We start from the raw sequence: 72,089 nt of genomic DNA, 5'->3' as shown, positions 1-72,089 counted from the left end.
TGGCCCATTTGATCCTCTTAAAAGTCCTGTGAAGCAGCTCAGTCATCTTAATTTAATAGTGAAGAAACTGAGGATTAGGAAAGTGAAGTAATTTGCCCAAGGCCACCTAATTAATTAGGGACAGCTCAGAACTAGCATCCAGTTCTGATACAGTTTTGGCTCTTACTCCAGTGCTCTATCCAACACACCAATAGCTGTGGGGACATTAAACTACCATCAAGAATGATCTTTCATAAGTGACAAATACTATAAATGCTAGCAAGTAAAATCTTGTCTCTTGTTTCCCAAAGGTTTGTGGACATTGACAAGAAATTGTATTTAAAAAAAAAGAAAAAAACTCTCTTAACCAGAATCCAGCCATCCCAAATAGATATGTTATCTCTTTCCAAAGAAATCGAGAATGCAGATGTCGATAACTCACAGACTAAAAAACAAGAAGCGCTGTCTTAGCTGTTGGAGTTCATTCCAAAGCCGTAAAGGCGTCATCAACCTCACCCATTAGAAAAAATATTTGCCTGTTTCGTTTTAAAGACTGCTAAAACAGTCCCTAACTCTCAGCCAAAGACACCTAAACTTGAACTAGTAATAATTCTAGTAATTCTTGAGCCCAAGTTTAAGGTCTATGTGGTTACTACCTCAAGTAGGCTCCATAAATAATGCAGGAAGTAATTGTTAACTCTGAAAGGATGACGGATCTGAGATGTTAACCCACCTCCTGCAAGCTAGCAAGTTGGTCTGCCACAGTTTATGTGTGGACAAGAGAAACACAAGATATCTGAATCAGGCACCAGACCTTTCGCTCACAGGGGAGCTTATGCCAATTCCCCACGGGGTAGTGTGGTGAGGGCCAGCTGTCCCACACGTGCAGAAGTTTGCACCACAGGGGAAGAACCATGAAATTATGAAACTCAGACCTCATATAGGAACTGCTGGAACATTTGCCATCCTCCCTTCTGCACAGAGAGAGAAAGACCTTCCTTATATTTTACTCTGAAATGTAAACAAACACTCTCATGGGAGAAGAGGGGAACATCTCTGCCCTAGAATATAAACAATTTTCTCTGGGGGAGGTGAAAAGATGTCTCTAGACTTTATTACCCTTAGAATGAGAGTAAATTGCTCTGGGAGAGAGGAGACGTTCCCTATAGTAGGTCAATTTCCATTGCTTAGAAGGCCTGAACCATGCAGAAACATCCAGAAATCCTGGGAAGATTGTGTTCCAACATGAAACAGCTGATATAATCAGCCCAGCAAGGAGTTATAAGCCCAGGACCCACATTTTTGGACAAAGTGATATGAGGTGACTGTCTACCTCTCTTTACCCAAATAAATAAATAAATAGATAAGTGGGTGGGTGGATGGATGGATGAAGGGATGCATGATGGATAGATAGATGAATGAATAAGAAGTCCTTGGTTCTAGGATCTTCTGACCCAGAGGAGTCCTTCCTCCATGATACCTACTGGAACCACCACATTTATATTGCACCTCCATGAGAAAAAAAATGAGGCAGCAGGGAACCTCTTCCACATACAGATAGTCTTTAGCTTACCTGATAGCTAAAATGATAAAAACCAATATGAAAGTAAATTCAACTAATTCAAGTAATCAGTCATACAGGTCCTCAAACCGGAACCCACCTTTGTGTGCTGGCCTAACTCAGACTGATTTCCCAATAATAAAGCTAACCTCATAATTTTACAAGAAACTTCTGTATTTACCACCTTATTTGATACTCAAAATAATAATTTGAAACTAGTGGAGCAAGTGCTATAATTACCCCTATTTTTATAGATGAAAATAAAATGAGGCTCCAAAAAAGCAAATAATTAACCAGATTGTACATAACATAGTGGATGCATAACAGAAATAGAATTCAAGCCCATTTCTTGCTTGTAGATTCTGTTTTCCCACTTATAACACACTGCCTCCTCATACACTAGACTGATAAACCATGAGATGTTAAAAATCTAATAAATATTGGAATCCTCACCATTGCCAGCGAGAATGGAAAATGGTACAGCTGCTGTGGAAAACAGTTTGGTGGTTCCTCAAAAAGTTAAACATAGAATTATCATTGTTGTTAGTACCATTGAGTTAGCTCTGACTCACAGCAATCCCATGCACAACAGAATGAAACTCTGCCCGGTCCTGTGCTATCCTCACAATCGTTGCTGCGTTTGAGCCCATTGTTTCAGCCACTGTGTCAATTCATCTCATTAAGGAATTATCATATGGCCCAGCAATTCCACTACCAGATATATACCTCAAAGTATTCAAAGCCAAGACTCAGAGACTTGTACACTAATGTTCGTTGCAGCATTATTCACAACAGTCAAAAGACGGAAATACGTAAATGTCTATCAACAGATGAATAGATAAACAAAACATGGTACATACATACAATGGAATGTTACTCAGCCATAAGGAGAAATGAAATTCTGATACATGGACAAAGCTTGAAAACATTATGCTGAGTGAAATAATTTAGTCCCAAAAGGACAAATATTGCAGGATCCTACTTAAAGAAATATCTAGAATAGGCAAATGTATAGAGACAAAAGTTTGTTAGTGGTTACCAGGGGCAGGAGGGAAGGAGAAAGGAGTCCTTGCTTAGGGAGCATTGAGTTTCCTGTTAAGGGCGATGGAAAAATTTGTAAACAGATAATGGTGATGGTTGCACAACATGGTGAACGTAAATAACGTCACTGAATTGTACATGTAAAAAAATGTTGAAATGGTAAATGTTTTGTTATATATATATTTTTTTTACCACAATAAAATATCTAATAAATAATTTTGTCTTTTTCTTGCATTCTTCAAAGCATTAAATGACAAGTATGAGTATTTTCCAAAACATTGACTTGTTTATTATTATCGTTGCTATTGTTTTATGAAGTAAGAAATATTATACAATAGTTTGGTGTTGTGGAGCCTAAGAAATTCATCTTGACATATAAATGAGAGGGTTAGATTACATATTATCTTCCTTTCTTCATCAAGGAATTAACCAATTAATAATGTCAGTTGCTAGGCAAGAGTATTCCTAAACTTTGCTCTTCTGGGTGCCTGGTTGGAAATTATTTCTACAGATAACATTCAAATAAGCCAACCTTAGTTTCTGATAATCAGACTCTCTTCTTTTTCTGAAACAAAAAATTGTTTTGCAATTGTCCTTATAAATGTTTTTCTCTTCTTTATTTCTGACATGATTTTTTATAAATGCCTTTGTCTTTTAGTCATTTGACACAGGATTTCATGCAAGTACAGGAAGGTATTTCATGCAAAAAGCAGCATCCTCCGAGCTGTAAGCTTGTCCATCAACTGTAATTATGCACATAAGAGAATGCACTTTCTGCATTTCAACAAGTTACAGAATAGTCCAGCTCAAAACATACAATTTAATGAAATAGTAATGATTTCATTAATGTATCAAGCCATGTCTAATTATTTTCAAGGAATATAAGACAATTTACATTCGTTCTGAATACACAGTGAGTAAATAGCCCAATTGGCAATAGATTAAATGGGTTCTGTGTAATAAAAATCCCGATACAGACATTGGTATAGAATCATTAGAGATTATTGTAAAGAAGCATGAATTGGTGTATAATTTTGAAATGGCAGAAAATTTTTCGTTTTGTTTTTCTGGTTATAATTACAAACGAGGTATAATTAAGCCAACATCCCAGGCTTTATTCATCAAGTTTCATAGTCACAGCTGCCTATCTGATCCTTGTTAAAAGATTTTACATTCCTTCATTCATCATCCCTTGGAGATCTCTATGTAAGAGGGTGGGTAGAGAAAAAGTCACATAGAAAGAAAACCAGGATTGTGCAGACATATGGAAATCAAGAAGTGATAAGGCAGGGATGTGATCTGAAGGCCTGTGTACCAGGCAAACCATAAATACATTATATTATTTTAACCTCATGATCGCCCTATGCAGTTGTTATAGTTCTCTCTCTTTTTTATGTTGTCGTTGCTGTTAAGTCACCGAGTCGGTTCCAACTCTTAATGACCCTATGTACAACAGAACGAAACACTGCCTGGTCCTGTGCCATCCTTACAATCGTTGTTATGCTTGAGCCCATTGTTGCAGCCACTGTGTCAATCCATCTTGTTGAAGGTCGTCCTCTTTTTCACTGGCCCTCTACTTTACCAAGCACAATGTCCTTCTCTGGCGACTGGTTCCTCCTGATAACATGTCCAAAGTATGTAGACATAGTCTCGCTATCCTTGCCTCTAAGGAGCACTCTGGTTGTACTTCTTCCAAGACAGACTTGTTCATTCTTTTGGCGGGCCATGGTAAATTCAGTATTCTTCACCAACACCACAATTCAAAGGCGTCAATTCTTGTAAAGAAATCAAGGGTTAGAGAAGTTAAGGAAGTTGTCCAAGGCCATAGAGCTGCTATTGTTTTACATACTCCCAAGCCCATACTCTTTTTCACTCTGCCCCAAGGGAAGAGAGTTTCCAAAGAGAAAAAGGGTCAACAGTTTTAAATGTTCCAAAGAGGCTGAAGATAACGAGGACAAAACTTGATTTGGAAATGATGCAATGATCAATAACATTTTCCAGTGCAGGCGCATAGAATGTGTGAGTGAAAAAACCATCTTGCAAAAGGTGATGTGAAGAATAAATAGAAGCAAACACTAAGACTTTAAGAAGCACGGCAGTGAAAGGTGAGAAAAGATGCAACAAGAGCTTGAGAGGGTAGCAGAGTTGAAAGGAAATTGCTGTAGAACGGAAATCACCTAACTGTGAAGGCGAAGGAGGGAATGAGGACAAAAACAAGGGAGGGTAAAATGGATGGAGCAAGATTCCAGAGGAAGGGGAAAAGCCCTGATGGAGAGGCTGATCCTGAAGATGAGAGGACAAGGCAGAAGAAAGAGGCGAATCAAGACACTGCAGGAGTTTGAGGTGCAGGGAAGAGGAGAGACAGGACTCCATGACTACCAGGTGATGTCTCCTTTATTCTGAGACATCTAAAACAAAACTTGCTGACGTGGGCCAGGGAGAAAGCATTATAATCCTTGTTTTGTTGTTGTGTGCCATGGAGTCGATTCCAATTTATAGCAATCCCATGTGTTACAGAGTAGAACTACCCCATAGAGTTTTCTAGGCTGTAATCTTTACAGGAACACATCGCCAGGTCTTTCTCCTACAGAGCTGCTGAATGGGTTGGAACGGCCCAAACTTTTGGTTAGCAGCCAAGCACTTAATCATTCTCACCACAGGGTCTCCTTATTACAATGTCGCTAGCATTATATTCTGAAACTATGGGACTCTGACGCAGAGAGATGAGTTTAGATTCTTTGATAGATGAAAATCGACCACTACTTACTCAGTATTTACTCTGCACTAGGAAACCCTGGTGGTGTAGTGGTTAAGAGTTTGGCTGTTAACCAAAAAATGAGCAGTTCAAATCCATCTGGCACTCCGTGGAAACCCTATGGGGCAGTTGTACTCTATCCTATAGGGTTGCTATGAGTTGGAATCAACTTGACAGCAATGGGTTTGGTTTTGGTTTTCTTTAGGCCCTGCACTAAAAGCTGACATGAATAAAAGCATGACACCAAAATCACATGAATAAAATAAACAAGACGCTACCCTGGCAGAATGCAGAGTCCAGTGGGGAGGAACAAGGTGAAAATAAATATCACCCATGTGGTGAGTACTCTGGAAGAGACACACGAAAAGAGGAATGACTGCAGAGGAGGATGTGATATTGCACCACCTCCAGTGTCTGGCAAACAGTAGGATCTGAATTACTATGTTTTGTTGATGGAATTATTTAATTCTGCCCAAGGGAGGGCTTTGGAGAGGAAATGACATGTGACCTAGGCCTTGAAGGATGGGTGGCATTCCTCCAGGCAGAGGTGGCCGTGGGGGTACTGGTTTTAGCCTGACTGGTCAGGGAAGGCCTTTGGGAACCCAGCCTAGAGCTAATTTAAGCATGTACCCTCCTTGGCCCTGACTGAAAGGACCCAAAGACTTCTCAGAGCAAGCATATCTGGGCTCACAGGCCTAGAGAGAGAGACATAGTGGCTCAGCTCCTGCCTTTTGATACCTGCCACAAGACTCAAAACAGCACATAGAAGTTTGGAAACACCAAATTCTAAAGAGCCATAGACTTGTCTTCTAAAAGAGGTTGTCCCAAAGCTCTCTCAGGTTGTGTGGAAACAGGAGAAGCTTTTTATTCAGGAGAACTGAGTGTAAGTCTCATTTTAGTCACTGATCACCTGAGTGAACTTGAGGAGTGTCAGGTCAGGTTCCCCAGAAAACAGACTCTGAAGTGGGGTTGTTATGGATTGAATTGTGTCCCCCCAAACAATGTGTGTCAACTTGGCTAGTCCATGATTCCCAGTATTGTGTGCTTGTCCACCATTTTGTCATCTGATGTGATTTTTGTATGTATTGTAAATCCTACCTCTATGATGTTAGTGAGGTGGGTTAGAGGCAGTTATGTTAATGAGACAAGACTCAATCTACAAGATTAGGTTGTGTTTTAAGTCAATCTCTTTTGAGATATAAAAGAGAGAAATGAGCAGAGAGATAAGGGGACCTCATACCACTAAGAAAGCAACATCAGGAGCAGAGCCTGTCCTTTGAACCCGGGGTCCCTAAGCTTAGAAGCCCTCGACTGGGGAAGATTGATGACAAGGACCTTCCCTCAGAGCCAACAGAGAGAGAAAGCCTTCTCCTGGAGCTGGTATCCTGAATTTGAACTTTTAGCCTCCTATTCTGTAAGAGAATAAATTTCTCTTTGTTAAAGGCATCCACTTGTGGTATTTCTGATATAGCAGCACTAGATAACTAAGACAGAGGTTTTATGAGTAGATGGTTGATTTGGGGCACACTCTTGGAAACATTGCCTGAATGGAGTACGGGAAGTAGGATTAGGAAAAGGGAGAACTACTATGCAGCTGAGACAGAGGCCTCAGGCTAATCCTACAGGGAGTTCTGGGGCTGGGCTGGCCATTTAGAGCTGTCCAGAGACAAGGTAAGGGGCTGGGCTTTTGTACCACTGTATCACTGGATAGCAGAGGTGTAACTAGGGTATGGCAGGTATGGCAGGTATTGCACTGGCCCTGGGCATGTGGCTCCAGTGAACAGTCTCTATTAACCCAGTACAGCCAGCAGCATACCTACATAAAATGGCGCCTATGGCAAGCACTGAAATTGCATCCCAGACCAAATATCTGCCACCCCTCTTTTAGAAAACCTTACCATAATATCAGCTCAAAAATACAAATCAAGCTAGTTAATCTTATAATTAACACATTACAGTGCTTGAGGAAGGATATTGGGCCATACAGGGTTAATTGAAACTGCTCAGTGCAATACCCTAGATATGCCACTGATTGTGGCTGTCCCCCTGGGGCATAACCTTGGGTGAGGCAGCTTCCTTCCCTGAGGCAATTTCTGGGGAAGAACTCACCAACATGTCTAGCTGCTGGAGGACTGGGTTCCTTAGTCCTGAAGAGGCAGATAAGGGTGGTGCATGCCAACATCCACTTCAAGGAAGATAATATTTCCCTCATGCAGATGCTCTGAGGCTTAGAGCAGCTGATATTTGTGAAGAGTCTGGCTTACAGTTAGTTCTCAAGAAATGTTAAGTTCCTTTTCTTTTCCTCTTAATGACTAACTAGATTCTATGTCCTACCGTTTACTGGACTTTTCCTATTAGATTTACAATAGGTATCTCAAACTTTTAACATGCCCCCAAACAGAAATCTTTACCTTTCTCCCAACCAACATGTTCCTCACCCAGCATTCCATAATGGTAAAACCACTGCATTATCTATCTAGTTGCTGAAGCAAACACTTTAGATTCATCTTGAGTCTATCTTCACCTCTCAGCAACCTCCACATCCAATCTGTCATCAAATCTTATTGTCTATAACTTCCAAGATGGTCTCCAAATCTGTCCAATTCTCCTATTTTTACCATTACCCCCTGAATCCCTGCCCCCATCATGTCTTGCCCGGGTTACTGGGTGGACTCATAACTGGTCTCCTAGCTCCCCTTCTTGCCATGCTATCAACCATTCTCATCCCTTCCTCTACATTATCTTTTTAAAGATTTTTAAGGATGCATTTATTTTTTAAAATATTTTAATTATTTATATACATATGCACTTACATAATTTTATATAAATAAGGTTTATATATATATGTATATATATTTGCTTTTTCAATTAGTCATTTTTTTCTGTTCCTTTTTGGGTTGTTTTTCTCCTCTTTCCCCTCAACCTACATCAGCCTCCCCACTCCCCAAACACAGTAGCCCATGTTGATAAACTATTTTTCTCCATGTTTGTACCCATGTTATTATTTTTCTGTGTTAGTTCAATAAAAATGTATATGTGCAAATACATATGCACATGGAAGGAAGTTTTGTTCATTTGATTCACAAAAATGGAAACCTATTACATTCAGCTCTCTCCATTTTGCTTTTCTCACTTAACAGAACTTAGTGGGAAGTCCTTCAAGTCAACTGAATAGCTAATTCTTTTTAAGGGCTGCATAATATTTCATGGTATGCGTGTACCTAGTTGACTCAGCTGTTGCCTTATTGATGGGTATTCTCTTTGTTCACAGTTTTTATTTGTTTTATTTTGTTTTACCACTATGAACAATGCCACATTAATCATCCTTATTCATGAGTCCTTAGATCTTGGGAATTTAATCTTTGTGAAAAAGATCATCAGGAGTGAAGCTGCTAGATCAAAGGATATATGTATTTTTAATTTTGTTAGATGTTGCCAATTGCTTCATAAAAGGGCTGTAACTTTTCACATTTCACCAACTTAAAACTGAAAGTACTATTTTTCTCTCATCCCTATTAACCAAAGATTTTATATTTCCCTATAATTTTTGCTAGTTAATGAGTGTAAAATGACATCTCGTTGTAATTGTAATTTCTATTTCCTTAACTGAGAGTTAATTCAAATGTCACTTAATATGTTTATTGGCCACTGACATTTGCTTGTCTCTGAACTGGCAGTTTATACCTTTTACTTTCTTTCTTAACAGTTGTTTGCCTTCTGGTCAACTCGTATGGGCTCTTGGGCATCAAAAATCATTGTGTTTTGTTAGTTATCTGCAATTTAAAAAATTATCAAAGCATTGTTTTGGGGAATTAACTTTATTTGTGGGGTTTTTTTATGTAGAAAATTTCAATTTATATGTTCAATATGTCTTCACATTCTCATATAGCTTTTGGGTTTGCAGTTTTAACATACGTGCAGTTTTCTAGATTTTTCTGCACTTGACCAATCTGGAATATATTTTTATATATGGTGTAAGAGAAAATATGGTTTAAGATGGGTGTCTACTTTGATTCTATTTCAGATAAAAATATCTGGTTGTGCCAGCACCATTTATTCAATATTAAATTCTCACATGTTTTGGTATATATTTATGAGTTCTTAATTTTGTGCTTCATTAAAATATTTGTCTATTCATAAACTAGCACCATATTGACTTGATTACAGTGGCTTTATGGTATGATTTTTAGTAAGGTAAATCCCAATTCACTGTTTTTTTTCATACTTGTCTTGCAAATATTTTTTCTCAGGCTTTATTCTTTCATATAAACCTAGTGATCATTTTCTCAATCCCTCCCCTCCTCCAGAAGAATGGGAATTCTAATTGGCACGGCATTAAAATTCAATATTAATTTAGGGTAACCAACAAGTTTGTGATAAGAAATCTTCCTATTTAAGAACAATATGTACTTTTTGTTTCAGAGCTGATTGTATATCTTTAAATAAGATTTCTATAGTTTTCTTCATGTAGATTCACTGCCTTTCTTGTTTCATTTACTCCTAAGTACTTCAACTCTTTCAGTATTATAAATGAATTTTTTCATAACAAATGAGGAAAGAGAAAAAATATTAATTTCTGTACATAGGTCTTATATCCAGCTACCTTACCAAATTCTCTTAATATTTGTAATAGGTTTTACTAGTCTCTTGGGTTTGCTAGTATAAAATATATCACAAGCTAAAAGATAGTTTTATCTTTTCTTTAAATGTTTATAACAGTTATTCTATTTTCTTGTCTTTTTGCATTTGCTAAAACTTCCCTACCAGTGTTTAATAATGAAGGTAGTAGGCATTCCTACAGAGTTCCTGATTTCAAATGAAATGGCTTTTGCCATTTATTGTTTTGTTTTGTCTTTTTACTACTGAATGTTAGTTGTTAATATTGCTGCTGTTGTAATTAGTCTTTATCATATTTAAGTAGTTTCGTTCTGTTCCCATACCTTCCTAGTCTTTATTTAGGAATTACTACTGAATTTTTCAGTAGCAATTATATGAATAATATATATAGAAACCTTTCAAATATTTTCTCAGCTTATATTACGATGACCATGCAGGGGTTCTCCTTCAGTTTGTTGATATAATGGGTAAGATTAACGTATTTTATGAACATTGAACCATAGTTCACAGTAAAACTACTCTGTCTCATCATCACATATTATTCTTTGGATACATTGTTGGAAACTAGCGGTTAATATTTAGAATTTTTGCATTTATATTCATGAGTGCAGTTGTTTTATAGTTTTGTTGAATAGATCACTTACCACAGAAGAAACCAGAAAAATGATTAAAGGGCTACCGTTTAAGTAAGAAGTCATCAGGACCAGATGGGCTCACAGCTGCATTTTTATCTAACCTTTAAATCACAAACAGTCCCCGTGTTTTCTAAACCAGTTGTTCTCAAACTTTGATATGAATCAGAACCACCTAGGGAACTTGGTGGAAAAAAAAAAAAAAAACCACAGTCACAGGCGCTACCCTACTTCAAAGAGTCTGGATCTCTGTAGGCTTTATTAGCTTTCCAGATGATTCTGACACTTGTCAAAATTCGAGAACTACCGTTCTAAACTGGTTAGTAATCCCCAATTCATTTTATGGAGCCAGCAGGACTTTAGCACCAAAATCTGATAAAGCTAGGACATGTTTCTCTCTTTAAAACGTAAATCAGATCATGTCACGCCCCCGTTTATGACTTTTGAATAACTTTACATTACACTTGGAATAAAAGCCAAATTTCTTACCCTGACCTATGAGGTCTACATAATTTGACACCTCTTGCTCTGACATCTAGGCCCCCACTTTTCTGTCAAACCCAAAAGGCTCGATTCTAATTTAGAGCCTTTAACCTAGCAGTTTCCTCTTCGGGAAGCACGCTGCCCCCAGGTGTTGACATGCTCATTCTTTGTCATTCCAGTCTCAGCCTAATGACAAGTAAGTCTTTCCCTTATTAGGTACCAGTCTCTATCACACCACCCAGCTTTATTCTTATTATAACACATATCACTACCTGATGTTTTCCTTTTCCTATATCCGCTTATTGGTTAATCGCCTCGTCAAGCCATTTCAGACTCATGGCCATACCACGTGTTCAGAGTAGAACCGCGCGGTAGGGTTTTCAAGGCTGTGACTTTTCAGAAGCAGATCACCAGGCCTTACTTCTGAGGCATCTCTGGGTGGGTTTGAACCACCAACCTTTCGGATAGTAGTCTAGCACTTAACCATTTGCACCACCCAGGGACTCTTCTCTCTCCCTGTACTAGACTGTAACCTCCATGACAACAAGGAGCTCATCTCTATTATTTGCCATGAAATTCCCAACACCTAGAATAATTCCTGGCACAGTGAGTGAATGAACCTATTTCCGATTAGTCTGTAGGCTTCTGGAAGATACAGCTATGTCTGGTTCATAGCCGTAGCCCCAGAGCTTGGTGCAAAGCATGGGCTCAGGAAACCTTTGCTGATGAACAAATGAATGCTTGTTGATTTCTACTCAGCTCCAAAAGGACTCATAATACTGGGTTGTTGATTTTAAAATATTGGTTTTATAGCTCAAAGAGAACTTTAAGACTCTAAGAAATGAGAGGTGAAACTGGCCTGAGGAAGAAGGTCCCACTAGGAGGGACAAGCTACAAATTCTCATCAAACAGCCTTCTCTTCGAGGTGTGACTACCCTTAGAACTGTAATTGCATTATAAAACTTAGACCAAAATGAGCTGTAAATGGTCATCTGGTACAGACTCTCTGCCTTCGGGCGGGTTCACCATCATTATCCTTACTTTATAGATGAAGCTTGTTAGTAACAAAAGAAAAGAGGGACCTTGGGATTGGAAAGGGGAAAAAATGAGGTAAAATACAGAAGTGGAACTAGAGTAATTTCAGCAAATTCTTGGGAGAAATAAAAATTATACTCCTGTACGTGTTGGGGTAAGAATTGTACAAGAAGGGATGGCATTGTCTGCTCAAAATATTCTGGTTTGTATTAGCATGCTTGCATGCTCTAGTAGGGTATCATTAGCTTATGCAGCCCAAAGGGGTGAGAGGAGGGAAAGCAGAGTTAATGAGAGACGGGTGGAATATTTGAGCAGGCCTTTGTCCTCACGGAGGACATGAAGAATGAACGCTACACTGAGTAAAAGAGGTGAGTTGCCATCTATTTCCACCTTGAGTTCCACAGATATCGCAAGGAGAAGACCAGAGAGGCTAAATGACTCCACCAGGACCACAGAGCTAAAGACAGAGATGAAGCTGGCAGAGTGCAGGCCCACCTTCCAGCCCAGCTCTGTCCCTGCTGCCTGTGAGTCTTGGCCAATGCCCTTCCCAGTCTTATCTGCAAAATTAGGGGGAGGCGGAGAAGAGACAGGGATTGGGGAGGTGCTATATGCTTTCAATTCAGACTGTCAAGTCTGAACTGTGCAGTGTTCTCTCAAATGAGAGCTGAGAATTCAAGGATATTGCTCAAAAGGATCCATTCTTCAAAAATCGTTAATAATTTAATCTTCCATAAGGCAATCTTTTTAGCACAGAAAAAAAAATTCAGGCTCACAAGCCTCCACAGCTCACCAGGAAGGAAATTCTTCTTCATGCTGTTTTTGCTCTTAATTAATTTAAGCATCTGTCTATTGTCTTCAGAAAATCATACCCTGCAAAAGTGAGGAAGTTAATATTTTTAAGCAGTTTGGTTTCCCACCCCTGCCCCCTCACAAGTCACACAGAAATTCTTGGTACTGGAAAAGCATAAGATATATTCTGGAACAGCTAGATGTTCGGGGTGGTGGAGCATAGGATGGTCAGAGAATAGAGGAAGAAGGGAAGGGAGGAGCAAAAGTGTAAGTTGGAGGCAGAATTTCTGCACCACAATAATACACTAAGTTAAAGAATATTGACATAATTTTTTAAGCAGAGGAATGACTGGTAGAGGTTTGGCCAGGCTCAATCCAAATAAGGAAGTCCCTGAGGCACACTCTCTAACACACTTTTAATATTGATGAATTGCCCGGGCAGAGGAGTCTCTTTACTTCACCCCTGGCCTTGGTGCTGGACTCCCATCCAGATGTCACTGCCCTGAGGAGAGGACAAAAGAGGTGTGGGAATCCCTCTCTCTGCCAGGATGACAGGGAAGGAGAGACAGGCAATGTTTTAAGTACGTAGGGTTTGTAGATAGCACCCCAGCTCACACCCACCCTTTCCTACTTCTGAATTTCTGGTCTGCAGTCATTAATACAGCATTTAGCATTTCATGTTCCAGAACAGGGTTTCCCTTGACACTATTGACACGTTGGGTCAGATAATTCTTTGTTGTGGGGACTCTCCTGTGCAGTATAGGATGTTTAGCAGTATTACCAGTCTCTACCCACGAGGTGACACAAACTGTTTGTGGTCCACTGCTAACCTAAAAGTTAGTTAAGTTCAAACCTACCATGTTAGAAAAGGCCTGGCAATCTGCTTCTTCTGTTAAGATTACAGCCAAGAAAACCCTAAGGAGCAGTTGTACTCTGCACACATGGGGTCACCATGAGTCAGAATCAGCTCAACAGTGGCTAACAAAAACAACACCCACCAGATGCCAATAGCACTTCTCCCTCAGTTGTGACATCCAGAAATGTTTCCAGACACTGCCATCTTCCCTGGGGGTCAAAATAGCCCTGGTTGAGAGCCACTGTTAGAGATTTTGTGTGCCAAACTGGCCTCTCGAGATATGATGTAAGCTCCCTGGGGACAGGGATCATGGCGTGCTCTCTTTTGTCAGTCCCACAGCTTCAAAAATCTAGTTTTAACTCTGAGAATCACCACTAAGCCTACACTCCATTATATGATTAAAAATATAAAAGGAGAATGTATATTCTCTAAATGTTTTCATACAATTTGTAGATTCTATCCCAATAATCACTGATGGTCAAAAAGCATAAAGAATCTCATATTTAGAACTTATTATAATTGACATATTAGAAACCACAAGGCTTATCAGCAACTAGGGATCACATACAATTATTTGCCAGCTCTGTCACCAACTAGCTATGTGAGCTTGGGCAAGTTGTTTAGAATCTCTGGGCCTCAGTATTCTTATTTTTAAAAGGAAGGTTTAGGGACCATAATCTCAAAGGTTCCACAATCTGTGATTCAAGTCACAGTAGCTGCACTGCACTTCTTAGTGGCTCTTACATGGAGCTCTTTCAATTGTAGTTTTGGCCGAGGCCCCAAGACAATGAATGCCAACTACTCTTACAATCCACCCACCTACCTTGGCTAATTACCTACCTCTGACCTATGAACGAAGTTGGACACGGGACAAGAGGGAAAGCTGGAGACCAGAGGAGGATTTGGAGAGGCTGTGAGTTCCAGCTCCTCTCCTCACCCCAAGGCTTTTGTAAGGGGCTTCAAGACTGCTAGGAAACTTGTTCCATGTCACGTGGAGCACGTGGGATGCATCTCACTCATGTCAGAGGAAGCTAAAAGAGAAGGGCCTGTAGCTGGCTAGGTCCTTGGACCACACAGAAACGAGAAGACAGGCTGCTGCCCTTGGACAATACCTCTGCACAGATCCTCATGGCAAAAGATCTGGGACAAGATGGGCAAGTATGAGGGAGAACTGGCTGGAGTTGTTCTAGATCCTGCCAAGAGGTTCTACTGAAAGCCTTAGGAGACCCCAGCTGGAAGAATCTCAAAGTGTGCCCCTGGATGGCCAGGGGCTGAGGCAGAAGTCTCAGGTGACCAGCTAGAGAAGGAGAGAGACCAGAACTGACTTCACTGAGCAGAGCTGAATGGGCTGTGAAGGAAAAGAGGAGCTTCCTGATTACATGCTACATGTCCCAGTGGTTAAACTTGTCCTGTGTACTCAGTCATTACATTTCTCCCCTTCTCCAGCCTTGAAAATCAGCAAAGAAAAATCTCATTACAATAAAAATCTTGTATCTTCAAAATGGTTTCCGTATTCTAGACTATAGCCTGCTCATCTCAAATAGTTAGACTGTGAACTCATTAGTGGCCAGCGACTAACATCTGATCTTTTTTCTTTTTCTCTCTCTCTCTCTCTCTTTTACTTACACAAGTGATACATGAATACATTTTACTTGTTAAAAATCCAAACAATGCTGATTAAGCAGACTCTTGTACTGTCTACCCTCTGTAATCTCAGCTCTTCCTCAGCAAAAACCATCATATCAATAGTGGTATTTGCACTATTTGCTTCTGTCCAACTTTTTGCCTCTGTGTTCACACAGACACATACAGAAATAAAAAGTTTTGTTTTCTGGTTTTTTTTTCTTAATATAAATAATATACACCCGGACTCTCTGTTAGCCCAAAACTAAAACCATTCCCGAGGCCAACTCTTCAGACAAAGATTAGACTGGACTATGGGACATGAAAGGATACTCGTGAAGAGTGTGCTTCTTAGCTCACATACATGAGACTAAATGGGCAGCTCCTGTCCAGAGGCGAGATGAGAAGGCAGAGAGGGTCAGGAGCTGGATGAATGGACACGGGAAATCAGGGGTGGAAAGGAGGAGTGTGCTGTCACAGTATAGGGAGAGCAACTAGGGCCACATAATAATGTATGCATAAATTTTTGTATGAGAGACTAACTTGAATTGTAAACTTTCACTTAAAGCATAAGAATTAAAAAAGAAGAAAAATATAAATGATATATTGTTGTATACTTCACTTTTTCACTTAATAACATTATTCCAAGGTCTTTCCCTGACAGCATGCATAGAACTAATTCATTCTTTGATTTTTAACTGATGTATAGCATTCCACAGTGTGCTTGCACCATAGATTGCATTTCTCTGCTGATGCATACGTAGGGGTTTTTCTCCAGTTTTTCACTCTTATAAACAATGCCACAGCGCAAATTCTTGTAAATGCTTTGTAATTTACATACGTAAATGTTTCCTTAGGGTAAATACTGAAAAGTGGAATTGCTCGATTAAAAGGGTATGCATATTTTAAATTTAAGTAGAAATTGTGAACTTGCCCTCCAGAAATTAAATTTACACTGTCATCTACAGTTAATGAGAGGAGTTGCTTTTTCATACCCTTTCTAATACCTGATAGTATCAGTGTTTCAGAGTTTTGCTAATACGTTGTAATTTTAATGGTATCTTGTTGTAACATTTCCTTGATTACCAGTGACCTTGTATTCATGTTTGCATCCCTAGCGCCTAGTAGAGTCACTGGTTTGGAATAAAAATACTAGTATTTTTTTTAAGGTTTTCCAAATGCAATTAAAAAAAACACACTGTTGCCATCACGTCAGCTTCAACTAATGGCAACCCCATGTGTGTCAGAATAGAACTGTACTCCATAAGGTTTTAAATGGCTGGTTTTTCAGAAGTAGTTCACCAGGCCTTTCTTCCGCGGCACATCTAGATGGGCCCAAACTTTAACCTTTCAGTTAGCAGCCAAGTGCGTTAACCATTTGCACCACCCAGGACTCCTCCAAATAAACAATAGCAAGAGTAAAAACCATATACTAGGTGATATGCTAAGAGGCATCACATAGATAATAAGACAACTAAAATTTTAGCTCAGTTCTGATTCCAGAAACTAAGTCACATTCCACTATGTCACACACAAATCTTGATTAAGCACCTGCTCTGTGCAAAGAGCTGCAAGGGATCTCAAGATGATTAACGCAGTGTCTGCTCCATGCGTAACTGGAGATTTGTCCTAAGTACAGAGAAAACATCATGGAGCGATCATTACCACTATAGCTCATAACTTACAGCTCACCAAATGCTCTCTCACCATTGTACATTTGGTACTCACAGCAACAGTTTAGGTAGAGAAGGCAGGGCTTATTTTAACACTATCCATCCCCAATTTGCAGGTGTAGAACCTGAATCTCAGAGAGATTGTGAATTGCTCCAGAGCACACAATTGGCAGGTGGTAGGAGAGATGCCCAGTGTCCAAGGAGGGGACTGGGTGGGAAAGACTTTAGAGCCCCTGAGGGAGGTCCCTGCAGGCTGGGCAAACAAAGAAGGTCCTAGAAGAGGTAGATTTTGACAGAGGCTTAGAATTTGGGCAGACTCATGGGTGGAAGGGAGCACAATGAATAAATTTGATGACTCCAAATGTCAACACCAAAGAGACAGAAAAATCAGTATTTTTAGGAGTTCAAATTCATAAAGGTAAAGAATAATCTGATAATGCAGAACAGAGCTTCATTCTCTCTTCTTTGTTGTAAATGCCGTAATTGCTCTCTTTTTGAGGTGCAATGAATCGCTTTTATATGGCCTTTCTAGCCATGGTCTTGTGTTGCTGTTAGGTGCTAGCAAGTCCATTCCAACTCATAGTGACCCTATGTACAACAGATCGAGACATTGCCCAGTGCTTCGCCATCCTCACAATTGTTGCTATATTTGAGCCCATTGTTGAAGCCATTGTGTCATTCCATCTTGTTGAGGGTCTTCCTCTTTTCACTGACCCTCTACTTAACCAAGCATGATGTCCTTCTCCAGGGACTGCTCCCTTCTGATAACATGTCCAAAGTACCTGAGACAAAAATCTCACCATCCTCTCTTCTAATGAGCATGCTGGTTGTTCTTCTTCCAAGACAGATTTATTCATTCTTTGCACAGTCCATGGTATATTCAGCATTCTTCACCAACACCATAATTCAAATGCATCAATTCTTCTTCCATTTTCCTTATTCATAGTCAAGCTTTCACATGCATATGACGTGATTGAAAATATAATGGCTTGAGTCAGGTGCATTTTAGTCCTCAAGGTGACATCTTTGCTTTTTAACATTTTAAAGAGGTCTTTTGCAGCAGATTTGCCCAACGCAATACTTCATTTGATTTCTTGACTGCTGATTCCATGGGCATTGATTGTGGATCCAAGTAAAATTAAATCCTTGACAACGTCAATATTTTCTCCATTTATCATGATGTTGATTGTTGGTCCAGTTGTGAGGATTTTTGTTTTCTTTATGTTAAGGTGTAATCCATACTGACAGATGTAGTCTTTGATCTTCGTCAACAAGTGCTTCAAGTCCTCTTCACTTTCAGCAAGCAAGGTTGTGTCATCTGCATATCGCAGGTTGTTGATGAGTCTTCCTTCAATCCTGATGCCTCGCTCTTTTTCATTTCGTCCAATTTTTTGGGTTATTTACTCAGCATACAGACTGAATAAGTATGGCAAAAGGATACAACCCTGACGCACACCTTCTCTGATTCTAAACCATGCAGTACCCCCTTGTTCTACTTGAATGACTACCTCTTGGTCTAGGTACAGGTTCCCCATGAGCACAATTAAGTGTTCTGGGATTCCCATTTTTTGAAATGTTATCCATAGTTTGTTATGATCCACACAGTCGAGTCCCTTTGAACAGTCAATAAAACACAGGTAAACATCTTTCTTGTATTCTCTACTTTCAGCCAAGATCCATCTGACATCAGCAATGATATTTCATTTCTTGTCTTCTTCTGAATCTGGCTTGAATTTCTGGCAGTTCATGGTCTTGTAACTCCCACAAAATGATTGCCTGGGTCACAGTCTTGAAAGGAATTGGTCACTCTACTATGCAAACAGGAAAATCCACCCAATAGGATTGAGTCCCTTGCAGTCCATCTAGGAAATTGGTCGGTTTTGCCATCCTGTTAGACTTCTATAAGGGCCAGTCGTACAGAGGTTCAAGGGGACCTCACTACCATCAAGAAGAGTCTGCAGATAAGCATGTCCTTTGGACCCAGAGTCCATTGTCTGAGAACCTCTTAGACCCAGAAGAGAGAGCTGTAACACTGAAGACAGAGAGACGGTGGGCTGGTCAGCTCATGTTGAGAGAGGTGGCTGCGGTGGGCTTGCTGGCCCATGGAGAGAGAGCTAAGAGACTCCATGCAGGAGGTCACTGGTGGAAGACCTCCATGAAGGAGGTTTGCCTGCTGCTGAAGTGCTGTAACACTTGCCCGTACAGGGCAGAGGACTGAGTGTGCACCCGTGCAATGCACCTCTGCCCCCTAAGCCCCAATCTCCTCTATCCCACAACCCCTCCTCCCTCCACTCCCCACCCCACTCCTCCACCCCCACCCCCTCACCTTCACCCAGCAGCATGGTGGGAGCCATGCAGGCCCTCGGGCAGCACAGGCCAAGGTAGTATGGTGGCAAGAAAGAGAACTGTGCAGGCCTGAGTAGCATGGCAGAAGCCTGCAGCAGAGGCCTAGAAGGACCCGATGGCAGAGGCCTGGGAGATCCTGTGCAGGAGTCTTCCCTTGGGTGAGGTAAGGCCCAGTGAAGACCAGTGGCAGAGCAGAATCCTCAGCAGCTGTGCAGGCCCCCTGAACAGCATGGTGGTAGCTGGAGGCAGTGGTGGCATGAACACAGCATCTGACCTAAACCACAGTGTGTCTGCCCAGCAACCTAAGAATGGACATGGGTAATTTGGGAAAGGGTTAGAATTTCCCCTTTGGGAATCTATTGTTGTTGTTTACTGTTTGCTTTCTATAATAATAATAATGGTTTTCACTTTTCCAGCACTGTTTCAGTGTCTCATGTGCCCAGCTCCATCACGGATAAAGGTAGCACTCATGGAATGGTTGACACCAGTGAGTGCACCTGCCCCATTTCTAGCAGTCTTATGGGTGTCTGAAAATTTGAGGCACAACCTGTCTGATGTGCAATGCAGATAGACAGACAGGACCTCTCATCTTCTTCCACTATCTCTAAAGTTTCTGGAATTCTAAGGATCCCTGGTGGTGAAGTAATTAAGTGCTCAACTGCTAGCCAAAAGTTCTGCAGTTTGAACTCACCAGGTGCTCTGCGGTAGAAAGATGTGGCAGTCTGCTTCTAAAAGATTAACCTCTTGCAGTCAAGTCAATTTCGACTCATAGTGACTGTATAGGACATAGTAGAACTCCTCCCATAGGATTTCCAAGGAGCAGCTCGTGGATTCAAACTGCAGACCTTCAGGTTAGCAGCCTGAGCTCTTAACCACTGCGCCACCAGGGCTCCGCACAGCTTTTGAAACCCTATAGGGTGGTTTTACTCTGTCCTACAGGGTCTTATGAGTCAGAATTGACTTGATGGCAACAGGTTTGTGTAACAGACTGTGATCTTGTGCTAAAACCAAAAAACCAAACCCATTGCTGTCGAGTCCATTCTGACTTATAGCGACCCTATAGGACAGCGTAGAACTGCCCCATAGGGTTTCCAGGGAGCAGCTGGTAGATTCGAACTGCTGACTTGTGGGTTAGCAGCCATAGCTCTTAACCACTGCACCACCAGGGTTTCTGATCTTGCACTAAAAGGTGGCTTTGGGGCTATAGGCGTCAATAGTGGGACCTGAAGCATGCCAGCTGCTCCAGCTCAGAACTCTGTGTCCCCTACTGGGACAGGACGAACCGCTATCTCTGAATTGTCTGCTCCACTTCGGCCTTTCCCCTCCACTTCTAGCTTCCTTGGGAGTAGGACCAAACTATTTTTTTCTGTATCTTGCCACTGTCCCCATCCTGTCTCCAACTGTAAGGCCTAGCACCACTGCTACCTGTATATTGAGGGCACTTACAGTTTACAGATTTGCTCTCTGGCTGAGGGTGAATACAGTTTATCCAAGACCTAAAATTTTTACAATTCAAGCAGTCCTCTATTTAAAAAAGAATACAAAATGACAAATAAAAATTAGATTAAAAATGAAGTTATTTAAAATTAGAAATGAAATTCTTGTGAATTACAAAATTTAAAAGTGGACAAATAAAATAAACATCATAAAATTCAGGCAACAGCATAGCCTTTTTGTTTTTAATTATCTACCAGATATGCTTCTATAATCATTTTTTCTACATTTTGTGGCTATATACCCTCCTATCTTCTTTTCATATAAGAATGTTTTTTTATATTTACATAGAGATTATAAAAAACAATAATTCAGTTTTTGTCCTAGGAAGGTTAATTAAAGTTGGTTTTATATTAGTAGTAGTTGGGATGCATAAACCACTTGATTTTATACACAGGCATCCTTGCTAACTGTAGCACTACTTCAGGTTTGCACTCTACAAATACAGGTATTCTGATGAATTCCATTTTGCATGATTCCCATCAAACAAAAAAGGTATGGTGAGTTTATAATCATATATGCACATTATCTAGTATATTCTCAACAGAAGAGATCTTCCACTTGACTATCAGATGAGAACTAAACATCTCACAGTTTTACACATCTGATGATTGAAAGAATTTCCTATGGACTAGCTTCTGTCTCCCAAGATTTCAAACTTTGTTTCTTTCCCACTACCCACGTAAGTCTGATGCCTGCTGCCACAGGACATATTCGTATTGCAATATGACCTCTGACCTTTGTGTCATGATGCTGATTGAGCCAGCACGTTGAACAGCAGGATTCCTGGAAACCATTTCTCCACCAAGACAAGTAGCAGTAACTTCACTATACAGGAAAGTGATAGAGACCACGTAAATATATACCACTGAACCCAGACAAAAGGTATCCTCAAATTGACTCTCCTTTGGTCAATCCCAGAAAGGCCTACAGCCATGCCATCTGTCTTAGGCTGGGTTCCCTACAGAAGCAAAACCAGTGAAATGTATATATACATAAAGAGAGAGATTTATCTCAAGGAAATGGCTCACACAGTTGCAGAGGCTGGCAAGTCCCAAGTCTATAGGTTAGGCGTCAGGCTGAAGGCTTCTCCTGACTCACGTAGCTACAGGGGCTGATGAACCCAAGATCGGCAGGGGAAGATGGCAGACTGCTGGTTCATGGGCTGCAGAGGCTGATGAATCCAAGATCAGCAGGTAAGATGGCAGGCTGCTGGCTCACAGGCTGCAGAGGCCTACAAATCCCAAGATCGGCAGGCAATATGGCATGCCACTGGCTCAAATCCCAAGAATTGGAGATCAGATGATAACGAGCTAGATCCAGGATCCAGAGCAAGAAAAGCCAGAAAGCTTTGCCAGTACGTCCATACACATTGGGTGCAGGTCATACCCACAGTGAAACTCACCTTACAACTGACTGGCTGATCACATCAGATCACATCATGGAGATGATTACATTATATAACAAAATGGAGGATAACTACATCATTACACAACTGCCAAATCACATCATTACATAACTGCCAGACCACTAAGAATTATGGCCCAGCCAAGTTGACACACAACCTTAGCCATCACACCATCTAACCCAAGGGGAAGCGTGATGGAGTGGAATCCACGTGAACATATCACCTGGGGCCCTGGAGCTGAATCTTCATTAGCCTCATGGTAAATCTACCTCTGCTCTGGCTCCTAACAGCACTACTCCCATAGAAGATATACTATAAATATTTGTAACGGCAACTGAGAAGCTGTGGAAATAGAAATAGTGGAAGCAGAAGACCTGAATTTGAATACAGCCCCTGTCTCTGACTAACCAGGTGTCTTTAGACAGGAAATTTATCTCCCCTGAAACTTAGCTTCCTAACCTGTAAAAATGGAAACAATAATACCAATCTCACACTGCCAAGCTGAGCATTAAACAAGATAATGTATGTGAAATCACCTAGTGCAAACTCAACAGGCCATCAGTGTTGCTGCAGTTACAGAAGGAATGAGCAAATTGAAAACAGGGACAAGCAGAAGTCAGGCCCCAGCTTCCTGTGCTAGCAAATGAGGTTTCTGGCTTCACAACATCTAAAGTGCCTTCAGCTCAGAAACATTCTATGATTCAAAATCCTCCTAGAAACAGTGAGTGGAGGTTTAAAGAAATAGTTACATACGATTTTTCACAGGCTAATCTGTGGCTCCACGTGGTGCAAAGAAGATTAAGGGCTCCTGGAAATCCTAACGCTGATTACTTCAAATCCATCCCAGGAGGCAAGGAGGGTGCAGCACCCACTGCTCAACATCCTGTGCACCTGCCAGGATTTTTTAGATAAGCATTTCAAGGGAAGTAACAGAAGGTGAAAGGTTTCCAGAAATCTGTGACTTTAAAGCAAATCCACTAAAGCACAGAGAGCTTACTCTGCTCACAGTTTCAATACCCAGTCTGCCCGTCCCTAAAGCTGTGGCATGGTCCTGTCTCCATCTCTTATGCCCCAGCTCCTGCTGGAAACTAATTCCTTCTGCAAACTCTGCAGGCCCGTGGAACTCAGAAAGGGCAGCCCTAGAGGCTGATCATCCCCTCACATCCTGACTTCTTTCCCAGCTTCTCCTCCAAGCTCTGCTAAAGGTAAAGAGGTGAGGATGTGTCTGCACTTAATGGAGAACATATTAAGTGACAGCTTAGATCTTGTAACTGGGTCAGGCAAGTGGTGATGTGAGTGATGCGTCTTCAAGACGGTAATCCATCCTCTCTGTCTCCAGAGAGAGGCAGATACACAGGGAGAAGAGAGTGGCAAGGTTGGAATCAGGAATTGATTAACTGGCCAGATGCAATTCACTCTCTGCTGACCCCGCAGGCTGACTCAGCTCGAGGCCTCTAGAAGTTTCCGTGGAACTTACAGCATCTGGAAGAAGCAGGATTCTAATGGCCAAAGGGGGGAGCAACAGTCCTGGAGCACTTTGCCCCATTGTAAAATCATCCTCATTGCCAGCATTTATTGTGTTGCTACTAGGTGTCAGACACATACTTTATCTCATTTAATACTCACTACCATCAAACATTGAAAAAGGTACCTGGGTGGCACGAACAGTTTGTGCTTGACTACTAACCAAGAGGTTGGCAGTTCAAGTCCACCCAGAGGCATCTCGGCAGAAAGACCTGGAAGCCTACTTTTGAAAACTCAGTCATTGAAAACCCTATGGAGCACAGTTCTACTCTGACACACACACAGGGTCGCCATGAGTCAGGATCGACTTGACAGCAACAGGTTTGGGTTTTTTTAACCATCCAACAAGATCAGTATTACTACGGAGCGGGAAAATTGAGGCTCAAAAAGATTAAAATGACTTGTTCATTGTGGCACAGTGGTTAAGAACCCGGTTGCTAACCAAAAGGTTGACAGTTCAAAATCTACCAGCTGCTCCTCTGAAGCCCTATGGGGTATACTCTGTCCTATAGGGTCACTATGAGTCGGAATCGACTTGATGGCAACCGGTTTGTTATTTTTTTTTTTTTTTAGGGTGGCACAAAGTCAGAATTTACAGCCAGGTAGGATTTTCTGATTAGTCCAAGGTTTTTGGTTTGTTTGCTTTGATAAAGGATATTTCTGCTGAGCCTTGAGCACGTGCATATGGGCTTGCCCACTGCATGACCTTGAACCCTGAGAGTGTAAGACAGCAAACATTCAGGGATCTGGAAGAAGGAACCAGAGCACAGGCTTCCCAGCAAAGTGGTCAGAAGCAACAGTGAAACAACCTGACGGTGAACTCGCGCTGTCTAGACTCAGCAAACAGACATGGGCTCAGCAATTGGCCGGCACTGAGCTCCGTTACAACCAGCACACGCTGGACTGACAAGCCAAGGGCTGTTTAAACACATCATGCATGCTTCCTTGTGACACTCTGATGTTTTTGCCTTTAGAAGCCTTTATAAGTCTCCACAGGGGCTGCTTCTGCTCGCATTTACCTCTCTGTCAATAAATCCCAACCTATGAAGCTGTCTTTGAGTCTTTCTTTGATAGTTAATCTGAAGGCCTCATCCCACAGTGCTAATCCCTCATAGGTTCAGGTTGTCCCTGCCTGGCCTGGCAGAACACTCACCTTAACCTTCCTATGTCACACAGTCTGTGTCTTTCCTTTATCAGTTTGACTCCTTTTAACTATTACCTAATTTATCTTTCCTCTCCAGGCTTAATCCCTTTCAATCTAACCTATACCTCACTGGCAGGTTAAATTTATCAAAGTTTAGTTTTGATGATGTCAGCCTCCTACATGAAAACGTTGAATAGCAGTTTTTCTTTGAATAAGGTCACACTCATTCATACCACTCTCAGCTCAAACCAAACTAAACAATCTCCTGTCCCCTGAACAGGGAGCATATCTCACTGTTGCTGGGATTGCTAGTCCACGTCTATCATCTCCTGTTGCTGGTGCTCCAGGCCTGGATGGGGATAGAGAGGACTTTGTAGAGGAAGGGAGAGCAAGTCTGCATGGTGGAAGGTTCAAGAACCTTCTGGGGAATCAAAGAACTGAGCAGGTGTCCATGAAGACATCTGGGGTCTGTCTCCAGAGAGAATCAGGAACCACAGACCAAGCCAAGCGACTGTGCAAATTCAGAGATTCAGGAGCGTTTTTGCTCGCACACGTCTGCTCCCTACATCTGTCTCTTTTTCCATAAAAACCCTCAGAACATAAGCAGCTGTGGGGCGGAGGCCAGAGGATGGTGTGGCAGCATCCAGCTCTGTAGCAGGTGGAGGAGTCCCAGAGGGAGAGAGTCGGGGGAGAACCAGGTAGAATGTCTGAGGCGAGCAGGAAGAAAAGGTCAGCTGGGGACAGAAAAATGACCTAGTGGCTGATACACTACGGGGAGAGGGAGCATCCATTTCTGGTAATTAGCTCAGCCCAGCAGTAAGTGTTCTTTGCACACCAAATAAATGAACCAGTGAACAAATGAATCCTAAGAAATGAAGAAAGCCCCTGCCGCCAAGCAGCCGTTCCATTGTTGTTTCCCTATAAATAAATAAATAAGTGCTACACATCTGGGCCTCTATACCATCTGTAAAGTGAGAAACGCAGACTACAGAGCTTCCAAGGGCTCTGCCAGCACTGATGTAATGTTTTTCCCTCCGTTTTTTTTTCCTCTTCAATACTAAATGGAAATAAGACCTGGGAAGGTGGGACCATTTTTAGGCTTGGGAGCTCACGTTCCAAAGTCAGCTTTGGAACAGACTTTATTTTAGCAAATGAAAGTAAAGTGAGAAATGAAGGTGATCTGTGTTTGTGTGTCACGTTTCTCTATTTGCTTTAAACATAGACAATAGCACATGCTGCTTCTAAATCCTCCTGATGTTTCTGAAGCTAAGAATTGCTGGAGGCCTAACATAAAAACTTAGTCCAAACTGGTTTCCTTTGTAAGAAGAGGGAATAACAAGGAAGGACGCCAGCCTGGGATGCTGGTGGCTTTTTCCCTCAGTTCTTGTCTGTCTGTGCCATCCTCAGAGCTAGAAAGCCCAAAGGTGTGTCAAGAATAATTTTGAAACAAAGAAGTGACAATGGCATGTGCTGGCTGGAGCTGAGTATTGGAGCAATAATGATCATAATTTAGTTTGGTTTCTACTTATTATTTCACAGGTTGTTAATCAACTGGAACAGAAGAAAGAAAATTGCTGGGGGAGGGAAGTAGGGAGACAAAATTACTCCAAGAAATTGGGAAATAAATGAAATGAACAACGTTCGGGCTAAAATAACTTCCAAGAAAGAACAGAGAAGAAAGGGAGCACAAATGTTTGAAGCAAGGATTTAAAGGAAATGTGCTGGCAATGGTCTCGCTTCCATTTCTTCTGAGCAGATGAGCCAGTCAGAAGCTAATTGACTGACACAGCTAATGCCCCTGTCTGTTCTCCACGAGTGAGGAGCTTATTCCTCCTTACAGGAGATCATTCCAACGCCACATCCAAGAGAAGCCAGCCACCCAGAGGAATCCTGCCTCCTGTCCAGTAGCAGTCCTATCAATAAATGGAAGAGATTCTGGAATCTTCACGTGTTGATCAATAATTAAATTTGACAAACTACAATCTGTAACTTAAACCAAAGGTCAGCAAACTTTTTCAGTCAATGTCCAGATAATGAACATATTAGACTTTGCAGGCCTTACGTTCACAGTTGCAACTACTCAACTCTGCCATTGTAGTGTGAAGGCAGCCATAGACATAAATGAATGGGCATGACTGTGTTCCAATAAAGTTTTATTTATAAAAACAGGCAGCAGGTCATAGTTTGCCAACCCTTAACTTAAACGATAACAACAGATTTTATTTGACAGCTATTATATAGTGTCTTTCTTAGCTTTCTCATTGGATGATCTCTGTAATCTGTGAGTAGAGTGGGGATTACTAGACTCATCTGGCAGACGACGAGTTGGAAGTTCACAGAAAACAACTGAGTTGTGAAAGGTCACAAAGTCTGTAGATGGCAAAAATGGGGAAGTTAACTCCTTCCCTGCCTTGGGCCCTGCACATCCGGTCAGGCTCCAAGTCCTGCATGTTCTACCCTCCCAGCATCTGTAGCTGCACAACTGCCCCCACATTACCACCATCTCCTTCCTGACCCTCTTCATCTTTCTTGTGAAGCGTCTTCTCCACCCCTTCTGTGTCTCCACACAGCGGCCCCAGTGAGCTTTATAAACTTCAGCTTTGAGCATGTCACACTCCTGCTAAAAGCCCCTGAATATCGCCCCAGGGCCTGCAGGCTAAGGTCCAACTTTCTTGGCACAGGACTCAAAGGTCTCCTGGCCCTGGCCTCTGCCTCACTTTCCAACTTCACCCCTTGCTGCAATCCCTTAAGCCCTAGTAATTTCAAACAGCATGAAGTATCCTCAAATCCTCATGCTGTGGGGCCTCTGGGGCCAGAAAACCCAGCCTCACCCTCCACCCGCTACTCATACCAGGACTTTTTTTGCTAGGGAGGCCATGATAGTATAAAACCAAACCCATTGCTGTAGAGTCAATTCCAACTTGTAGCAACACTATAGGACAGAGTAGAATTGCCCCATAGGGTTTTCAAGGAATGGCTGGTGGATTTGAACTGCTGACCTTTTGGTTAGCAGCTGAATGCTCAACCACTACAAGCTATAGAGAATATAAAAATTCTCCAGGAGTTAGAAACCCCAGGTTCTAAGTTGAGCTCAGCCAGGGACTGGTGGCCCTCTACTGGCGAGCCAGCCCTTTAGCACTCAGCTCTCATATATCTCACCTCCTGAGGATGCTTTAAGGAGCCCTGGTTGTGCAGTGGTTAAAGTGCTGGACTGCTAACCAAAAGGTTGACAGTTCAAACCCACCAGCTGCTCCAGGAAAGATATAGCAGTCTGCTTCTATAAAGATTATAGAATTGACTCCATGGCAGTGGTTTTGGTTTGGAGGATGCTTTGGAGTCCCTGGTGGCGAAAATGGTTAACATGCTCAGATTTGAGTCCACCCAGAGGCACCTCTGGACAGCAACCAACAACAACAACAGAGGCTCCTCAGAAGAAAGTCCTGGTGATCCACTTCTGAGAAATCAGCCATTGAAAACTCTATGGAGCAAGTTCTACTCTGACACTCATGGACACACATGGGGTTGCCATGAGTTGCAATCAACTCAACAGCAACTGGTAGGGTTTTTTTAATTATCATTAGTAGTGTCCCCATGATTTTAGCCATTAGAGAGATCCAGTGGGGGCGCTTCTATCTTCTCTGGATTCAGATCCCAAAGACACTTATTGAAGATCTGCTGTGTGCCAGACACTGCAACAAGCACTTTGCATGCTATCTTTTTTAACCTTAAAAAAGGACAGCAGAGAATGTCACTGTCAGATGAGTCTGAACTGTCTTTGGGTAGGTCCTGGTGTGGGGCTGGCTGGAGAGGATGCTTCTGACCCCACCCACGCAGGGGCACCAGAGCTCATATAGATCTCTATGGTTATAAAGACTCCCAAGTTGTAATATCTTCATCTGTTCGTTATCTGAAAGCTTGAGGCATGAGGGCAGAGATCTTCTTTCAACCTGTCTATTCCTAGCACAAGGTATGGTAGTTCCTGGTCTAGAGTAAACAATGAATATTTATGTACCCAATGGATAAATGAATGAATAAATGAACTTTGCAGGTAAGGAAACTGAGAAATTTTCACCCAGCCCTTTTCCAACAAAGGGTTAGGCTGATCAGAGAGGGAAAAGAAAGAAAACTTTCTTTTATCACTAAATAAGATGTAGACAATTCCCCAGATGTGTTTCCCATTATTTAGATTCCAAATGACAAAATTAGCATTCTGTAAGACTACCTGTTAATATGCTGATGCTGCATGATTTGCAGGTAAGGGGGGATAAAGTTCTTTGCGGTTGAGTTCCCCGACATTGACGAAGAATCAGTGACAGCTGACTTGACAATAAACTCCCAGCTCAGAACCCCCACAGCACAATTTTTTCAGCTATATTCAAGCCTATTGACATTATGCATACAGAAGAATGAATAGCAAAACTGTATTAATGAGGTTTTTCATAAAATGGCAAAATAAATGCAACCTGCAGCAAAACATACTAACAAGGGGCTCAGCAGAGAACTGAATTAAGATTTCACAAAATAACTAGAATGACAGGGTTCTTTTCTAGTGTGGTCATGTAGCACATGGAGAAAAAAACACCAATCCATGATTCAAACACTACGGTCTTGTGTCCTCACTCGGATCTCTGTTGTTGCTGTTGTTAGGTGCCATCAAATCAGTTCCGACTCGCAGCGACCCACGCACCACAGAAGGAAACACTGCCCAGTCCTGTGCCATGCTCACAATCGTTGTTATGCTTGAGCCCATTGTTGCAGCCCCCGTGTCAATCCGTCTCGTTGAGGGTCTTCCTCTTTTTTCACTGACCCTGTATTTTACGAAGCATGATGTCCTTCTCCAGGGACTGATCCCTCCTGACATGTCCAAAGTATGTAAGACTATGATCTCTGGCAAGTCGTTTTATTTACATAGACTCAGTTTCCTCACCTGTACTATTGGAGAGATACTCTACGCCCTGCCTGCCTCACAACGTTGTTGCGAGGGTTTAACAAGGTGATGGTTATGACCTCTTCTTCTAAACTGTAAAGAACTATAAAGGGTACAGAGTTACACGATCATTCACGCATCTGTTAAATCCAACAATTATTTTTCACTGAAGGGCAGCACGATGCTTCCCATGTAAGACAAATGTGGCAAAAGTTTTGCTTTGAACATTTGGCCCTTCTGTTTAAAATGAAACATAAATGCATTTGCTAGCATCAAAACATAATCGGGGAAAGGCTAACACGACAATGAAATGTCATATGCTAACAGGAGCTCCCTCAGGGATGATGTATCGAAATTAGATCTCAAGCAGTCCGTTCTGCCCAAAGACTGATCAATTTGTAAACATGATCCTCACTCACAATAAACATCAAAACCTCAATCACGTATTTTCCAGCTTTCCTGGAGCATTCAAATTAAGCCAATCAATCCAGCAAGCGCTAATTGACCACTGACTCTACATCAGGCCCTGTGCTGGGAGCTGAAAATTCAAAGAGCATTACAATGAGGTTCTGAACTCAGTCTAACAGGGAAGCAGTGGAGAAAATAAAGTATTACAGAACATGCAAGAGGAGCTAGCATGGAGGTGTGAACAAAATTCTGAGGAAGCAGAGAAAGGGAAACCATTTTCTGTGTATTTGTGGGCAGTAATCTTCCAAAACACCAGTAACATGGCGGTCCATTGGGTAGTTGGACTGGTTTCCTCATGTGTTCCATGTTGCTATCTGAGGCATTGAGAAGTCCCGCCCACACTCCCACGCAAAAATATCTTTTGCCAAAGTCTGACATAAAAGCCTGAAACCCTCTATTGGTGGGTTTCAGATAAAGGATTGTCATTTCTAGTCTTTTCAAATCCCTGTCTAGTCAGGGCTGGGGAAGGAGAAAAGGAATGTTTCTTGAGGGTCTACTCTGCTGGGCTCTGCCCTATACCACCTCTCATATGTTATCTCACTTAATCTTCATTACAGTACCATGAGATGGGTTATATTAATCCAGTTACAGATGAGGAAACTGAAGCTCAGAAACGTTAAGTGACTTGTCCAATGTGGCACAGCTAGCAAATCCTGCATTCTCCACTTCAAAGTCTGAGCTTTTCCAAACACTGTACCAGCTCGAGTATCAAGCCCTTCTCAGCGTGGAATGAATGGTTTGAAATGGTTTTTAGAATATCATCCTCAGTAACGCTGAGCACTCAGACTGAGGAATCGGAGGTTCTGATGAAGAGAAAAAGCAAGCTCTTGGGATCTGAAATAGTCAGTTGAGATGACAATCCCCAGTGAGGAGCCTGGGGTAGAACAAAGAAGGGAACAAAGACAGACTTCAATTACCGCAGAATTTTCCCCAGTTATCATAATCATAAAAGTGTAAAGTTCTTGGTATGTAGTGAATGTTCATTGAGCAGTAGCATTTTATTTATTACTGTTCTATGAATGTGTTCACCAGAGTCCCTGTAAAAAAAACCAAACCCTTTGCCTTTGAGTCTATTCCAACTCATAGTGACCCTATAGGACAGAGTAGAACTGCCCCAGAGGGTTTCTAAGAAGCAGCTGGTGGATTCGAACTGCTGACCTTTTCTGTAGCAGCTGAAGCTCTTAACCACTGTACCACAGTCCCCAGGGCTACCCAAATCTCTTTGTTGTGGTTATTCTTAAATATGCAAGAGCTGTGTCCCCTAAATCCTCATCTTACAATAAGAAACCTGAGATCAGAGGAGTAATCTCATTACTGATACCTAAAACCTGGAGATCCCTTTATCACTGGCATTATGGGAGAAGAACACTGAGAATTCTGGAGAATTCAGGAAAATTCTGGGCTCAGCTCTACCTTCACCTTCCTAAGGAACCTTGTGCAAGCCTTCTTTAACTCATCTATAAAATGGGGGTTCTCCTAGTTAAATCCTTCTCAGTACAGGGCAAGAAATAACCAATTAATATAATTGTTATGAGGATGAAAGTACATTATTTCATTGAAAAAGCATTGGTGCTAACCTACTACATGGCAGCCAAACACTGTTTGAGGTGCTGCAGAGATCAATCACTCACAGTCAGCTGGGAGGACAGCAGCCCCTGCCTGCCTCCCCTGCAGGTGTCAGGCTCCAGTAAGAGAAGGGCACCAAAGGTACAAAACTTGAACCTTGGAGAAAATTGCGTGACAATTATATTTGCTATCATCTTGGCCTCTCAAATTTTGCCACACTTGAATCTAATCCTTCTGATAGCCTATGGACGTGCTTTAAGTATTCACGTTTTATAGATGAGCAAAAAAGGAGGCCTAGTTGCAGAGTGGTTAACTGAAAGGTCAGCAGTTCAAACCAACAAGTGGCTCCATGGGAGAAAAGATCTGGCCATCTGCTCCCATAAAGATTACAGCCAAGAAAACCCTATGGGGCAGTCCTCCTCTGTCAGATAGGGTTGCTATGAGTTGGAATCAACTTGACTACATACAAGATCAACAACGACATAGATGAGCAAACTGAGGCTCAGAGGCATTTGGTGACCTGCCCAGGAAAAGAAAATAGTCAAGTGTAGAAGCAAGGAGCTTGAACCGAGGTCTTTCTGGGCCTGAAGTATAAACTCTGACTGTTCCTGAAATGTCTCTGGTTTGTTGGCCATCTCTTTTATCCATAATTTTCACTGTTTTTTTCCATATAGGACTCCAGTATTTTTTTTTAACTTTTTATTTTGAAATAATTTTAGATTTCCAGAAAATTTGCAAAGATAGTAGAGTGTTCCTCCAACGATTTAAAACTATTTGAATTACTCCAGTTTTTCAACTAAAATGTTTTGTGCTCTTCTGGAACCCCATCCAGGCCAACACGTTGCATTTAGTCATATGTCTCATTAGTGTCCTCAAATCTGTGACAGCTTCTCAGTCTTTACTTGTCTTTCATGACACTGACACTTGAAAAGTAGTGATCAGGAATTGTGTAGACTATCCCTCAATTTGGTTTTGTGAGATATTTTCTCATAATTAGATTAAAATCAAAAAACAAAACCAGTTGTCATGGAATCGACTCCTACTCATGGTAACCCCATATGCATCAAAGCAGAACTGTGCTCTATAGGGTTTTCAACACGGGTGATTTTGTGGAAGTAGATCGTCAGGGCTTTCTTTGGAAGTGCCTCTAGGTGGACTTGAAACTCCAACCTTTACAGTTAGCAGTTGAGTGAGTTAACTGCACTACCCAGGACTCCATGATTAGACAAACGATATGGATTTTGGGGAAGAATACCACAAGGTGAGGTGCCCTTATCACATCATATAGGGGCTCCTGACATCAACATGACTTATCACTGGTGATATTAACCTTAATCACTTGACTATGGTGCTTTCTGATTTTTCCTTCCGGTACTCTATTTGTTAAAAGCAAGTCGTTAAGTATAGCCACATTCAAGGGGAGAGGTATTAAGCTCTGCCTCCTGGAGAAAGGAATATCAAAGAACTTGGAGCCATATGCTAAAACCATCACAGTAATTAGTAAATTTGAGGTGAGACATTTTAGGTCTATGCACATATCTTATTTCTCCTTAAAGTTTCACCCACTAATTTTAGAATTTATCAATGAATCTTGCCTGCAGCCATTATAACTGTGTTGTTCTAGTGATAATTTTTATTTCCTGCTGTTACTTGCTATTCAAATGTTCTTAGCTTGGTGGTGGTGGGGCGGGGTGGGGGGATGAGCGCGTGCTCTCTCTTAAATTCTGATTAGGGTCCAACTTCAGGTTTGTACCTCATTCTTAGGTCCCTGGAGTGTGGGCTTCTGGGTTCTCCTGCAGTTGTGGGCTCAGCACTTACCCCTGCTCCTCCCCAGGGAAGAGTGGTCCTGCCCCTCCTCTTTCTCCAGCTGCAGTGTGCATTCACCAGTGCCCTAAAGCCAGCAGAATGGCCCTTCCCTGCTGCCACGTTAAAACTTCTTTTTTTCCCTATAGTGGAGATCCAGGGGAAGGGTGGGACTGAGGTGAGTTTTTTGTCCTTCCCACATGGCAGCTGTTCCTCACCCCCAGGTGTGCACCACAGTGGACACTCCTTAGAGCCTGTCCAGATCTTTTCTCTGAGAGCCTGGTGAGGTTCATGGACAAGAAGCCTGCAAGGGGATGCAGAGTCACCCAATTTCATGGCCTCTAAGGGTTTCACGCCATCCTATCAGTCTTCACACAGCCTTCACAATTGTCAGCTACTCTAGCTGAACTCTTCTGACTGGTGTCCATTTGTGTCTACCCCATGGGAGCATGCGTTCACATCTTCTCTCTTCCTGTAGGCAATCCCTCCTTGGATTTTCAGTAAGTAGATACCACTGGGACCTCAGGTCTCTGATGGATTCAAAAAGAGATGTGAAGTAAGTCCAGCACTTCTTCACTGTAAGAGCAGTAGCAATACTCCTTCCAGATCTCTACATCCAGGGACGGGAAGTTGGATTCAGTATCTTTTTACAGCTAATTTTTATTTTTGTTCTTAAATGAGCTAAAAACTTATCTTAACTGGAATGTCTTATTCCAATTCACATAAATCTTTAAAACTTTAAAAACAAAACAAAACTTTAAAAACTATAATCATAAGCCTAACTCAACCTAGAAGTCTTTTTTAACAATAGTACACACATAATTATAGAAATGGGGGGTGGGTATCACTTAGACCCAACAAAGACAAACTGAACACTCCTTTGCTCTGTAGGCTCCTGAAGCAATTATAATGAGAATAATTTGAAGGGGGCAGAAAGAAAGCTTCCCTTCAGAAATAACAAGAAGCTACTGTAACTATGCGGAGATGGGGAAGTCATTCTATTTTTATTTTATTTATTTTCTTTTTTTGCCATTTTAATACTGAGAGTGGTTTTATTTTTAGTTCACCTTTAAGTAGCCGTGCAGAAGAAGGGAGTCTGAGTCAGTTCAAGGCAGGGAAAATAGCTATTCAAGCCAACCCTATACCAACTATAATCTGTAAGGTGGTGAATGGAGATGGATTTAACTAACGACTAACAGCAATAGAGAGACCTGGTGGCCCAGTGGTTAAGAGCTCAGCAGTTCAAATCCATCAGCTGCTCCTTGGAAACCCTATGGGGTAGTTCTACTCTTTCCTATAGGGTCGCTATGAGTCAGAATCGACTTTACTGCAAAGGGTTTGGGTTTTCTGGGTTTTTTTTTTTTTTTTTTTTTTTTTTTAATAGCAATAGGGGCACTAGGAAAGGCTCACCAAGGTTACTAGGCCTTGAAGGGTTGGGTTCAAAGAAGCAGTGTGGAGAAGGAGGAGTATTCCAGGCTGGGCAAAGGCACAGAGTCACAGCAAAAAGGCTGCAAAAAGACCTCAGGACCTGTGAAGTATGGGCAGGGAGCAGCAGGAGAGAAGCCTGGGGGCCTGCGGGTGGGGTTCTGACACCTGGGCCAGGCAGTGTTGGGGATTTGCACTCTAGGCTTCTGAGCAGGGGAAGGGCCGTTAAAAAGATCCATCGTTTGAACAGGATGGATCGAAGCAGGGAACTCAGATGGAGCTATAGAGTCCAGAGGTGGAGCAATCAGCGTACCTGTGAGGATATAGGCAATAGGATTGAGAACGGGGAAGAGACTTGAGAAACATTATGAAGGTTGAGGAAACCCTGGTGGCATAGTGGTTAAGAGTTTGGCTGCTAACCATAAAGGTCATCAGTTCAGTTCCACCAGGCGCTCCTTGGAAACCCTATGGGGCAATTCTATTCTGTCCTATAGGGTCGGACTCAACAGCAATGGGTTTGGTTTTTTGTTTTATGAATGCAAGGAGAATGGAATGTTTTGCCTGCATATAGCAAACCAGGAGGAAGGAGATAAAGATGACTCAGGTTCTAAGCCTCACTCTGCCCTTAGCAAAAATGAAGTGCTAGTGGAGGGGCAGGTGGCTGAGGCAGAACAAGCAACAGGTAAAAGTGTTATCAGGCATGTGCAGGTGGGGTAGCCTGGGCACCATGAAAGAGAACACAAGCTGGACAAGCAAGTAGACCTGGTTTTTGAGCCCAGCTCTGCCACTTACTAGCTGTGTGACATTGGGCAAGTGACTTAACCTCTCTGCCCTGGTTTCCTCAACTGTAAAATGGGGTTACTGACCTCAAAGCATTTTGTAAAGTCTAAATTAGAAAACTTATGTAAGATGCTTAGCATGGTGCTTGGATCCTAATGTGAGTTTTTTTTTTTTTTTTTTAATTTTTTAAATTCAGCAAATGGATACTGGAATCTGCTATGTGTCAAGTACTCTGCTCAGCAGTAGGGGCACAGCAATGAGTGAAGCACACATCGTCCCTGCTCTCCTGGAAATACGAAGCATCAGGTATTAGACTAGTGGCAAGACTGGCCCTAGAGCCTGGGACAGGAATGAGCTGACAGGTAGAATAAAACAGCCCCAGCTTTGGAGAAAGGAGGGCAGAGGAGGCAAGAAGGCAAAGCCTGGCCCCACACACAGTTCCATCTCCAGTCCATCCAGCTGGTTAAGAGCGTCAGCCCTAATGCTCTCTGCCTGCCCATAAAGGTCCTTGGGCAGGACACACTGAGGCCTAGGCCCAGGCTGGGAAACAGCCCCAACGTTTCCTTTTATCCACTTCAAAATATGCCACCTTCTCCCTAACCCAGACCCTCATGGGTTTTCCCAGGACATAAGTGCTAACCAGCTTTTCTGGAGTTAGAGAGCAGGAAGGCTTTAGGCTCTGCCTGGCTGGACTCTGGCCCCCTCCTCTCCTCACTTGAGAACTACCTGCCGCCTCCATCCCACAGCAAACACTAAAGCGCTAATTCCTGGTCCCGCTTCAGATGTAAGGAGGCCTGCCTGGCTCAAGGCTAGAGACCACCATCCGGTAAGCCTGGCTGCCTCTCCCACTCTGACCTGGGGCCGGGTCCTAACAACTCAAAACAGTTTCAGTAGAGTCAATTCCAACTCATGGCGACCCCACGTGTGTCAGAGGAGAATTGTGCTCCACAGGGTTTTCAATGGCTAATTTTTCAGAAGTAGATCACCAGGCTTTTCTTCTGAGGTACCTCTAGGTGGACCCCAACCTCCAACTTTTCAGTTAGCACCCAAGCATATCAACTGTTTGCATCACTCTGGGAGTCCTTTAACAACTCGGCTACTTTCTTGTTCCTGAGACCTTGCTCCCTGCAAGCAGCTTGTTCTGTCTCGGTTCCCTGCCCTGCATCAATCTCTTCAGTCAGCGTGTATTCCTTGAGTTTTACACTGAGTAGATACTGTACTACACTGTAGTACACGTTAGGGTTTTATAGAACAAGACACTGTCCCTCCCTCAGGGAGCTGCCCCTGTAATTGTCATGGCAATGACAGGCAATTGTAAGGCACTGTGCTCTGGTGACACAGTGGTTAAGAGCTCATCTGCTAACCAAAAAGTCGGCAGTTCGAATACACCAGCTGCTCCCTGGAAACACTATGGGGCAGTTCTCCTCTATCCTATAGGGTCACTATGAGTTGGAGTCGACTCGACGGCAATGGGTTTGGTTTTGGTTTGGTGATAGGCACTATGACAGACAGAAGGGAGTGCAGGGCGGGGGGCAGGGGAGGGAGAGTGAAGAAAAGAAGGACCCCACCCAGCCAGGAGCTCCTGGGTGTCTAATACCTGACACCTAAGCTGAATCCCAAAGAAAGAGTAGGAGTTGATCAGGTGAAGAGGCTTTGCAGACAGGGAAAGAAGCCACAAGTGAAGAGGGGATGAGATACTTAAGGAACTGAAGCTGTTCAGTATGGCTAAGCATTCCTCCCAGACTGAGACCCGGCCTTGTCTATCAGTTCCACCCAGACTTAAAGCCTGCACCTGGAGCCCCGCCTCCAGCACCCACGGCTCACAGATGCCAATCACCTGCCTGCCAGGAGCTCCTCTGTCACCTGCCCCATGCCCTTGGTTGCCATGCTTCAGCTGCCTGCAGGGTCACCACTAGTCCCTCCTGCCAGGCCTCCCAGATGACGACCACCTGCTAGGGCTGCTTCCTCTCCTTTGTCATTGTCCTCTCTGGAGGCCATGCCCTCTGGGTGCCTTCCCATCTCCCACAGCTGGGAGCTACACACACACATACACATTCACACACCCTCACCAGCCACCTCCCATGTCTGTTCTCTGTCTGCGAAGAGCTTAGTGCCTGCTCAGTCAGTGCTCAGTGAATGAAACTCAGCAGCTCCTCACTCTCCAGGCCCCATGCTCTCTGGATCTGGCCATTCTGAGCTCTGATAAGAAGAGAATGACTGTGCATGTAGAAATTTTTGAAATGGTGTGTCTTTGGCTATGTATATTTTCACCAAAAAAAAAAAAAAGGTTTAGAAGGGAGAGGGTTGACATGTTGTGGGGTTGTTAACCAATGTCATAAAACAATATGTGTACTACTGTTTCACGAGAAACTACTTGTTCTGTAAGCCTTCACCTGAAGTACAATAAAAAATTTAAAAAAAAAAGAGAATGAGTTTTGCTGGGCTTCCTGGGGTCTGGAAACAACCCTCCTTCAGAATGTCAGTGCAGCAGGCCTGGGAACCTAAACCAAGGCCATTTTCTCTCTGAAATGGAACAAAATTCCCAGTCAAGGCTGGGAGGATGGATGGATGGAGGGCCCCCCGCCATCTGCGCGTGTTCCTCTGGGGCTGCTGTCAGACAATGGAGACAAGTGCCTGCTGCCTCCCGACACAGTATTGCAAGGCGAGCGCAACCACTGTGCCTGTAGCCGCTGAGCCTGGGGACCTTTCAGGGGGCCTTGTAAATAAGCTGGTGACAGGGCCGGAGGCAGCCCAGCGGGAGCCTGGGGAGCCAACGAGAGAGGCAGACAAGAGCTGGAGTGTACCTTTGTCTGTGGTGCCTGTGTGTGTCAAGCAGTGATGTGCCAGCTGCCAGCTGTCAGCTTGCTGCAGCCCAGACGGCCCGGCCCAGCCCAGGCCGTGCAGTTAGAGGCCTTCAGTGCCCTGGCCTGGGAGCCCTGAGAGCTGGAACGTAGCGTCAACTGCAATTCTAACTAGAAGTGTGACTTCAGGCAAGTCCCCTCTCCTGTCTCGGCCTCGGTTTTATCATCTGTGAATGAGACCCAAAACTCCAGCTCTCTTTCCCAATGTGAGGTCTTGTGACTTGCTTCCCATGTCAGCTCAAGTGGCCGCTGTTCAGTAGCCCTATCCCAGACACTATCGCAACACACACACCCCAAAATTGAAAGCATTCCCCTCCTTCCAATTCCCATGACACTTTATGTAAGTTGGTATTGTTAGGTGCCGCTGAGTCAGTTCCAACTCATAGCAACCCTCTATACAATAGAACGAAACACTGCCCAGTTCTGTGCCATTCTCACAATCATTGCTATGCTTGAGCCCATCGTTGCAGCCGCTGCGTCAATGCCTCTCTTTCTCTGACTCTCTGCTTTACCAAGCATGATGTCCTTCTCCAGGGACTGGTCCCTCCTGATAACATGTCCAAAGAATGTGAGACGAAGTCTCTCCATCCTTGCTTTTACGGAGCATTCTGGCTGTACCTCTTTCAAGACAGACTTGTTTATTCTTTTGGCAGTCCATTGTATATTCAATATTCTTCACCAGTACCATAATTCAAAGGCATCAATTCTTCTCTGGTCTTCCTTACTCATTATCCAGCTCTCGCATGCATATGAGGTGATTGAAAATACCATAGCTTGGGTCAGGTGTACCTTAGTCCTCAAAGTTGACATCTTTGCTTTTCAACACTTTAAAGAGCTTTTTTGCAGCAGATTTGCCCAATGCAATTCGTCATTTGATTTCTTAACTGCTGCTTCCATGGGCGTTGATTGTGGATCTAAGTAAAACGAAATCCTTGCCAACTTCCATCTTTTCTCCATTTATCAAGATGTTGCTTATTGGTCCAGTTGTGAGGATTTTTGCTTTCTTTTACTTGAGGTGTAATCCACACTGAAGGCTGTAGCCTTTGATCTTCATCAGTAAGTGCTTCAAGTCCTCTTCACTTTTAAGAAACACTTTATATATACTTCTTTAAAAAATTTTAAAAAAGAACACTTTTAAACTTATTTTTTTTAATGAGATTTATCTCTGCTATGGGTCCAAATATTTGGGGAAAAATTGCTTCAAACCTCACAATTGTTCAGATTTTAGAGAGAAATGGAATGCATACAATATACATTATGTAAGACCCCAGCAGGGTTTTAGGCGGCATCCCACCATCAAACATATTAGCATTTCTGCAGCAAAGCATAGGATTATAAACAGTATTTCTCAATTCAGATCAGAAAAAAAAAAAAATTGGGATTGCTGATAAGCGGTTGTGAAGCTACTACATCAGACAGTGATCTTCTTAGCAGCTCAAGTTGAGGGGAACTCCCTTTTGGAGCCCTGGAGCCAGGGTACAGGCCCATCATGATGAAAAGGGTTTATGCAAACATGAGCAATCGCAGTGTGGCAGAGCAGAGGGGCATTCCCTAGCCTCCGTGTCTGGAGCCGAGGTTCAATAGGGTTTCCATCTTTTACCACGTGTGCTTGGACAAGTGCTATAACCTGAGTTTTCTTGTCATTAAACAGAGATCGTAACACCTACCACAGGGTGGTAAAGATGAAATGAGACAAGGAATGAATGAAGGAGGTAGGTGAAAGATCTTTGCTGAAGAGAGTGATAGGAATGTAAAGAAACCACAGCGGGGAGAAGGCTGAACCCTGGAATTTCTTCCAACCTAGCTCTTACTACTCCATGGGGATCAGGGGGTCCAGGTCTGAATCTTCCCCTATATGGTGAGCTTGGACAGACACTGAGCCTTTTTCTCCACATTCCCAATATCTAGCAGAGAGTCTTGCACATGATGGGGTCTCAGTAAATGGTTGTTGAATAAATGAATGATAGAATGAATTATCGAGGATGCGATCAACAATTATCTGGTGGCGGAGTAGTAAACACATCACAGGTCCGCCGGTTCCCGAGACAGTGGCCTCTTGTTAGGCAGCCTGTACACCAAGCAGCCAACCCCCACCAGTCAAAATCAACATGATCACAGCTGCAGGACTAGTCACTCATCAGTCAGAGCCCTGAACAGAATTGTGTGAAGGAAGCCTGTCAGGTGAAATGTGTGGAATATACAGCCGAACGTGGATTTCACAGAGGTGAAAAGAGAAGAAAGCAGAGTACAGATGCTGGTAGAAGCACGGGGTCTCCAACAGCTGGCTATGAATTGCAGCTCTGCCACTTACCAGCTGTGGTCCTGGGACAAGGGACCTAAGCCTCCAAGGACCTCAGTTCCCTCTTCTGTATGACAATAATAGTAAAACCTGTCTCACAGGGTTGTTGTACATATTAGAAGCACAAAGGAAGCCACCGGAAGGAAGCTGTTATTATTAAACTTTGCTCTTTAGTACAAGATAGACTCTTACACATTGCCATAATTAGGTTAATTGATATAATATGTGTTGCAATTAAAGCACCTGTATCTGTCTTCGGCATTTTAGCACCTATCACTTGATGCCATCCGGAGTGTCACTGTGGAACTTCTATTGAGTTGGTGATTGATGGACGGCAGACACCAATTAAGGAGTAACCCAGATTTATTTTGTCATTCTTGTCTCTTTCTGGAAATCTTTCCCTACTCTCTCAAAATGTTCAAACCCTACCCATTTCATTTCAAGACCCAATTAAAATGAGGCCTTCTTTTCCCCTTAGCTGCAGATGCTCTCTCCTCCTATGGTTCTCCTGTAAGGTTCTGGTCACTGTGGTATAGTGACCATGGACTTGTCTCCTCTCCCTTCTTGACTGTGAGCATCTTGAGGGCAGAGGTCAGGTCTCACTCAGCTTTGTCTCTAGAGCTCAGCACAGAGACTGGCACTTAAAAAGCCCCAGCAACTAAGCAACCCGGTTCTATAAAGCCATGGAGAAAAAAAGACCGCTACATACTGAGATGGAAAAAGCAAGCAATCAAAATAGGTTGCTTCATGCTTACTTTAGTAACACATATACGAAACAGTTGCTGGCATCCCTGTACACCTCTCTTTCCAGCAGGACCATTTACATACTAAGACCATGCCCATGTGCTTTTCTTGACGGCTGTGGTTTTCAAACTGTGGTGTGATACTTCTAGAGGTCCCAGAAGACTTTCCCAGGACTCACAGGGAAAGGAGAATGTGGATGGAGTCAATTTCCCAATCCTGACTTCTAAATAGTCTTTTCTGAAATTCTGCCCAAGAGCACACGCATGGTTGAGGCTGGAGAAATCATGATGGCTCTTATCTCCCATCTCCCTTTCACAGTCATCTTCTTCCCGCTATACAAAAGAACAACATAACCCTCACTCATCCCAAATCTTGCCACGTCACATTGCCTCTGGTGCACAGAAAACGGGAACACTGCAAATACTGGTGTCCAGAAGCCTCCTGGAATCATGGCACTGTAAACGATGGTCCATCTCGCTAAGACATCACTTCCAATAAAATTTACTTTTCTGTAGTTAATAGGTATAAAAATTTGCAATATAGGTATGTCTTTCTGATAAATTGCATATTAATAATAACTATAAGAGTAATCCAATACAGAAAAAAAATGTTAACACTTAAGAGCCTTAATAGATAAGGAAATTTAAAAATTTAAATTTCAAATTATGTACATATTTTTGTTGCAAGGATGTATGATAGGATGATCAATAAAAGACTTCCAAGCATAAAAATATATTACTTTAAAATTCTGAAGAGGAAGAGAAATAGAATGTCAAAGAGAAAAAGGAATCATGTAAATTTGCAACAGTTAAAAAATAGTTTATGGTTTTGTTTTTTTAATGGATGATAGTGGACATAAAATCACTATGCTTTTTATATTCCATTAAATCATTACACAATTGATGCCTTTGAGTTATGGTGTTGGTGAAGAATATTGAATATACCACGGACTGCTAAAAGAACAAACAAATCTGTCTTGGGAGAAGTACAACCAGAATGTTCCTCAGCAGCAAGGATGGTGAGATTACGTTTCACATAGTTTGGACACGTTATCAGCAGGGACCAGTCCCTGGAGAAGGAAGCCATGCTTGGTAAAGTAAAAGGTCATCAAAAAAAGAGGAAGAACCTCAATGAGATGGATTGACATAGTGGTTGCAACAATGGACTCAAACATAGCAACGATTGTGAGGATGGCACAAGACCAGGCAGTGTTTCCTTTTGTTGTACGTAAGGTTGTTATGAGTCAGAACCGACTCAACGGCACCTAACAACAACAACAACAAATACATTACAGGAAGGGATGGAACACTTTTGTTACACAATGTTAATATTTTACAGTAAGCCAGAAATTATATCATATGCATCTATTTATATGTTTGATTAAAAAGCTTAGATATCAACCTAAGTATATTAATTTTAAAATTACTGTCAGGGTATGCCACAGTCCTCTAATCTGGACTCCTAAATTTTAACAAATGATCTGCTGAAATCAAAGACAGCAAAAGTAAAATAAGAAAATACTGACTATGAAATATAAAGTCAATAAATTTAACAGGGCATATGTAGAGGATCAGGGCATGAGGGAAATATAGGATACAGATTCTAGCCCTGGCTCTATCTCCGAGTCACTCTGTGACCCTGAGCAAGTCCCTTTCCTTCTCTGAGACTCAGTTTACCAACAAAATGAGGAAACTGGGCAAGGAGTTCCATAAGGCTCTTTGTATGGTTTAAAATACTTCATCACCTAATTTCCTGGAAAGCAGCACCACCTCAGAGAGGTGGAATAACCTACAATTGTCTTGGTCTGAATTAAACTCCTCAGACATCATCTTAGGAACAAAACTTTCTCCGTGCCTGGGTCTTCTGGAGAAAGAAGGGACAAAAGAGGCCTGGTGTGATTTTCCTACAAATTCTTGGGGGTCTACTTACCAAAAGGAAATGTCCTACAGCTTATTTGGTGGCATCCAAGCCTTCCTAGCCTGCACATTTGTCCCAAAACCAACGAAAGAATGAAAGAGAGGAGAGAAGAAAGAGTCTAGACATCTATTCTTTCTGGGTCTAACTTCAGATCCAGGAAGCAACAACTGAGACAGCTTTACTTGCCTCCTCCCAACATAGTTTAAAAAAACAAAGCCTGGCCGATTGCTGGACCTTTTTTCTTTTCGATTCTTGGCCACAAAAACTAACTTTTTATTGAAGGATAACATACTTACAGAAAAGTGCACAAATCATACATGTGTAGATTGAGGAATTTTCACAACCTGAATACACCCAGGTAGCCAACAACCGGATCATGAAACAGAACATCCCAGAAATTCCCTTGGTGCCCCCTTCTGGTTACCATACCCTCAAGAGAAACTACTGTCCCTACTTCCAACAGCATAGATTAGTTTTGCCAGTTTTGTACTTTGCATAAAAGGAATCATAAAGTACACACCCTGCCTTATCTTGCTCAACATTAGGCTTGTGCTATTCATCCATGTTGTGGTGTGAGGTTGCAGATCATTCATTCTCATTGCTGTGTAGGATTTCATAGTGTGAATATGCCATAATTTATGTATCCATCTAACATAGGCATTTGCGTACTTTGCAGTTTGGGGTTAAGATGAAGAGTGCTTCTATGAACATTCTAGTACATGTCTTCTAGTGAACATACGTACACAATTCTGTTGAGTATATACCAAGGAATGGAACTGTTAGGTCATAGGGCATGTACATCCTACCCCAGGTGTCTCATGAAAGAATAAGAAATTTATTAGATGGAGTTTGGAGGATCAAATAATTGACAGGAAGCTAGAAGAGAGACCTAGCAAGGTGGATGGGAGGTGAGACAGTTCTGTGGGGCCAAAGAAAGGAATAGGAATGGTCTGCCCAGGACTCTGCCATCCCTGAACATTGTCACCAGTGGACACCACCATCCCTTCAGAGTGCCAGCCCTGGACACCACCACAGCGACCATGAAATTAGACTCACATTCCTTCATTTCTGTGTCACTTGCTCCAGGTTCACAGTCCCAAGCGGAGAGTCCAAATAGCCCCTCCCGGGTCACTGGTCACTTCCACTGGTGCAGTGCTGGCAGGGGGTGCACCTAAGAGAGGGAAACGATCTCCCTATCTCAGCTTCCACGGGGGAAAAAAGCTTGAGACGAACCCAGTGGAGATCTGATGGGGGGAAAACAAGAGAGAACAGAGTTATACGAGCCAAAGAAGAAGAAGATTTCAAGAAACAAGATATGATCAGCAGTGCTATCTGCTGCTGAAGGATCAAGAAAAGTAAGACTGAGCTAAGAAAACTAGTAACTTCCCAGAAAGAACAGTACAGTGCAATGGGCAAGATGCAACCCAGATTGCAAGGAGAAGAAATAATGAGTCCTTCTTCTTCCTTCTCCTGGTCATCTTCCATACTTCTCTCCTTGAACAATTCAGTCCTAAAACCACTGGGTGGGGCTGGACAAGGTGGGAGTGGTGGTAGAGGAGCTCATGTCTCAGTGAAGGGTATGGGCTCCAGAAAAAGGTGAATGAAGTATCCACAGGGCTGGGACTGTGTGGGAGTTGGCGTGAGGAGTGGTTCGGAGCAGGGTGTGGGAGCCTGAGCCACATGGGAGGGTAGCCACCTGGGGATCTGTGATACAGCCCAGCAGAGGGTGTGAGAGTCTGAGTGGGGTGAGGAGGCCATCTGCGCAGTAGATGGCAATGCTGGGAGGCTGGTTACATACAGGGGCATTGATCACATATGAAAACCTGCTAAGGACAAGGAGGGTCGGGTTTCTCACTATTAGAGAAGGGAGTTACAAATATGGAATGGGAGAAAACTAGAATGGGTCTTTTGTGCTGGATTGGAATCATAGATATTGTGTGAATTTATGGTTTTCAATATACAGCATGCCCAAAAATCTAGTTGCTGCTTTAAGATTTAATAACTTCAGAGTTTAAATGCTGCAAACTTACAAAATACATCAATTACAAGATTATTTATTTACTTTTTTTGCATGTATTTAGCTTTGTGAATTTTAATTTTAATTTTGACAATTCCTCTAAGTTGACAAATATAGACCAAAAAAGTTAAAAACTTGTTATCCAAAATTTAAAAAGTAAATAAATGAAAAAGATTTATATAATTAAATAAATAATAAAATTTTAAAAATAAATAATTGTATAAGTTTATAGCTTTGTGCTGCTGGTGTTATTAAAGCTTAAAACTGTACTAAAATAATAGAACATCCTATATTTAATGTCACTGGGGTGTCACAATTCCTAGGTCCTAGATCCTCTCAGAGCTAATGAATGTGCGTATGTGTGAGTGTGTACAACCATTTCAACTTTTAACATTGCCGTCAAGTTGATTCCAGCTGATAGAGACCCAATAGGACAGAGTAGAACTGCCCCATAGTGTTTTCAAGGATCGGCTGGTGGATTCAAACTGCCAACCTTTTAGTTAGCAGCTATAGCTCTTAACCACTGCACCACCAGGGCTCCGTGTACATACTTACAAACATACATAAACCAAAAACCAAATCTGTCCAGTAGAGCTGTTCCATAGGATATTCTTGACTGTAATCTCTACAGAAGCAGATTGTCAGGCCTTTTTTCCACATCACTACTAGGTCTATTAGAACCACTAACCTTCAGGTTAGTAGTTGAGCGCAAACTATTTGCATCACCCAGGTACCTTACATGTATACGTAGACTTACTTATAACTATACTTTTAATCTATAGAGGTAAATGTTCTATATAGTAGCAATAAGCCATATAGCACTGATATTTTGATTTGTAAATACCATTTTCCATTACAAGGAACACTTTGCAAACATAAAATAGTTGCAGGAATTGGCTGATTGCAGGGCTGGGACTGGAAAAGTATAAGATGAAATTGAAACAACTTTTGGCACTCGAAAACAAAGATATGATCAAAAGATGAAGGGGACATAGATGGCAAAATCTGAGATCATTTGAGTATCAAAAATATAATAATGATGATAGTGTATCTGGTCCCTATAACTTTGAAATGACTCGACAGCACACAACAACAACGGATTATAAGCCACTGAATGAAATAAACTTATACAAATATAAGGAGCCCTGGTGGTGCAGTAGTTAAGAGCTCAGCTGCTAACCAAAAGGTCAGCAGTTCGAATCCACCAGTCGCTCCTTGGGAACCCTATGGGGCAGTTCTACTCTATCCTATAGGGTAGCTATGAGTCAGAATCAACTGGATGGCAATGGGTTTGGTTCTTGGTTTTATACAGATACAAACTAATTAATGCAAAGCCCAATAAAGAGTGAGATATTTGAGTAGTCTCAAAATACTTCCCCACATACTTATTAACCACAAAGCAAAAAAAAAAAAAAAAAGTCACTTTACAATGGAAAGCAATGGCAGACACCTCCTTAATCAAGTGATCAAACAAGCATCAGCAGTGAAGGGACCAGTCACAGTCATGCACCACCTGATGGGATGGCATGTGAAGAGCTCAGCCTCACCTCTGTTCTATCCCAGCCAAAGATCCAGAACTAAATCTAATTATGAGCAAGCATCAGACAAATCCAAATTGAGGGACTTCGGAAAAAATGCCTGGCCTGAAATCTTCAAAAGTTATGAAAGGCAAGCCAGATTGTGGGAGTCTAAAAACACATGACAAGTGGATGCAACCCCTGATTCTGATCTGGACCCATTTGCCTGAAAGGCTACTGTTGAGACAATTGTTGTTGTTAGGTGCCGTCAAGTTGACTCATAGAGACCCTATGCACAACAGAACGAAACACTGCCAGGTCCGGCGCCATCCTCACAATCATTGTTATGCTTGAGCCCACTGTTGCAGCCATTGTGTCAATTCATCTCGTTGAGGGTCTTCCTCTTTTTCAGTGACCCTCTACTTTACTATCATGTCCTTCTCCAGGGACTGATCCCTCCTGACAACATGTCCAAAGCATGTGAGACATAGTCTAGCCATCCTTGCTTCTAAGGAGCATTCTGGTTGTACTTCTTCCAAGACAGATTTGTTCATTCTTTTGGCAGGCCATGGTATAACATTCTTCACCAATACCACAATTCAAAGGCATCAATTCTTCTTTGGTCTTCCTTATACCCGTTCAGCTTTCTTAATGCATATGAGGGGATTGAAAACACTATGGCTTGGGTCAGGTGCACCTTAGTCCTTAAAGTGACATCTTTGCTTTTTAACACTTTAAAGACGTCTTTTGCAGCAGATTTTCCCAATGCAGTGCATCTTTTGATTTCTTGACTGTTGCTTCCATGGGTGTTGATTGTGGATCCAAGTAAAATGAAATCATTGACAACTTCAATCTTTTCTCCGTTTATCATGCTATTGCTTATTGGTCCAGTTGTGAGGATTTTTGGTTTCTTTACGTTGAGGTGTAATCCATACTAAAGACTGTGTGTGGTCTTTGATCTTTATCAGTAAGTGCTTCAAGTCCTCTTCACTTTCAGTTAGCAGGGTTGTATCATCTGCATAACACAGGTTGGGACAATTGGTAAACGTTAAATAGGGTGGAGGATTAGATGATAGAAAAGTATCAGTGTTAATTTTGTGATTTTGATGGGTATAGTATGATGTGGAAGATCATCCTCGTTTGTAGGAAAAACACACTAAAGTATTTGGGTGCAATGGAACATCATCAGGTCAGCAATCAATTCTTCAATGGTTCAGGAAAACAAAAGATTTTCGTACTGCACTTGCAACTTGTCTGTAAATTTAAGACTGATATAAAATTTGTTTCATTAAAATATGTATATATAGACTCTGAAGAGAATCTACTCCCTTATCTGCCAAATGGGTGTAGTGATGCCTATTAACACTCATTGAGACAATAATAACTTGCATGCCCAAGTTCTTTGTCACCTGGGAAAATACTGTGCGAACTTAAGATAAAACCAAAAAAAAAAAAAAAAAAAAAAAAACCACTGTCTTTGAGTCAATTCTGACTTACAGCAACCCTAAAGAACAGAAGAGAACTGCCTCATAGAGTTTCAAAGGCTATACTCTTTATGGGAGCAGACTGCCCCATCTTTCTCCTGCAAAGTGGCTGGTGAGTTTGAACAGCCAACCTTTTTGTTAGCAGCCGACTACTTTAACCAAATGGCTGGATAGACAGTGAAGTATAGCTAATTCATTCTTAGCTAACTACTTACTTATGGAGTTCATAGCAAAGACATGTAGATGTTTGCCTGTGCCAAAGGTAAGAACAAATTCAGCTCTAAGAAAAAGCAAGTAGATTCTAGTACAGGGTAGATTTTTTAAATTTGTTTGTTTCCTTCCACTTTTCAAGACAGGATAGGCCTCAAAGTATTTGAAGGTTGGCGACTAAAGACCCTGCCCTCATCTCCTCTGTACCACATCTTGTCGGACTTTGCCAACCCTGTCCAGGGTGGAGGCTGTGCTCTGGGCGGCAGGCCCCTTGGAAAGCCTCACAGAAATAGCTCACCTTATGCTTCTTCGAAGGCAATGGGTTTGGTTTTGGGGGTTGTTTTGTTTGTTTGTTCGTTTTTTGAGGGGTAAGAGGAGTTTCTACTCCCTTCCATTCCTCCAGCTTTTCATCTTTCCATGTACAAGGCCTATGTGCACTCAGCAATGACAGGTGTGGCTTCACTGTAAAAACCCAAAAAGCTAAGTAATTAAAAAATATATATTTTGTTGGAGGGTAGCTGAGTAGCTGGGCAGAAGCAAGAGAATGGCTATTTTTGTATCCTTTAGTACCTTTTGAATTTAAAATCCTGCGAACAGGTCATTGGCTCTCAGTGGAGGGGATAGGAGGCAATTTTTCCCCTCAGAAGACATTTGACAATGTCCGAAGACTTTTTTGACTGTCACACTCTGGTGGGGGTGGGGCATGGAGTTTGTTACTGGCATCCAGTGGGTGGAGGCATGGATTTGCTGAAAATCGTACAATGAGCAGGACAGCTCATTCTAATCTAGGTAATTGTAGTTTGGGAGAAAGATAAAATCCTTGAGGCAGAAATGTCATGGGATAATAGACAGTGGCTGGGATTAAGGGGTCAGAAGGCCTGAATTTAATTTTGGTTCTATTGGTTACTACTTTCACTACTGGCCAGGAATCTCTGTCCTTCCTCATGTGTAAAACGTGGCTAATATCCTCATATTGTGGTCCATTCCATCCCTGGTCTGACTCTTTGTTGACCCACTTGCCACACAGCAGGGGATGCTTAAAAGCAAATCTTGAAGACCAGTATCTGTTTTCCTCTTGACTCCCTTGGTCTTCTCTTTAAAACTCTATTCTTAAAGTCCTTGCATCAAACACCAGCTGAAGTGTCTGCTTCTAGCCCCTCTGTTTTGACAGTTTTCTATCTTCCCCACTGGCCTTTGAACTTCCATGTCTCAAGTGTTTTCTGTTTGGCTCCTGCTTTGAGCATTCCCTATTTTTCTGACTCCTGACACTTGCAAATCTGCCTCCAGACTGGGGTCCTCGCTGGTTTCACTGATACCTCCCTCCTGCTGGGGGACGTCAGATGATGCATATGGAAATAATTTGTAAATTTAAATATGCTCCACAAATATGGGGAAGTTGTTTTTATTAGGATGATATTTTATGTCTCTCATGCCCTCAGGACTTGTCATCAAACTTTGTACATATTTGATTCAGTAAATGCTCATTGTCGTTGATGAAGGTCACAGGTGAAGAAGGGGAGGTGGAGAGAAGTATAACACGCGTCCATTCTCACAAAGCTAGCTACCCGCAGAGAGGAAGTTATGACAGATGTCTCTGAACCAGCAGGAAACGCTGCCGGGAAATGGACCCATGGGTGATGGATGAACACGTCCTCCTCATCAAAGACTGCCTCACCTGGAGCGTCAGGGGGCCAGAACTCCCAGCAGAGGTCTCCACTGGGCATGGACTTGAGCGGACCAGAGCCTGGGAGTGAATTTTCCTTTTTCATGACACGCTCAGAGGACTGAGATGTGTCTAGAATCTCCTTCCTACGAGGATGGACTGAAGAAATAAGAGATGTTTGCCCTAAAGAAGAGAGGACTTGGACTGAAAACTTATTGTATGAAAATGTGGGGAATTAAGATGAAAGGGGAGTGTTATTACGGATTAATTGTGTTCCCCAAAAAGATATATTGAAGTCCTAACTCCCGTACCTATGATCACGACCCTGTTTGGAAACAGGGCCTTTGAAGATGTTATCACTTGGGTTAGCAAGAGGTCTTACTGGAGTAGGGTGAGTGGTGTCCTTATAAAAGAGGAGAAGAGACACAGAATCGGACAGACAAAGAAAGGATGCCATGTGATGGTATGGCTGTAAACCAAGGGAACACCTGGAGCTACCAGAAGCTTAGAGAGAGGCATGGGACAGAGTCTTCCTCAGCATCCTCAGAAGGAATTTAAATGGCTGACATCCTGATTTGAACTTTCGCCTCCAAATTGTGAGATAATAAATCACTGTTTTTATCAGCCACCCACTCTGAGGTATTTGTTAAAGTGGCCCTAGGAAGCTAATACAGGAGATTCCAGCCCCATGTAAAAAAGACCTTTCCAGTAATTACAGTCAGTCCACGGCAAACCGACTGAGGCAAGGGAAAACATGCATTTCTAATCATGAACTAATAAAGATGTGGGCTAAACCACAATAACAACTTCACTTAGAAGCCTGGTCATTTAACACACTAAACAATTGCCTAAAACAATCCCAGCTCTTCCCAGCTCTTCCACTAGCATGCTGGATGATATTGAACAAATCATTGAATCTCTCTGGACTTCTGTCCCATCATCTACAAAAGGGGATCATCATACCTGTAAGCATCAAGTGACAAAAGGTCTGTAAGCTCACTTTGGAAACACATAAAGAGCTATATAAAGGGTGTGGACTTGGGCTGCGAGTCCCATTTCCCACCTGCGATGTTCTGGGGAACACACTCGCAGACTCTGTGGCAGCTATTCCCCACCAGTGTCCCCCTGCAGCTCAAGTCTCAGTGCCACCATCTGTGCATAAATGATATTTTCTTTTAATGAGAGCAGCATGGAGAGAGTTCTTGATTTAATGAACTCAGTGGACTATATTGGGCTGTCTTTATGAAGATCATATTTTATTGAAACAAGGGAGAGCACAAACACAGGGGTCAGCTGAGCTCCTGTTTATTCCTCCTCTGATCCTGGCACTCACCAGCAACAAGCTGAGCACACACAGGGCAAGCCACATCTTTCCTGCCCAAGAGGGCCGGGGAGCATCGTAGCACTCTCAGGCTGGAAGGCAGATGAGGGAGCAGTGGGAAGAAGCTGAGACTTCAAGTCAGGGTAGAATCTCCGATCTGCTGCTTTCTAGCTGGGTGATTATAGACAAACACCATAACCTCTCTGAGCTCAGTTTTTCAGGCTGTAAAATTGGGGTGATTATCATAATTCTTACCACAGAGGTTGCCAGCATAATTCAGTGAGATAATGCTGGACACAGGCTTAGTGACAGAGAGTTAAGGGAGGCACATGTCCCACCCCCACTCCCAACTTCCCAGAAAACCAAAGTAGTATAAACAGTAAGCATGTATGAACATATGGGTAGGCGTGTATAGATGTTTCTGTAAGTGAATGTATACACATTTGTACATGTTGCATATATATTCATATATAAAATAAAACACATTGGGGGCACAGTTACGGACACTTCCTAGACATAAGCAAACACCTTGAGGGCTTAGGACCATAGTCTCAGGAGGCAACTCAGTCAGTTCACATAACATAGCTCATAATGATAATGTTCTGCATGCTAGTTTGGTGAGTAGCATTAGGGGTCTTAAAAGCTTGAGAGTGGTCATCTAAGATGCAATTATTGGTCTATTCATCTGGAGCAAAAGAGAAAGAAGGAAACCAAGGACTCAGAGAAGAAACTACTCTACAGAATATATAGTCTACATAAACCATGGCCTCACCTACCTTGAGACCAGAAGAACTAGATGGTGCTTGGCTACCACTGCTGACGATTCTGACCAGGACACAATACATAGTCCCAGAGAGAATGGGAGAAAAATGTAGAACGAAACTCAAATTCCTAAAAAAAGGCCAGACTTACTGGACCAGTAGAGACAAAAGGTACCCCAAGACTATCGCCCTAAGATACTCTTGGAACTCAAACCACTTGGAACTCGACAACTTAGAACTCAAACAACTTGGTACTCAAACCACTACCAGTGGTCACCTATCAGCCAAAAGACAGAGTGGCTCATATAATAAATAACATTACCTATGAGTACTGTGCTCCTCTAAATGATTATCTAAATGAGACCTAATGGTAAACATTTACCCTGGACCAAAGAAGAGAAGGTAAGGGGGTACAAGGAAGCTAGATTAATGGAAACAGGACAACCAGAATGGAAATAATGAGAATGTTGACGTATCCTGAAAAGTGTAACCAATGTCACTGAGTAATACGTATAGAAATCATTAAATGAAAACCTAATTTCCTGTGTAAATTTTCTCAAAAATCACAATAAAATATTTTTAAAAGTAGTATAAATGTAAACATGATACAGAATTCTCAAAAGCATAAGAAATCGGCTATATAATTTATGACAAGTAAACCAGGACTAGGAAGAAAGGCCTGGTGATGTACTTCCAAAAATCAGCCAGTGAAAACCCTGTGGATCACAATGGTTCAGTCCACAACTGATCACGAGGATCTTGCAGGAGTCGGCAGTTTTTCATTCCATTGTTCATGGGGTCACCATGAATGGGGGAGCCAACTCAATGGCAGTTTTAACAACAAACCAGGCTTGTTTATTCTTCATCAAGTGTAAAAATCACGATGTTTCCATACACATAGAAAACAAAGAAAAATCATGAGTACTCACTTCTGAGAGACGCTGAAAAGGCTAGTCCAGAGTTCAGGATAAGGTGATAAAAGCTCTATGTGCTGGGGGTTTGGGGACAGAGACACAAAGCTTGCTGTCCTGGCATAAAACACAAGACTTTTCTATACAGGTACAGACGCTTTTGAGTACACACACATACATTTGAACTCACCTGGGTCTGAGAGGCAGTCAGGTGTGGTGGAAAGAGCAAGAGCTTTCGTGTCCCAACCACATCTTGGGCTTGGGGTTTTCTTATGAGCTTTACGACCTTGGACAAGCCACTTTCTCTGATCCTCCTAATGACTAATTTTCAAGTTGTCATTAAGATTCCATTAAATTGTTTTCCTGGAGCAACAGAGGAAGAAGGAGAGTCAGGAATAGAAGGAGGAAATGAAATGTGTGGCTAATTGCCTCCGTGAACAATTGCCTCCTTTGCCATGAGACCAGAAGAAATGGATGGTGCCCAGCTACCATTACTAAACACTTTGATCAGAGTCTACAGAAGAATCCTGATCAAAAAGGGGAAAAATGAAGAACAGGATTTTAAATTCTCATGGAATCCAGACTTCCTGGAGCCATTGTGGCTGGATGAACCCCCAAAACTACTGCTCTGTCATAATCTTTAAACCTTAAACCAAAAATATCCCCTGAAGTCTTCTCTAAACCAAACAAAAGTTTAGCTTAATTAGTAAAGAATATCTGCCTTGACATAGAGCTCTTTTAAGGAACTATCGATATGGGATCAAACTGACAACAGCAACTTGAAAGTTTAGATAGGAAGCTTAGGGGCATTGAGTTTATGTCAACGAGGGAGGAACAATTTGGAAAAGGAGGGTGAGAATGGTTGCACAACTTGAAGAAGGTAATCAACGTCACTGAATTATACATGTAGAAATTGTTGATTTGGTGTATGTTTTACTGTGTATATTCAACAACAATTTTAAAAAATTCAATTAAATCAGATGTGTAAATTACTTAACCCAATGCTTGGCACATAGTAAGTACTTGATAACTGGTAGTTTTAAATGGTAGCTGTTACCTGTATTTGTGTTCCATTGGTGGTGCACATCGTTTGCACTCTACTACTAAACTAAAGGTTGGCGGTTCGAACTCACCCAGCAGCACTATGGTAGAAAGGCCTCTCGATCTGCTTTCATAAAGATTACAGCCAAGAAAACCCTATGGAGCAGTTCTACTCTGCCACACATGGGTTCGCCATGAGTCAGAATCAACTCTATGGCAATAGGTATGTATGTATGTATCTGTATTTGTTGGTAGAGATGAGGCCCGTTTGGGCTAAACGACATTCCCAAGTTTGGCTAGGGTAAGGATCCATGCCCTGACTCCCAGGCTCGTGCTCCGTTCACCTGTTTGGTGGTGAGTCCTGGCCCTAAGAGAAACTCATCAAGTGTGAAAAATATCACAACCAGCCGCCCCTCAGGAGCTCAGTCAGAGCGCTCTGGAAGGCTTTCTTCCGGCTCTCTTCCAGCTACGTGGGTGGTGATGATCCAGGAGGAAACAATCTCAGTGTTTGTTTGTGGGAACTGTTTGTTTGCAAAATTCCTTTCTGTGTACACAGCCAAAACCCTCAGTTTGTAGTTCTCCATCTGTGATTCCATAGGGAAGATAAGCAAACAATTCCTAAAGAAAAGAGTGAAGCATGACTGAACCTGCAAAAAATATATACACAGGTCAGGAGGGCCCAGAAGGAAAGGGGAAGAAAGCCAGGGGTCCAGCTTTCAGCAAGACAGTGACCATCAGCCTCTCTAAGATGTACAGCAGAGACTCTGGGAAACACCCTCTAGATCTTCGAAAGGAGTACAATTGTATGATCTGACTTATATGAAGTATCTAAAAACCAAAAAACCAAACCCCTTGCCATCAAGTGGATTCCAACTCATAGCGACCCTAGAGGACAGAGTAGAACTGCCCCATAGGATTTCCAAGGAGCACCTGGTGGATTTGAACTGCTGACCTTTTGGTTAGCAGCTGAACTCTTAACCACTACACTACCCGGCTTTCCATGAAGTATCTAGACTAGGCAAATGTATAGAGACCAGGTTCCTGGGTAGCACAAATGGTTTGTGCTCGACGACTAACTTAAAGGTTGGTGGTTTGAACTCACTCAGTGGTGCCATGGAAGAAAGGCCTGGCAATATGCTTCCATAAAGATTATAGCCAAGAAAACCCAAAGGAGCAGTTCTACTCTAGCACCCAGGATTGCCATGAGTTGTAACTGACTCAGTGGCGATGGGTTTGTTTTTTTGTTTTGTTCTGTTTTGTTTATAGAGACCAAAGTTTATTAGTAGTTATCGAGTGTGGGAGGGAAGGGGGAAAAGAGGAGTCATTGCTTAGGGGACATTGAGTTTCTGTTAATGGTGGTGCAGTAATTTGGAAACAGCGGTAATGCTTGCACAACATGATGAACGTAATCAATGTCACTGAATTGTAAAAACTGTACAAAATGTCACTGAATGTAATCAATGTCACTGAATTGTAAAAAATACTGAATTGGCAAATGTTATATACATTTTTATCACAATAAGACAATTTTAGAAACCACTCCAGCCGGGCTGGAAATCAGTTGGGCCATCCACAGTTCCAGGTAACAGTGTTGTCACCCCAAGTGGACAAAATTGGGTCCTTCTGGACTTTGCTGTTCAAGAATAAAGCTGTATTGCTGCTGTGCCAATCGCTGGCATCCTTTAGCATTTCTCTAAGACTTGAGTTTTTACAATCTCACCTGAAACAACTTTGGACCAGAAAGTATGTCTTACTCATCGAGCTTGAAGGTTACCTCTCAGAGTATCATATATTATTCCATGTTATCACTAAGCAGAAAATGGAGTCAGTCAAGCTGCACAGAGAGATGAGATGCCTGGGCTCCATCAGTGCCTGGGCTGTCAGTTGGGCTATTTATACTGGAGGAAGGATATTTGAAAACCCCATCTCAGTATCTAACCCAGCATGATCCTTTCATACGCAATTATCTTGTAGTTTGGCATGAACTCCAAATAAATGTTTAGAAATTCTCCAACCTCCGGATGAAAGCTGTAATTAATGTATCAATGATTTTCTTCTAAAGGGCACGCAATCAGAAAGAGAAGCCAGCATATTAGAGCAATTAATAGAAATTATACAGGGTTGTGGGACAATGGGTTTGCATTCTGGTTTCAAACGTTTTCAGGATTTAGACATCGCCAGGTCAAAATTTATTGTGGCTGCAGCTCAAACTCTGATTAACATTTGTGGTTTATGAAGGGCATCACACGTGCAGACTGAACTTGGAAAGTAATAAAACACAAAAGACAAGGTCCTGCCCCATGGAACTTAAAATCTGAACAACATCTAAACTAAACAGCAGTTGGAAGCTAAGCATTCAGTCAAGACAGTGTGTAAGAGGAAGGGACACTAAGCTGAGACAGGAAGGACACCTTCAGGGGGACTGGAAATGGAGCCAAGTTTATGAACACAATCAGCGCCCCCTGAGCCCAACACTGGGTCTCTGAACAATGCATCTAAGCATGGCTGGTGGGGAACAGCTGCTCCCACACGACAATTCAAAGGGCTGGTCGGTGCTGCAAACTTCCCTATCTATCTACTACACTATTGATCCTTGAATTGCTCTAAAATCACCCTTCTCCAGGAGTGCAAGCAACTCAAGGGCAAAGTCCTCAGCTCAATGCCTGGATGAGAGTAGAATCCCAGGAAATGCTTATATAATTACATTAAACTGAGAATGTAATGTCATTGAGACTTCTCGTATCTGTTCAATTTTTAGGTAGGACGGTTCTAATTTTTTGGTCCTGCCAGAACCTCCTCTTTGGATTTCTAGAAATGTGCTTGCTTCATTCATGGCCTTCCCATAAGCCTTCTTAAGCACTGTAGCTCACAGTGGCCTGACCCTCCTCTGAGCTCCAAAATCACTCACCATCTCTCTCTTTAGTTCTGGGAAAACTCACCCATTGCTGTTGAGTCGATTCCAACTCACAGCAACCCAATAGGGCAGGGTAGAACTGCCTCATAGGGTTCCAAGGCTGTGAATCTTTATGGAAGCAGGCTGCCACACCTTTCTCCCATGGAGCAGCTGGTGGGTTCGAACTGCCGATCTTTTGGTTAGGAGCCGAGAGCTTCACCACTGCACCACCAGGGCTCTCTTTCTGGGAACACAATTGCCTTAAATTCATTATAAATTGTCTTGTCTTTCAAAATTCATGTATCTGCGACTAGCTTGTAAACTCCTGGATGATGAAAAGAACGTCTTTTTCGTCTTTACATTTTTCGCAGCTGATACTTTTTTTAATGAAAGGTATAGAAAATAAAGCTATCTTTATTTGTCCTATCTCCTCTAAGCAGTAGAAAGGGGAGCTGGGAGGTAGAAGAAGGGGGTAGCTTTCTCCTCCAAGTTAAAGAAATTGACAAGCACATTGATAATTTCTAGAATTACTGCTATAATTAGGGATATAAATATGTTAAATGTGAACACAGGCAGCATAATCTAAAGTCAACGGATTTTGGAATAAGAGAGAGACCTGGATTTGAATTCCAACTCTGCCATTTACTCATTGTGTGATTTGAGGTAGGCCAGTTAAACTCCTTGGGCCTCAGCATTCTTATATATACACGTATATATACAGAAACCCTGGTGTCATAGTGGTTATAAGTTCGGCTACTAACCAAAAGGTCGGCAGTTTGAATCCACCAGGCACTCCTTGGAAACCCTGCGGGGCAGTTCTACTCTGTTTTATAGGGTCACTATGAGTCAAAACCTACTCGACGGCAACAGGTTTGGTTTTAGATAGTTAGATACTTTTTTTTTATATATATATTTGCAACACCTACTCTCCTGGAGAGCCCTGGGTGTGAAAATGGTTAAGAGCTTGGCTCCTCACCAAAAGGTCAGCAGTTCGAATCCACCAGCCACTCCTTGGAAGCCCTGTGGGGCAGTTCTACACTGTTCTATAGGGTCACTAGGAGTCAGAATCGACTCAACAACAATTGGTTTGTTTGTTTTACTTTCCTAGACTGTTGTGAACATTAATGAATTAATATGGGTAGAACATCTGTTGTGATGAGCACATTTATAGAGGCTAAATTAAATGACACCTACAACCAAGGACACATCCAAAGTAGGAGGAAAGACAAATGCTGGAAACACCAAGAACATCAAGTGCTCAGTATATGCTTCCTTGGAAGGTTTTGGGCATAAATCCCTACTGAGGACATGCACCCACACAAGGCTGATAGGCAAAAGAGGGGAGTCCACAACACTGCCCTGCCACCCCCTCACTGTGTGGCCTTGAGTCAAGTCTCTTTTCCAGGCAGAGATGATGTCGTATTTATCTTTTGGACCCCAATGTCTATTAAATAGGAGCCCTGGTGGTGCAGTGGTTAAGAGTTTGGCTGCGAACCAAAGGGTCAGCAGTTTAAATCCACCAACAGCTCCTTGGAAACCCCATGGGGCAGTTCTACTCTGTCCTATAGGGTAGCTATGAGTTGGAATTGACTGAATGGCAACGAGTTTGGGTTTTGGTCTATTAAATAGCAGGTTTCTCATAAATTGTATTCACATATTACTAATAGTAGTAGCAAGTGCTATGCTGCTGAACCGGTTTCAGCAGAGCTTCCAGACTAAGACAAACAAGGAAGAAAGCCCTGGTGACCTACTTCTGAAAACCAGCCAGTGAAAACCTTATGGATAATGGTGGTCTGATCTTCAACCAATCGTGGAGCTGGCACAGGACTGGAAAGCATTTCATTTTATTATACATAGGGTGGTCATGAGTCAGGGGCCACCCAATGGCAGCTAACAACAGTAGCAGTAGTATCAGTAATAGTAATAGTAGTAGTAGTAGTAGTAAAGTTAATACCAACTCTGACTTCCTTTCTTAAACAACATGCTGAATAGGCATGGCAACCCCATCCAGGGATCACACCTGAGAAAGGGTGCCTATTTTTCCTGGCTCCTGTAAATTCTGGACACAATCCCTGAAGTTCTCCTAACCTTCTCAATGAGCAAAGAATGTGAGGACACGCACATTTAGCCTTTTTGTCTGATTTGGCAAAACTCTTGCAGTAGGATGCTGAAATCACCTCTGCTGACCATACGCAGCAGTGAAGCAGCTTTGGAAATTGTCGAGTTGCCCCGAGAAGAGATTGTTTCAGTTATGACAAAAGCCCAGTGTTGTTCTCAACACTCCATCTTGAAATAACTACCTTCCGAGCCTCCTGAGTCATGCTAATGGGTTATTCTTCTGAAATAGCTCCATGTTTCAGATCACTGAGCTCTGAAGCCATGCTCACTGGGGGAACAGCCGATTTTATCATGGTTTCAGTCAGGCTCAGGGAAAACAAACGGATCTGGAAAAGAGACAGCAAAATGGCAAATGACATGATTAAAACTCTCTCTCAAATTTCAGGGGATTGGAAGTCATGAGATTCTTGTCACTTCTCCATCTCTGTAAATCTCCAGTTATGTTGAGAGAGAAAACATAATAACTTTTTGAGGATATTTTTCCTCTGCGACAACATCTACATAAAACATTGATGAAAGAGAGCAAAGACAGATCAGTGTTCGGTCTTGTTTGTGAACATTTGTAAAAAAAATAAAAGCAGACAAGCATCAGGACAGAGAGGCAGGGAGTCATGGATGGGGAGGGAGCTGGAGTTATCTGGCTTTTAACCCAGACAGGTCCCTTTTGTGGAAAACCTGGGAGCTCTTTTTTGCAGTCAGGAAGGGAAAGCACTCCTGACTTTATTTTAAAAATTAAAGTGTAGCCCAACTGTCTCCTGGCTTGTCATCCCCCATGGCCTACTTGCAGTGTAATATCCTAATTTATTTCTGGAAATTTCCCCCATTCTAAGGAAGCCAAGGGACCAGAAAGAATAGCTCTATAGTAAGTTCTCTTGACTCTAGCCCCTGACAGACACAGATCTTTCATCAGATGTCTACCGCTGATGTCCCCAGTTTGGCCTTGAGGATGGACACAGTACTTCCCACGTACAAATGATCCTTCCTTGTCCCTCCTGAGGTAAGAATAAAACTCAAATTCATCCACATTGAAGACAGAGGACAACTGATGGCTCTGATACTAGCTGCTTGCTGCTTTTCAAGTTGTAGGAGTTAGGGGGTACAGTTCACAATACCACCCTCACTTCTGACACCAATTGCAAGTTCAGGGGTCCTGAAGACCACCCTTAAGTTTGATAATTCCCTAGAAAGAGTCACAGAACTCACTGAAAGTCATAATACTCATGGTTAAGATTTATTACAGGGAAAGGATACAGATTAAAATCAGCCAAGGGAAGAGCCACATGGGGCAGAGTCCAGGATGATTCCAAACCTGGAGCTACCAGTCGTTCTCTCCACATGGAGTCATGGACATTGATAGCTACTCCTGGCAATGATGTGTGACAGAATGCACGGAGTATTGCCAGCCAGGAAAGCTCATTTGAGCCCTAGTGTCCAGAGTTTTTATTGAAGCTCTGTGATTGTCTGCCCACATTGCTGACCTGTGTCCATCGCCTTGGAAGGTTGAACTGATACTACACAATTCAAAATCATCACCATTAATCATGCTGTTAGACTTTCTGGCAATGTCCCTAGCCCCCAGGTAAACAAAGACACTCGTAACAGGCAGGATATTCCGAGGACCTAGAAATCACCTCGCAGTCGTCAAGGGCAAAGATTAGACATCTCTTTGGGCACAGTTACATTTTCTACTATACACTAGTGAAAACCAAACTAATCTGAGTGTCGTTTCCATGCATGAGTCCATGTATCAGGAGCAGCTCACCAACAAGAGCAGAAACACTTCAGCCTCATCACTGCATCCAAGTCTAGACGCATTAAAAAGAGGAGACCTTCCCTCTGTCAGGCCAAAAGCTGATCTCATTTCCTGCCCTAGGGTTAACCACTGTGTACTAGCACATCAGTTTCCTTCCCTGGAAAACATTAGGCTATGCCCTTGCCTTAAGGGCCTCATATGACAATCACAGAATGGGTTATATTGGAACATTTCCTAATGCATGAGTTAATCATGCCTACGCTATTACGACACTTATTTGGAAGACCAAAATGTACATCAAATAAAAGTAAAGCTTCTTTGGAAGAAGGGAGAGAGGTGCCCTCCTCCCTGCCAGTTTATCTTGCAGAAGCCCCAACAAAATCTTTGACAAGCCCTGTAAAAGTCACTGATTCTAGCTCAAATCTTTGTTTTTGCAGCTGGGAAACTTGAGGCCCAGAGAAGTAAAGGACTGGCTCAAGAACACACAGTAGGTTAGTGGCAAAACTGATGTGGCAGGTAGCCTTTTGCAAAGATGGCCACACTAATATATATCCATCCCATATTCTCCCCTCATAGTGTAACATTGGATCACTAGCTCTGGGGATACCCATTTGCCATGCAGTGGGACACTCAAACAGCTCCATGAGGAGACCTATGTTGAAACTGGCCTCTGTCCACAGCCAGCACCAGCTTGACAGCCATGTGAGTGTGCCAGCTTGGAAGTAGATCCTTTAGTCCTATTAAGCTGACTGCAACCTATGTGGAGCTGATGTCTTAGATCCTGGATCCTTTTATATATGGTAATTACATGGAAGGTTTGATAGCTATAATTCAAAACTGTCTTAGTTTGTTAGTGTTGCTATAACAGAAATACCACAAGGGGTGGTTTTAGAGAATATAAACTTATTTTCTCACAGTTTAGGAGGTTAGAAATCCAAATCTTTGAGAGTCCTTCAAGTGAGAACTACCTTATTGAGCCCGTCCATAGTTCCTGGATCCATTAATGTAATAAATGTTACTGTTTTGAGCCACTAAGTTTTGAGGTGATTCATTATGCACCATAGTAACTAGAATATCTGGTATTAAATTTCAGATGTCCAGACTCCCATTCCAGTGCTCTGACTACCCTCCCTACAGTAATGACCCAAGACCTAAGAGTATTTACCATCTATAGCTTCTTCATACTCAGTCTTGACTGTATATCTGGCGGGGGGTGGGCAGAGGGGAAGAGCACACGTTACTACAATTGAGATATATCATCCAAGCCCAAATATTCTAACTTGGTATAGATGCTTTATATTTGCAGTGATCTTTATGAACTAAAATGGATGTTGGATAGAACTCGGCCAACTCTTACTTTATAGGCAGAGAAATTGTTTTCCATCTCCAATCATCATAGCCCCCCATCAAGATAAAGCAACTTAGCCACAGTTACCAATGCTATAACCAAGATCTTCTGACTTCAAATCCGGTGCTCCAAGGCAGAACTCAGCCTTTATCATGGCAACCTGAGGGTCTCCATGGCCAGCATCAGAACTAGTCAGGACAAGGCTGGCAGAGCAAGGATTCACTTTGTGGGGCCTACAGAAATCTCAGTTAAGTAGGTGTTTTCAAAATTCCTGGCTTGGAGAGAGATTCCTAACCAGTGATAAGAAATAGCACTGTTAACATCTGAACTTGATGATAGAAATATCATTTCCCACTCCTATAGCACTGATAAGTTGAACCCAAAATTTCCCTGCAGGAAGAACTCTCCCAATCTGCCAAGTTACCCAACCTTCCTCATTTGATCATTCATAGTCTTTGGCCGTTCTTGTCTTCTTGGTAGTGACATCATTCAGTTTTACCCAGGAGGTAAAAAGAGCAGACAGAATCTGAAGACAATACATGCTGATCTTCAGATTTCCCTCCATCTCGGATGAAGGAGTTAAGGTCCACATTTTATCCAAGCAGGTAATGCAAAGACTTTGACTTTTGCTTCTCCCTCCCCCTCCACCCTTTATTTCTTCTTCACGATGCAGAAATGGTATGACTGTGTTAGATTTTGGCTTTGAAGAATCTTGTGATTTGTGTCTGTGGCATTCAGGTTACACTGATGATCTCTCCACTGATCTGCCACCTCTGTCAATTCTCTCTGAATCCTTAGTCTCCCATCCTGGGTATCTACAGAAGGGAAAAACCACCCCTTCAAGACAGGCAGCAAGGTTCCATGTTTACTCTTCATCTAGTAAGAAGCAAAGAAACCTAAACGTGGAGTTGAAGTCTTAGATCTTGGATCCTTTTATGTATGACAATTACAGGAAAGGTTTAATAGCTATAATTCTTACTACTAAAACAAACTGTCTTAGTTTGCTAGTGTTGGTATAACAGAAATACCACAAGTGGGTAGTTTTAAAGAACAGTAACTTATTTTCTCACAGTTTAGGGAGCCAGCTCTACAGAAAGCTCTCTCTTCCTGTCATTTCTAAGGGGGAGATCTCTTTCAGTTTCTGCAGACCCAGCATTCCTTGATTTCTCGGCAATCTTCACATAACATGTATCTTCTCCTCCATTTGTGCTGCTTCCCTGTTCCTAATCTCCTCTTTCTATATCTCAAAAGTAGGTGGGTTTAAGATGCATCCTACACTAATAGGGTCTCACTAACATAACAAAGAAAACCCTATTCCCAAATGGAATTACATCCACAGGTACAGGGGTTAGGATCCAAACACGTATTTTTGGGAGACGCAATTCAATCCATAACAAAAACAAACACAAAATACATTTAAATGTGATGAACCATAATTTGTTAGATCTCAGCTAGTTACTATTCAGACATAAAGGCTACTTAATATACTTGGCCAGATAAGAACACCACTCTGATTTTTTGCATCATCGCTATCTCGTCAGAGCCACAGTGATACCTCCTAAGGAGGACTCTGTCACCTATGTTCCTGAGATTCTGGGATAATCAGTCCTCCTCTGCCAATGTCATTGCTCTGAGTGAAGACTTGAATGTGAACAAAAGGAGATACAATCACTGACCCAGAGGAACAAAAGACCCACCCTCTTAGTAAGACTAACTCTTTAAACTGGTGGTTCTCAACCAGGAGTAATTTTGCCCCTACCCCCCACCCCAGAGGACATTCAGAAATGTCTAGAAGCATTCTTGTTTGTCATGACTAGGGGAGGTGGCACTGGCACTTAGAGGGTAAAAGCTAGGGATGCTGCTACATGGCCTGCAATGCACAAGACAGACCCCACAACAAAGAATTATCTAGCCCAAGATATCAATAGTGCTGAGGTTGAGAACCCTTGAGTTATGGGTATGCTCCTCAGGAAAATCTCAGACAGAAACAGGGAACCACATGCCTTCAAGTGACACTGGAGCAAGGACATGGATTTCTCCTCAGTGTTTAAGGGGACTAATTTCTTCCCAAACAAGAGATGAGCATCTATAACCTTTTTGCTTCTGGAGGTAAGAGCAAGATTACATCTACACTGCTCCTTTGCCAGCTGGAGGTAAAGGTTTAGGTAATATAATGGAATGCAATTTAGATGTAATGAAAATATGATCAAGAAAAAAAGTAAAGTGTATTGTTATTAGGTGCTATCCAGTCAATTCTGACTCATAGCAACCCTATGTACAACAGAGCGAAACACTGCCCGGTCCTGCACCATCCTCATAATCGTTGTTATGTTTGAATCCATCTCGTTGAGGGTCTTCCTCTTTTTCGCTGATCCTCGACTCTACCCAGCATGATGTCCTTCTCCAGGAACCTGTCCCTCCTGATAACATGTCCAAAGTTAGACGAAGTCTCACCATCCTCACTTCTAATGAGCATTCTGGTTGTACTTCTTCCAAGACAGATTTGCTCGTTCTAGCAGTCCATGGTATATTCAATATTCTTCGCCAACATCATAATTCAAAGACATCAGATTCTGCTTGCTAGCTTGCATTTAATCTCTTTTATATTTCAAATGACATTGACTCAAGATACACCTTACACTAATCCTGTCTCATTAATATAACAAAAACAACCCATTCCCAAATGGGATTATAACCACAGACATAAAACAAAACCCACTGCCATCAAGTTGATTCCAACTCATAGCCACCCCATAGGATTTCCAAGGCTGTAAATCTTTACAGAAGCAGACTACCACATCTTTCTCCCAAGGAGCCACTGGTGGTTTCTCAAACTGCCGATCTTTCGTTTAGCAGTTGATCACTTTAAACACTGCACCAGGATTTACCACACAGATTTTTGGGGGACACAATTCAAACCATAACAGACCCTGATACAATATGTATAACGATGCCATTTATGTGAGGAAAAATGGACATACACACACATGCATAGAAAATTGTAACCAGTGATTACATCTGGGGAATAAGTTTCTGGTAGAAATTGGGAACAACGAGTGTTTCACATTTTATTTGATATTAATGTGTGCTATTTACAATTTTCAAAATAAAACGTATATTATTTAAAAATATATAGAAATATTTAAAGACAGAGAATTACATATCTGTGACTCTGCCCTCAACCTCTAACCAATTCTTTGAGGAAGGATTACTTCGAATGGCCAGACATCTTCATAATGAGCACCTCTATTCTATAAACCTTTCTTCTAATAACCACCTCTGTTAAACTTGTGGGCCTTTAGAGGTTAAAGCCTTTTGAGTTTAGAGTTTAAACTCTATTTACTCCACCTTCCATTTTGCAACAGGAGCGAAAGTTGGAAAGATGAGAGTCTTTGCTTTATCTTACCTGATTAAAAATTTTGAGGTTTGGCATGGAAAGCTCAGGTATCTGGTCATGGAATTACTTAGAACATCAAAAGAAGAAGTCTGTTGGACAGAATAGGATCTAGACTTTCTCAGAATCAAGGGGTAGGGGGGCAGGAATGCAAGTCAATGTGAGCAATGCAAAGCAAGCCCTCTCCTTCCTGATAATGAACCATTTCCACACTGCTAATTTGGAGGAAGCTGAAATGTAAAGAATTAGGCAAATTACTTTACGTAAAATTTTTGTGAACATCTCTCTCCCAGAGTCAGGCTTGGACTGAGAGTTTGCATAAAACCTACCACAGGAGAGAGAAGGGAATGGGTTCTGGTGGCAGAAACACAAGTTGCTTTCCATTCACATCCAAGGCTGATTCTTGGTTGTCTGGTCCCCTCCATTTCACTGTGGCACCAGATTCTGAGATAGCTTCATCATTGCTGGCCAAGCTCACAGTCGAGTTGTCCCTAGAGGCCTTCCTTCAAAACGTCCTCACCATAAAGCTGGCCAGCAGGCATCTCCAGCTTCCCATCAGTACAGATTTATAAAGCCAATGCTGGTTCATGCAGCTGCACATTTAGATGGCTCACATTTGACTTTGCTTCTTCTCAGTTTCTGTTTCATTGGAGAATGGAGTAATATTTCACAACTGCTCAGAGCTTTTAACAGGAATTGTTACGATTGTTTCATCATAGTTCATACACGCAAGGATGAAACTAAACAACCATATTTATGATATACAATCAAATTATAAATTACACTGAGAAATTTCTATATTTTTCAATCTAGATGTTTCTCTCAACTATATGTTGTTCCACATCTTACATTACTAGGATCCTGATATTCCTCCCATATGTAGTTTAACTGTTCAACTCAAGAGACATCTTTGGTGTGAATCCTGTGTCAGTCGTTTACTAGGCAGTGAGAATACAGTGATGAACAAGACACCATCCCGTCCTTCAAGGGGTTCACAGACCAGCTGAGGACACAGAAGAGTAAGCAAGTAAATGCAGTCCATTATGTTTCATGTAATAGTGGGAGTGTGTGTGAGGGACTGATGTAGTAGTGAAGTATGTGTAACTCATTCAGGAAGGGAAGAGAGAGACTGAGAAGGCTTCACAGAGGAAGTCTCCGAATCATGGCTTTGAAAGTTGCATAGGAGTATTCCAGGCGTACAAGAGGAGAAACGGCATTTTGGACACAGGGCCACGCATATACAAAGCCCCTAAAATATGGTTGGACTTGCTGAGGCTTACTGCTAGGAGCAGAGAGAGCCAGCAGATAATTTATACTCCCTAACACAGAAGCCCTGTTGGCACAGTGGTCAAGAGCTCAGCTGCTTACCAAAAAGGCCAGCAGTTTGAATCCACTAGCCACTCCTTGGAAACCCTATGGTGCAGTTCTACTCTGTCCTATAGGGTCACTATGAGTCGGAATCGACTCGACAACAATGGTTTTGTTTTTGGTTAACACAGAATTGGGAGTCCATGGGTGGTGCAAGTGGTTAATGTGCTTGACTGCTAATCAAAAAGTTGGAGGTTCAAGTTCACCAAAGGCACCTCAGAAGAAAGGCCTGGCAATCTACTTCCAAGAAATTAGCCATTGAAAACCCTATAGAGCACAGCTCTACTCTGACACACATGGGTTTGCATGAGTTGGAATTGACTTGACAGCAACTGGGTCTAGTAACACAGAATTAATTTTTATCCCACAGCAATGGGGAGCCCTGAAAAGATGTCAATCAGAGGAGTAACAAGGTCAGAAATGAAGTTTCTCTCTGGTGACTGGTTTGGGAGCTGGCCTGGCCAGATGACCATAGCATTCGATTTTTAAACAATAATGGGAATACTGAGGAAAGTAGCATAACATGTCTTCTTAAGAGCATCTTCTTTTACTGGTAGAAATAAATAATGCTTTGTCCTACACCCGATCTTTCTTCTAGAAAGTTCAAAGAAACTTGTTGACTCTATCTCTTTAATCTCTTCCAACATCCCTGAGAGGTACGGTGAAGAAAAGAACTCTTCCACTCAGCACTCACAAACACTTTTCAGGCTTGCTGTGTGTGAATTATGCCCAAGTAGGGCTTTGATCTCTGTCTATTTCACCCACTCTTTTCTTGGAAGGACCCTGTTCCTGAACCTCCTGGGCTGAGATAAGATTTGAAGACTAGATCTGAGATGCAGACCGCCAAGCTATAGTGAAACTCTTCAAAATAATGGGCTTTTTGTTATAGGATATTTGGACCATACAGAAAAAATATGTGTAAAAACAAAGAAAAATCAGCAGTTATTCCATAACCCAAAGATAATGACTTTTAGCATTTGGACTTATTTCCTCCCAGTCTTTTTGGCCACGTATCAAAATCAAGATCAAAAAGAATACATGATTTTGTATCTCAATAAATTTCAATCCTACTAAAGGTAGAGGGAGACATGAGGAGATGTACGTCATATAAGGAGTGAAGAAAGCAGAAGGTACTGTAACTTGTTATGAAGATCAAGCTCTTCAAAATAGAAACTGAATACAGTACAAGTGAAGGTCATTGCTGCAACCTCTTTTCTAATCTCCCCTCATGTAGGAAAATGCAGTGAAGTCTTAGGTGATAGTTGGATTGACTAAGCAACCCCAGAATCATGTTGAAATCCTGGGTCACCTGACTAGGAGACTCCATAAAATTAAAAAGTACCAGATAACCTTAGGTTTTAACTTTGACCAAGTTTGATTCTTTGGAAAAGAGGAAAGGTGAAATTTAGAGGGATGAAATGAAAAACGTAGCTCAGCCACTAATTCGTTGGGTAGCCTTAATAAAAACATTTAATTTCTTAAGCTTCAGTTTCCTCATCTGTAAAATAAGAAACGATAGTTTCTCTGTCATGAATGTTGGGAGATTTAAAAAAGACAGTACTTAAGCATGCAGTGAGCACTCAATTAAGACACGCACCAACATCATCATCACTTTCAAGTCCCTAGGAAATCAGGCAGAAGCCACCACTTGCTTCTGATGTCTGGTGGGCCTTGTCAGAGCCCTTCATCCCTCCTTCCTGCACACATTCCCAAGGGCACAGGTGCCCACTACTAACCTGAACCTCTCATTGTCACCCCTGCCATGACTTCAGAAGTAGCATAGCCCAAATTATGACACACTGAATTTTGGAAGCTCTTGTCATTGTGATAGAGCTCTGACTCCTATTTTATCTGATCTGTCAAATCCAGCCATTGTCAGTAGAAGTCCCCTTTCCTCCCTGGAATTCTACATCCTTTGACATGGTCCTCTCTTGTTGTTGCACTCACTGCTCTTTGTTGCAATTCTCAACTTGCATGTCTTAACCCTCTAACAAATTGTGAGCTGTTCAAAGGCAAGGCTGTATCTTAGTCATCCCTGTAGTCCTAAATCTTAGCTCAAGGTCAGGCACAGAGTACAAAACCAATAAATACTTATGGAAAGAGTGATGTTTATACTGATTCAAAGTAATTTGGCATGATTTTTTACAACAATTATATTGGCAAAGTAACAGTTCTTCTCTTACCATTCGACTTTGATATAGAATAAAGATTAGAAGATGTCTATCTAACCCTAGAGGGTCACAGAAAATGAGGGGGCCAATGAGAAACAAGCCCCACTCTCATGCCATGAGCCAGACCCTCTGCCCCAGAAGCTGGTGTCATCATATCACAGACCATCTAGCAATGTCCTGGGAAAAGAAGAACAGGGCTTTCTCCTTCAGTGCTAATGACTTGAATGGGACAACATTTTTTCCTCCAGAAGACCAGAATCGTCACGATCAATTCTGACCCTTTACACTCAAAGGGCTTAGTGTGTGCCTAGGGATAACTTATTAGGCTGAGCTGATGAGAATAAGTCCTCAGTCCACAGAAACTCAACTTCAGAGCAAAGGCCATCCCTAAATGCTCTTGTGTGCCAATTATATCCCCGCTCCTTTCCAAAGAGAAGCATTGCTCTTATTCGACCAACTCTTGAAACCTTCTGCAATTTGAGCAAGAGGGAATTCTAAAGAATAACTATTCTGCTTATCTATTGTGGCATAATGAATCACCACAAAACTCAGTAACTTAAAATAAAACAACTGTTTTATTATATCTCTGATTTTATGAGTCAAGAACTTGGACAAATCTCAGTTGGGTAAGCCTTCTGCTCCATGTGGCGTCAGCTAAAACTACTCAGTGGAATTCAGCTGGCAAATGGGCTGGTCTGGAAGACCAGATGGCTTCACTCACATATCTGGCATCTTGATAGGGATACTGGAAGTTTGGGCTCATCTGACACTGTTGGACTGAAGAGTGTACATGTGACCCTTCCAGCAAGATGATCTCAGGGTATTCAGACTTCTTACATGGGACTTGGAGCTCTCAGAAAGTTCCAGGAGTCGGGAAGTGTAAGGTCCTAGCTTCTTAAGATCAAGCAAGAAATCAAAAAATACTTAGCATTGAGAGAAAATGAAAACACAACATATCAAAACCTCTGGGATGCAGGAAAGATAGTACTCAAAGAAAAATTTATAGCTATAAATATTAACATTAAATAAAAAGAAGGAAGCCAAATCAATAACCTAATTCTATATCTTGAGAAACTAGAAAAGAAAGAGAAAATGAAGACCAAAGTAACCAGAAGGAAGGAAAAATCAGCATTATAATTAAAATTATTATATTAGAGCAGGGATACATGGAATAAAGAATAGAGGAAAAAAAGAATCAACAAAACCAAATGTTATTTTTTTAAGAAAGATCAACAAAATTGACAAACACCTAGCTACACTGACAAAGAGAAAAAGAAAGAAAACATTAGTAACTAAAATCAGAGACGAAAATGGTAATATTACTGAAATCCTTACAGATATCTAAAAAAATTATAAGAGAATACTATGAGCAATTGCCTGTCAATAAACTAAATAACCTAGATCAAATGGATAAATTATTAGAAACATACAAACTATCTAAATTGACTCAAGAGGAAATAGAAAATCTCAACAGACCTTACAGTAAGGAAAGAGATTGAAAAAGTAATCAAAAACCTCCCAAGAAAGAAAACTCCAAGACCAGATGGTCTCACTGGTGAATTCTGGTAAACGTTAAACAATTAGCACTGATTCTTCTCAAAAAAATAGAGGAGGATGGAACACTGCCTAATTCATTTATGAGACTTGCACTACTCTAATACCAAAACCAGGTATCAGGTAAAAACATCGCAAACAAATAAAATTATACACCAATATCCCTTATGAATATCGATGCAAAAATCTTCAACAAAATTCTAGCAAATTGAATCTAACACCATACTGAAAGGATTATACACCATGACCAAGTGGGATTTATCCCAAGAATGCACAAATGCATAAGACAATCAATATAATACACCAGATTAATAGAACAAAGGAAGAGAACCACATGATTATCTCAACTGATGCAAAAGAAGACATCTGACAATATCCAAAACATTTCATGAAATAAACACTCAGCAAACTAGGAATAGAAGAGAAATTCATCAGCATAATAAAGGGTATTTATGAAAAACCCACAGCAAACATCATATTCAATTGTGAAAGATTAAAAGCATTCCCCTAAGATCAGAAATAAGACAACGATGCCCACTTCAACCACTGTTGTTCAGTAGTGTACTCTAAGTCCCATCCAGAGAAATTAGGCAAGAAAAAGAAATAAAAGACAACCAAATCAAAAGAGAAGAAGTAAAACTATCTCTATTCACAGATGACATGACACTATGTAAAGAATATCCTCAAGAATCCATAGAAAAGTTACTAAAGCTATTAAATAAATCCAGCAAAGTTGCAAAGTACAAGATCAACACACAGAAATCAATTGTGTTTTTATACACCGGTAATGAACAATCTGAAAAGGAAATTAAGAA

This window comes from Trichechus manatus, unplaced genomic scaffold, assembly GCF_000243295.1.
Source record: "Trichechus manatus latirostris isolate Lorelei unplaced genomic scaffold, TriManLat1.0 scaffold00023, whole genome shotgun sequence".
In the NCBI taxonomy this organism is placed as follows: Eukaryota; Metazoa; Chordata; class Mammalia; order Sirenia; family Trichechidae; genus Trichechus; species Trichechus manatus.
Note: the sequence above shows the minus strand (reverse complement) of the source record.